This window comes from Megalops cyprinoides, chromosome 15 (assembly GCF_013368585.1).
Source record: "Megalops cyprinoides isolate fMegCyp1 chromosome 15, fMegCyp1.pri, whole genome shotgun sequence".
NCBI classification, from domain to species: Eukaryota; Metazoa; Chordata; class Actinopteri; order Elopiformes; family Megalopidae; genus Megalops; species Megalops cyprinoides.
The window spans coordinates 20,977,841-21,035,823 of NC_050597.1; the positions used below are offsets into that span (position 1 = coordinate 20,977,841).

The 57,983-nt window shown below is 42.5% G+C and overlaps 1 protein-coding gene across 1 annotated transcript; it reads right to left on the reverse strand.

Annotated features, from left to right (window-relative positions):
* Window positions 1-7,390: 7,390 nt before the first annotated feature.
* Window positions 7,391-55,937, reverse strand: wdr27 (WD repeat domain 27). The gene is made up of 24 exons (XM_036547265.1): window positions 55,755-55,937; window positions 55,502-55,643; window positions 54,729-54,853; window positions 53,625-53,738; window positions 53,405-53,456; window positions 53,238-53,308; window positions 52,937-53,051; window positions 52,117-52,246; window positions 50,630-50,721; window positions 48,933-48,997; window positions 48,052-48,188; window positions 46,428-46,504; window positions 42,469-42,553; window positions 41,145-41,210; window positions 40,922-41,028; window positions 40,228-40,317; window positions 38,603-38,724; window positions 36,944-37,077; window positions 34,079-34,176; window positions 30,966-31,087; window positions 24,836-24,933; window positions 15,082-15,184; window positions 8,183-8,296; window positions 7,391-7,444 (listed from the first exon to the last, which is right to left on the reverse strand). Exons 1-24 carry the CDS (start codon window positions 55,935-55,937, stop codon window positions 7,391-7,393), a joined length of 2,496 nt encoding a protein of 831 aa, XP_036403158.1.
* Window positions 55,938-57,983: the final 2,046 nt, after the last annotated feature.

Here is a 57,983-nt window from a genome sequence, read left to right on the forward strand (position 1 = left end):
CAAATCACTGACACCCTCCTGACTTGATGTTGCAGACATGTACGATAAACAAAACGCATTGAAGAACTGTCTGCTGTTGGCCATCTGACGTCCTTCTAACATTCCCAAACTGAATCCACCAGCTCAATCCAACAAGTCAACAGATATTAAATCAAAGTAATGAACATGAAAGAGTCGTATGATACAACGATGCGAAGTTCAATCTGTCTGGAAACCCTATTCTTCACTCTTTTTCTTTTTTAACTGTGTAGTATTTTTTACAATTATGATAGCACTAACTCACTACATTACAACACACCTTTTAACATACCAGCAATACCGCACTTCACAACACATAGCAACATATAGCAACATTATAACAAAACTGCATTACCCTATGACACGCATAGCGACCTGAGACACAATGGCATTCTCCACATTGACAGACAACTCTCAGCTCTTAGTTTAAATTCTTAACCTGTGCTATACATCAGTCATTCTGTCAACACCTCTCCAGGACCCATCAAAATATAAAGGAAATATAATAATTTATTTGTAATAAATCACATTCAGACTGAAGAAGTGTGCGCTCGGATTCCACAGTATACCGTGTAATCATGCGAACAAAAGGGTATATTGAAGGGGTTCCACTTCCTCCTGCCAGGATCTAAGTGAATCAGTGTAGAATGGCAAAAACAGACCAGAGTAGAGCAGAGCATAACAGAATACAGGGACATGAGCCTCCAAAACATGCATCCAAACCAATCTCTCTTCAGCGATTTAGTAAAAAATAAAGCTGGTTTATGACATTCTAAGGGAAGGACGGGATAAAGAGTTTTATTAGCATTGTTCACACACGGGCAACACCCTCTTTTGGCCACGGGGTTTTTGGATGATGGAGTATTTTACTTTGGAAGTGCTTCGTGGAGGGAGCAACACCAGACGTGTTAGCCATTCCCGCCTTTGGGGCTCTGACAAATGCTACTGATAGCTGCCTCCTCATATCTGATGAGTTTTCAAGACGGTTTTCTTTTCTTGCCTTTGGCATTTTTCTGTGACAACACAAGTGGAATGCCATTTTTCATTCTTTTCTTTTTCCTGCAGTGGGATTTGCAGGCATATGGTCCGATGTATATGGTTAGGTATACAATTATTAGTTTGGACATCCCTTTAAAGAAAATTATCAAAATGTATTTCAGCTAGAAAACCATCATTCAGCATCACCATATTAATATCTGACACATGACCATATGAGCAAGCGGAGAGGGTGGTGCTCTGAGAGAACAATAAATAATTTACATTTACATTTACATTTATTCATTTGGCAGACGCTTTTATCCAAAGCGACTTACATAGGTTACAGTTCTGTACAATGTTATCCATTTATACAGCTGGATATTTACTGAGGCAATTGTGGGTTAAGCACCTTGCCCAAGGGTACAGCAGCAGTGTCCCAGCGGGGATTGAACCGGCAACCTTTCGGTTACAAGTCCTGCTCCTTAACCACTGTGCTACACTGCCGCCCGATTTACTGCATCTAAATATGTAACAGGCTTTACAAATAGTACATTTTGAAATAAATACATGGAAAAAAAAATTGACATATGATAGTAAGCTAACCCACATCTTCCAAACCAGGGGAGATGAAACTTTTAAAAGAATATTTTTACTTGCATTCTGTTAAATTAAGGGAAGCTAGCAGTTACCTAGCTAAATGATCTAGCCAAAGGTACATAATGACATTCATACTGTAGGTAGTGAACTTGTCATAAGTCATTTGAAACACAGGAGTAACTACCTAACTAACTACACAGTTTTTACATGAAACCCTAATAGAATTTTGCTGCCAATCGTATCTAGACAGAAAAATCTGCACAGTAAGATGTCCGTCTTCCTAATCCTTCATGATCTTGCTTGACGTTTTATTTACTGTAGCTGGAAATTAGTGAAACTGGCTAGTAGACTAGTAACACTAACGGAAAAGGAGTGCAAACTGCAAAATGATTGTAAAATCAATAGAGAATACAAATGCAAAGAGCCAATCAAAAAATAACTCTGCATGTCAGAAAAGAACTTTACAAAAAAGTGCAAATGAGTAAAACCATGCTCTATATTTTAGTTTAGTTATCATAACAGCTGGAGTGATGAGGGAAATTTCCTGACTGTGTATGGTTTCTCAAAAGCACAGGACAGGCACACAGACACATCCCACACTCACTCAATCCCACAGTGACAGCTAGACAGCAGGTAAGCTTGCTGCCAGAGGTTTGTTGGCTTTGTAAGTTTTTCACTGGATTTTTTTGTCCTAAACTAACTCTGGATTTTTGCCAGGAGAGCTCGGACTTATCTAAACTTGACTTGGCAAACTATGACACACACATACCCATTACACCCACATACACTTACATACACAGACAGACCTGTACACAAACACATTGAGACATCTGTACTAAACATTTATCACTCTCGAACGCTTTAGAGACAGACTTCACACTGCGCACACAGTAAAAAAAAAGATATCTATTTGTCCAGTGGAGAAATGTTTAATTTAATGTGAGCTCTTAAAAAGAACATGTTGCACGGCTGGGGGTCAGGCAGCATACTCATATTTGCTACAACGCAAACCGTAAGATAAGCCATATTTTTCTCTGGAAAAAAATGAACGGAGAAATGAATTTTGAAACAGTAAAAAATGTAAACCAAGGCTAGAATTTGATTAGATGGAACAAGCATATACCAAGTTCATGTCCCCTTTGAAGAGAAATGGCTGATTGATACATGTCTTTCATGTCCAACAAAATACTTTCCTTGGATTTTTTTTTCTTAGAAAGACCCATACTGTGAAATGGGCCATGGGTTTGCATTCCTTCTTTCAAAAAGCACTCCCGTGGCTCGCAGTTCTGTGTGGTGGTTGCAGTCTGTATACACATTTCTATGAAGCTCCACATGAATCTACAATGTGAATCTCAGACCTCTCTGTCTTGACTGTTGAAATATGTTGGAACCACAATGGAGCCAACAGATGACCTAGAACTGCCTTGAATCACTCACATTTTATATTTCTGCACAACCCCAATGTAGATCCGGGTTTCTATGGAGCCAGCACAGGATTAGGACAGTGGGTCCAGTATTAAGTGTTAAGACGCTGAAAACTACACATGGCCTCATACAAAAGGTCACATACACAGATACTACAGATGGAGCACTCAGTCATCCTTAAAATAACAACCTTTGACCTGTAATGCTCAATCTAACTGACAGATTGGTCCTTTTGGGGTGACCACAGTAGTGACAGCTTGTATAATCAGGGTCAGGCTGAGGCAGATGACACACTTCGGTTTATCAGAGGTAACATGCTGTCTGCTGCCAGTTACTACTGTTAGGGTCACAGGCCATTAACAATGGTGAGAGACACACCTAGAAAGCGAGAAATATAAGAGACAATAGTGAAAATATGTCTATCTGTGCACATGAGGGAATTTATCAGTGTGTGTATCTAATGCTTTGTTTTCCTTACCCGATGCACAACTAAATTAGAGTTTTCCAAGAAAAGCACTGTTAAGAGATTTTGCCAGTACCATTTTGACCACATAAAGAAAATGATAGTGCTTTGTTTTTCAATTCATTCTTTCATCCTAGAATACCAAGGTAGATCCATCCAGAATGGCATACACATATAAAATGCTAATTGATAAAATGTCATTGACTTCACTTTGAAAGCCATCTTAAGTCACTATCTATTAAACAGTGACCATTTGAGTGTGATGCACCTTAAAGCTGAATGCTCAGAGTTCAGTGCATGCGAGAGAGAGAGAATGGTGCTGTGGGAACGCTGTGGACAGACGCCTCTTTGCTCGCCCATCACCTGGTGACTCACAAAGAGCATTCCACAGAGAGTTCAGGGAACACAGAGAGCGGAGGACTCAGAATGTGATTGTTTTAACAACCCTGAGTAAACGGCACATCTCTCAGCACCGGGAGACTGTAATGTGTTCAGAGCTGTCGTCCACGTGCTGAAGAAAGTCAGGCTGAGGGCCTGGATGCACAACTCAGTGAAAGGTCATTCCGTTACCCTATTTAATCTAACATGCCTCTCTGTGTCTCTCTGTCTCTTCACTTAAATATCTTTTATTAATCCACAAAAAGTATGAGGTGAAGAGCCAAGGTGTTTATGAGGCACACTTTAAAATTTTGAATCTCCATTGTCCATTCCTCCTTTGCTCATTCTTCATATAACTTTATAAACATATAAACTTTCTTATTCATTTTCATCTGCTTCTCTTTCCTATGTCCTTTTCATCCTGGTCTTTTTCTCCTCTTCATGAAAAGTCAACTCTTTTACATTTGGCTTCATTCCCCTACCCCTCTTCCTCATCCACATCTCTCTCTTCTTCCTCCTTCTTCCCTTCCTATTCCTCATTCTTCTTCTTCCTCTGCTTCCATTAATCGCCTTAAAAGTAATAAACCTGCCAGTGGGTTATGCAACTTTGACAAATACCATGTCATTTATAATACAAACTTCCACAGAACACATTCTGCTCAGGAGAGCCAAGTACAAATATCTGTCTGTTTTTCAAGTTTATTAGTAGTCATCTTCTTTGGTAAGGTATCACACAGCTCTTTTGATGTCTTTTGCAGGCAGCACTACCTCAGATTATCTTCTCCAAACCTCCCCCAGGAACCTGTAATTTATGACTGCAAAGTCTGCCTTTTAACTTTCTACAAAATATAAGATTAACAATTCAAAGAAACCCTATGAATAAATTGCACTGACTTCCTCAAGATGGCCACTTGACAACAGCTGTCATGTTGTTCAAGTGATACTAAAAAAATACTAGACTACAGTAAAGTGGTAGTATCTACTTATATTTAGTTTTGAAATGTCATGCACTATAGACATGTTGCCTTTCTTGTGTGAGCCTCAGAGATCCATACTCATTTTGACGTCTATCGTCAGATGCTCGCTCTGATAAATGAAGGCCTGAACTCACAGTGACATAATGTGCTCGGCTTGTAGGACCAGTCACATATCATTGTCACGTCATGGATGTCAAATGCAAAGAAGAAGCTTGGAATAATAAAAAAAAGAAAAAAAAGTTAAATTCTTTCAGACTTAGGACATACGGACTGGAATTAAATTGATTTCAGCTTCGTACATAAAAAAAGTGCTGAACTGAGAGATCAAATTACAAACCCAGTTTACAGGGACAGTGTGGAAATTGGGACAAGCTTTAGAGGAGGAATGCTTTTTTCTTCCTTTTTTGAGTTCACTTCTGGCCTTATTCCCTTCCGTATCGTCTACTCATGCATCCAACTTGGTCCTTCTCCAAGCCTCCCTACCGCCCTCGCTTGAACTATTGAAAATAATGGCAACAATGGCTTTAATTTCATCCACATAAGAGGTACAGCATAAAGGAAAACAGTCATTTTTATCCTATTTGTTCTGCAGCACTCGCTGTGCTAAACAGTGCCTCATGTGATAAATGGTGTCTTGAAAAGATAGAATCGGAGAGTCTTTGATGTTGCGCGTTCCTGTCTCAAATTGCTTGTTCGTTTTATCAAGGCTTTTTCATTTCCCAAGGCACAAAATTTAAATTTATATTGATATTAAATTGAACGATTAATTTATAATTTATAGTTATTTATAAGAGGAAGGCCGTTCGTGCCCTACAGCTTTACGTCTTCGACATTCGATAGCATTTATATATATTTCTTATTTGGGAGACGCAGAGGGTAATCAGTGACCAGGGGTATAGCCCTACTGAATGTGTCAAGGACGCCAAGGCGGCAGAGTCCCATCTAAGAATAAACACCCAGCTTTTGAATCCAAAATCCATGACACTAACCACTGTACAACACCTTTCCCTCCACAACAGTGCCCATGCTATTCGAGGCTTCCAGCTCTGAGTGTTTTTCAACAGATGCTGTAACGATGGTTCTTCTGAGAGGATAAGGAGGGGGGGGTGGGGGCGAGCACGGACTTTCTGCTTAGCTAAGTCTCTTTTTCCTGATAAAGAATGTGGCGCAGACGATCTCTTCTGCAGATAGATGGATCCCGGCGAAAAGGTTTTGGCATACTGACACCTAACCGGGTCCAGGACTTTCTGCCGGACGAGTCTGTCTAAAAGGACTGAGACATTGCTTCTGCAGCTGTCTCTGGTGGCCATGAAGTCATTACAGCGCAGCTCTGCAGTGCTGTTTTAAAGGTGCTGACTGAAGCCAAGTGGTGGCGGGGTGCTGAGTATCGAGACAAAAAACATCAAGGAGCACTAGTGCGGTCAGGACGGAGAGGAAGGGATCTTCTTTAATCCAAAAATGTTTAACCCGCTCTCTCCCCCGGCTCAACCTCTCGTCCAGGCACAATTCGTCAGTAACAAGGATGACGTGCTTAGACTGTACGCTCTTAATGTTTTTTCCTAGTATACCCCCCACCTTAAAAACCAAAAATCTCTCGTGACACTGGACAGCAACGTTTCACAGAATATTTGAGAAGCAGAGGTGAGAAATCACAAGGCTTCCAGACTGAAACGCTGGTGAGCTCTGGTCAAAACATACCTAGAGGACATCAGAGGAATGTTATATGTATTAGCTGGCAGAGTGAATGCAGACAAGCTTTATGCAAGGATGTTGTTTAGAAACAACAGTAAAGTTGCAGTGTTTACCACAGTTGGTGTGGGCATCACCAGGAATCTAACCTCATGACCAGCAATTTTCAACACATACACAGTCCTTTTCAAATGGATGTGCCAACTGCAAAATTAATGGAGATGGCCTGTAACCTAGCGCAACAAAAAGCAACAAAAATACTCTGGTAGAAACAAACAAAACATTTCTAAGATCTAAGGCCCATCTAATCCACAGACACAACTCCAAAATTCATGCATATGCAAGAAAAATATATTTTGAAGACAGATGCTCAATTCTTCAAAAGTGCCATTTAGATTACATAAAGGAAGCATACATCATCTTTTGCTTTTAAAATAGTGTCCTACCGGACTATACCATACAAAATAGCACAGGTGGATTACAGAGCCTACAGAGCATGCCCTGTAAGAAGCCACCCTCTAAGAGACATTTTTGAGTTGGGTTGTCCCTTAATGTTAAATAATGACTTCACAAAATGAGTACTGAATACTTTTATATTTGTGTCCTTGCTGATTTTAAAACAGAGAAAGAGCCAAATGGTCCGCAGCTTTCATCTAAGAATTCTGTATGAGATCAGAAGCCTACGGTTTTTAATCTATGTCCAGAATTATCAGGTCACTGGAGACAATACACATATTTTTCAATTTGACACCCATGAAAAGGAGGGACCACTTAACGTGAGGGACCACTTATTGTGACTCAGTTTGGATTACAGCATCCTTTGCCGGCACACAAATAACATTCCTGGCATAGCAAAGCAGTTCCGTCAGCTAGGAGTCACACTGATGTCCGACTGGGCCTCTGTCATCACTGTGATGGTCTGAGTAGGTGTTAAAGGGGGAAAAACTCAGAATAGTGTTGACTTTGGATGCTGTCAGGGTTAGCCTAAAATGAGCTACCTGTGGAGGAAAACAAACAGACTCCTGATGGATGGAGCAGAGGCGTGGAGCGCCAGAGCAGCGCTCGGCTGCGGTGGACCATCCGTGTTGAGTGAAAGGGTGAGGGAGGCCCGTGCTGTGGCCTGGAGCCCTCTATCGCTCTGTCAGCGCACTGCTTAGCGTGGTATTTAAAACCCAGACAGAGAGCTCCTTTCCTGTGAACCCACTCAGAGAGCTGGCCCAGCGCGGACTTCCTGGCGTGGCCACCCCTGGTGCAGGGCTGTCACAGGAATACTGTGTTACACTCTGTCCCTCTACTTATGGGGGCCCTGAAGCAGGAATTCCCTCCCAAAGAGGGTTTCAGGCTACTCCAGGCCCTCCAACAGGTCGGGGTTTCCACTGTAGCTGAACAGCAAAATGCATTTCCATATTCCATGTACTGCAATACCACTTCCTACTCAGGTTTATCCCTTCCCTTTATCCCCTTATCACTAAATCAATAAATTGACTTGGTTGATTTTGAACAATATCTTTAGGTGGTGTTCCACAACTGTTGTTATGTTTGTTGGCATGTTTTTTGTTTGTTTGTTTTTTGACGGCAGGGTCTGATGTAATGACTGAAGAAAAGGATGAGAGGCAGAGGAGGAAGATGATTGCAATAGCAGAGGAAGATATTCTGCCTGAGAGGTCCTCACCTCGGGTGTGAAAGGGTTGAAGGCCACATTTAGGATCGTTTCAGAGTGCCGCTGTAGCTTGTGCAGGTAAGTGCAGCTGCGGACATCATAAAGGTAGACCTGCAGAAAGAGAAAGGTTCAAATAAACATCACGGGGGGAGGGGAGAAGGGGCCTCCCCCTATCAACCAGAAAGACATAAAACGAACATTTACATTTTGGTTTTGTCAGCCGCCCGCTTGCCCACCTGAAGATTCTGTTGTTTCTCTAAATAATGCTGTTGCTGTTTTGTTAAGCCACAAAGGAGCTAAAAGTCGACTGCTTCCTCTAATTTGCATTTCACTTAATTGTTGGAATGAAATGCTGGACTGTAGCACCAGCCAGCCTACAACTGATGCCCAGAATGTTTGTTATTGTATGGTACAAAGGGGTTAAGAAGTGAGACTTATCTAACCATCACAGAAAAAAAATTAATCTGGGCATCTTGTGAGCAAGCGTCAGCACATTAAATCTGAGCTTGTTTGGGTCTTGGCCTGCATATCAGTAACATATTTTTGTTGCTGCAATAAAACTTTAGACTTTCCTTCTCTGCTCTCGCTCCCCCAAGTAACAGCTCACAGTGTGTGCATGCACGTACACACATAAAACCTTCACCTCTTGAGTATTCTTGTGGTTGACGGCTCATACTGTACACATATACATATGCGCGTGCATGCGCGCACACACACACAAAGTTCAAGTTCAAAGTTCATTTTGTTATTAGCTGTTTCTTTCTTGTGCGCACACACACACAAAGTTCAAGTTCAAAGTTCATTTTGTTATTAGCTGTTTCTGTCGACCATTTTAACTGCTGTTGAAGTATTCAGGCAAACTACACCGTAAGGCTTTTCCCTGAAAGCTGAAAGGAAAAAAAAACAGCAGAGGGAAACTTTACTTTCCATGATATTGAACTGAAAAGGGTGAGAGTGAGAGAGTGAGAGACAGCGAGAGAGGGAGAGGGAGAAAGAAAGAAAGTCAGACATCTGCCGCAAACACAGATAAATCCAGATGTCAAGCTGTTTGTTACCAGACGACAAACCGTCAGATTCCTGCAGATGTTTTCTATTAAGTTTCCCTGAAAGCAGGGACAGATCTCTCTGGAACGGGCCCACCGGCACTGCCTCACCTCCGGAGTCAGACACACCACGGACACTGATAGGATCTGAAAAACGAGGCAGATAGCGGTGGACGGAACTCGACCGCTCCACAAAGGCTCCTTCATCACCACAGGGCTGTGTAGGTCCTGTCACTCCCAATAAGAGCCTCCTAGCTCATCCAAGATTATCAGAGAAAGCCCCTGGAGCAGTGCCTCCTTTTCTGAGAGAGACATATTGGGATCATCCGTACCTTTGCAATTTCCAGTGAGCGTGCCTGTTAGGCTTAGAGGTGTGGGCATTGCTCTGGAACCCCCTCACGGCAACTCATCAATCTCTTTAATTATGCTCATCCTTAATGATAAGGGGATGACATGGCGCAACACCTTCCTTTCTGACTCACTTGAATTACATGATAAGACTTCATTTCATTTCAGACCTACAGCAGACCAGAATATGGCCCCTCAAGCACAATGCAAGAGGCAAAGCTGATGTCCCATTTTTGCCTTTGAGAAAATGAAATTAACACCATGAAGTGCACAGCAGCTAGAAATGGTAAGGTGAAAAATTCACTGTCAGGGCTCAGGCACGGACGGGAGCACTGACATTCATACAAGATGTACTGCACATGATGCGTTCTGTATTCTGCACAAAGCAAGCAGCTAGACAATTAGACTGGAACAGCAGAAGGAAACTCCAATCCTGGATTGCCGGGGCGGCAGTAAAGCATAGTAGTGGGCTTGTAACCGACAGGTTGCTGGTTTGATTTCCCGCTTAGACACTGCTGCTGTACCCTTGGGCAGTGCACCATAAAGTTCAGCAACACTCAGGGGTCTTCTGCAGGATAAAACTGTTTTTATTAGTAAAACCACCAACACGTTAGGTCTAAGTCATCATCAGGTATCAGTACTACACCAAAAGGAGTATGTTTTTGCTTTCCCAAGCACTCTCATTTTGGGAGACAAATAGCAATCACAACAAAAACCACACTACTTATGTAATTACCCATAATTCTCCTTCATGCCACTCACACAAACTCCCACCTGCAGCCCCACCACACTCCTGGGACATCTTCCAAATAGTGGTCTCTGACTGGAACTCAGTCATAATGCTCCTGTCTGAACCAGTTACTCAACATTCTCCGGACATCCGCTGTGTTTTCAACTTTTTCCTTTTGAAAAGAAAGGTAAAATTCCCTGCCAACCCCCCACAAAGAGGTGCCCTCTTAAATGTTTACTCTTAAATATGAAATCAGCTTTCAGTCCTGTTTTTGTTAATGTGACTGGAAACCATGTGCGAGTGATGCAGGACTGACAATACATTTAAAGGTCTGTGTTTAAAATTATTGGTAAGGATATTTTCTGACAAGTAATAATATACAGTTATTACATTTTTCAGTTTACAGCATATCTATAAATAGAACACATGTACTACAATACACAATATGTTTGTCATAATATATTACTTTTATTTGTGAAGACGTGGAACAAAATAGAGTTACACCTCCCCTCAACTTTATTTGTTCCTTCTTTGGGGTGGGATTTGTTTTTCCCAGTGATTGTCGTGTGAAATATAAAGACAAGTAAAAATGATTCTGGCTTATGGATGTCTCAGGACAGCCACAAATAATAGTGAAGTAGCTCACTACCGTACATGTGTCAGCTTCCAAAAAAGCTCTGGAACCCGCCATCCTTCCATTGCACTCTGGTGAGTCCCACAATTAATAACAGCTATCAACATTCATATATTATTCCACTGCTTTCAAAAAACACACAACCTAAAAGTAGAGCCGGATACAGGAAAAGGAGCAATCTTCCCAAAACTTGGATATCTCATGCAGGGCCTGTTTCAGATGCGCCCTGGAAAAGTAATTAAGACAATTCCCTCTCAGGAAAAAAAGGTTGTCTTTGCATTAAATGGAAAAGGAAAATGGATTTAATTCTTTCTGAAAGTCTGCAAGGACAAAAAAAAAAAAGACGAAGGATTTTCTTTTTTTCTCAGTGACCAATAAAAGGGGCCCTTGTGCTGAAAGCCAATTCAAGTAGCAATTAAGGCAAATTTTATATCAAGGCAAACGGAGGTGACCCCATCCTGTAATGGGACTCATTACAGCTTCTTAACATAAGTCACAAAGCATGTCAACCACCCGCCAGAAATCTCCTCCAAGCTAAAACTCCGGCCTCAGCTCAGAAGCCTCCCACATGCTGACAGGACAGTGAGACGCTTGAAAGTTTTTTTTTTCTTTTTATATAGCTCTGTGTTTAAGAACCAGGCCCAAGACACACCAATTCACCTTGATAATATACAAATAATACACGATAAATGAGCCAATGAGAGAAGCAATAGGATCTACCTATACCAATATGAACCAAGAGGCGTCTGGCACAAAGATTTGGCAGGGAAAACTTGCTCACGTTGAACTGGGTTATATTGCAGGCATATATCAGGGTGAGGGGAGAGATGCAGGGGGTTTTGAGGCTGATGGATTCGCAGGCACAGCAACCTGCCAAGGCTGGGCAGATTTACACTTACAGAGAATGGAGTAGGTCCACACCATCCAGATCTGGATTTCTAATTATTACACCCATAACCCCACCACCCCCATTCTCTCCCTCTCTGTCACAGGAAAGTACAAATATATTACCGACACATATGAAACTTTAAATCCTCAAAAGAACATTTTTGAAGTGGGAGCAATATCGCCACATTCCAGACCTATTTATTTACCTGTAAATAAGTCATCGGGGGTCCGTTTGCAAAATCAAACTGACAGGCAGGACAATCACTGAAGGTTTCAGAATTCATGTCTTTGTTTCTTATGGAATGCAGTTTTAGAGCTCTGAAGGTCAACCTGTCTGTCCTGTGGAGTAATTTCATTAAGCAGTGATTGATTCGGGTAGCACAGCAAGTCCTTATCAGAACACACTACAAGAGTGAACCAGATTTTAAATGGCAATGCTCAGGCCTAGTCTTTAAGGGCAAAATTTTCCGGCTGACTTGAAGTCACTAACACTCTCAGATAAGGAGGGACACTGGTGTTATCAAGTCGTTAATGAGTTAAATCAGGTGTTTAAATATTTATATAGGGTGCAAAAACCCAGAGAGGCCATAGCCCTTCAGCAACAAGGTTGAGTAGCTGTGCTGTACATAATAACTAAAACATTCCATGGGTCTTTAATGGGTAAAACAGAGCATTTCACCACTGTGGGATTTGAGCGTTTGTGTGTCAGTGGATCAGTCTGTTTGCTGAGACTTGTGACAGTTCCTGTGAGGTAAGAGAAGGCCCTGACAGAACTGAATATATCCAAACCCCATCAGCACAGTAATTCCGACACATGAATGCCTGAGGGCTGTACATTCAGCTCCCAGTCCAGTACAAACAAATGGTACTAGTTAGCCCTCTGTCTGACAGGACGCTTTTACAGTGGTTGGGGGTTGCCGTCCTCTGTTGGACCGCTGTCCTGTCCAAGCAAAAATGTTGGACATCAATCTACTGAACCTTCCTGAACAAGAACAGGAAGTACCTCTCACCCTAGGGTTGAACACAGGTTCCAAAAGGAGGGCTTTGGGGAAAGACTCAGGGTTCAAGGTTCAGGGTTTACCCTGGCTCCTTTGCAGGATAATGAGCAATGCTGAGGATCTCTTAGTCACTGTCTGTCACAAGAGTCTGCACAGTAAATAGGGGTCTCCACTGCCTCCCCCCCTGGCAGTGCTGGTGGAGAAGCTCAGAGCTAAATGCAAAGCAGATGTCTATTGAGAATGAGGATGTTCAATGAGAGCGGGAGAGAGAGACAGAGACAGACTATTGGATGAAGACAAGAACCATGAAGAAGAAAGGAGAGCAAATAAAACTTGACACCGAATGTGTGCTTGTGCCCTTGATACAATTCTGAAGGATCCCCATGTCTCTGTGCTGTACATGTGGGAATAATTTGACGAGTGTGTATTTCAGTTCTTTTTCTCTCCCTCTTTATTATTCACTATAGATCATAGATTATAAGATTTCTAACAGAAATTCTTTATTGGCATTAATTGTTTTTCTCCACAGATATATAATAAATGCTAAAAGAAAGGTATCACTTTATATATTTATTTTTAAACAAGTATACAGATATTTTTTCTGATTCTTTTTTTTTTCTGATTTTTTATTTTCTTCCTCTTTTTCTACATACAGTGTGTGTACATATATATATATATATATATATATATATATATATGCATATATATGTTTATTTTCATTCTGTCTCAGTCTCTCTCTCCTGCTTCCTTTCTCTGCTTTTCAGCTCACACTCACACTCTCAGTTACACTTTCACTCTCCTTAAGATCTCTCATTTAGGGTTTTAGAGGTGGCACTACACTAACTGACTTCCCTGGTCACCCCAGGTTATCCATGGGGAATAGCTGTATGTGTGAATGGTAAGCGCTCCTCTCTCACACACATCATTTGTCCGATTGGAGGAGGACAGAAAGTGATGTGTACGACAAGAGGAACAAGTCAGCTCACATGAGCAAGTTATTTGTCTTTATCTAAAGAGGCAGATGGTTCCAGTGCTGCTTGAAACGCTTTTCAAATGCCTCCTTTTAGACTCAGTTATTTCTAAAGTGTACATGAGGTCAGCAAACGTTTGCTGTTCAATCCAGTTGCACCCAATGACAAGCTTTTAGTTTGTTTCATTCTTCACCAGCTCTTCCTCTTCACCTCTCCTTTGATCCTGCTCTCCTTCAGCTGGCTTACAACATCCAGTAGAGTGCTGCTTTCAGCAGAGCTACTGGCCAGACACTTTTTTAGAATAGCAAGTTGTATTTCGAGGATTGAAAAGGAGTTGCTGCCATTTGTATTGTGTCTTTTCCTCAAATTACTAACATATGGTGACACCACAAGGCTACAAAACCTCGACTGTTTCGTAGAAGCAATCAGGGGGCCCTGGAAAGGCATGTGAGCCCGGTCATGGATGACATAACCAAAGGCAACATCTTCACATTGCTCCCCACATATATATTACACACTCTGTCCGAAGGCGAAAAGGAAGACACCAGTGTCTTGTCGTAAATTACAGCCACCCCTCCCTGTACTCTGCAGGTCAGACCGCAGGTGTGTGTGCTGGTGGGTTTGTGACAGACGCGCTAAGCTATTCCTCACACTGAGTTATGAAATAGTAGTAAAGGTCATTTCTGAACCCCTCCTTCTCTTTTGCAGATGTTTATGACAAATAAGGCCCATGAAGAAGCAGTGAGTGCCTTGAGGGGTTTTCATTGACACGAAAAGACTGCTAATACATCCATATTTAGGGCTGAGAAATCTGCCAGTCTGAACTTGGGTTTATCTCTAAAAGCGACCTGTACGTAAGACTGTGGTGGAACTGCAATACTCTACCTTCGCAGCTTTCAAATGCCTCACTCTCCACCCCTCACCAAGATGGTACAGTTCTTCTTGCCTCTACTTCATACTGGCATTTATTTCATTCTGATGACAGTTCACAGCACCTGTTTTCTTCTCTCTGCTGAAACTGTGCAGTCTAGACACCCATGCAGAGAATGACAGGGAAGTTTCTTTCACAGAAAGTGCATTTGAATGTCAAATATGAGGACAGAACTTAAAATACCAGGAGAAAGAAAGATGACCCTGCTTCTGTCTGAAGAGGTCACCCGTGAACCCAAATGGGGAAATAGAGAAGGACGTCCAAAAGAGTGGAAAGATGAGGAGGAGGAGGACTACAAAAAGAAAAGAATGTATGTGACAGTAATGAGAGCAGGAGAGCGCTGCAGAACTTACACAGTTGTCCTCCGACCCGGTGGCGATGAAGCGTCCACAGGGAGAGAAGGCAGCGGTGCAGGGGTGACATCGATTCATGTGGCTCTCATATCGACGAACACACCTGGTGAGAGAGACCTATTTCACCATGGGAACACCAACTCTACTGATTTCTGATCAGACCTGACACTGTTTAGCTGGATACCACTGTGGGATTGGGAAACCAGGACATTCCACAGTCTCCTTTGGTTTGAGAGGTCCTGCAGACGAGTGGAAAAAACCACCAACAGAACCTGATCTGGGTGAGAGGGCTGGGTCAGAGCTGGCACTGTGTATATGTGTGTGCCTGTGTGTGCTTCCTGAATCCACCATTATTGAATCTCTGGCATGCTTCCTCTCCTTTCAGCCATTTCCTGCGAGTGACAGTAGTGGCCATGGGTAACATATCTGGCCCCTGTGCTCCTCTCTGATTAAGGAGAACTAGCAGCATCCAGCATCTTCCCGTGAGGTCATGCTTTTGGCATGAGGGAGAAGGAGGCTTCGGGGGAGAGAACTCGCCCCAGCTCCAAGGCCATTAATCCCGGAGCAGAGCTGCTTCATACATGCACATCATTTGTTCCAGCAAATTTTGCTGCATTTTTCAGTCATTAATTTGATTTGTGTCAGATCGCTAAAAGTCTCTGCACTGCTCCAAATGAGAAGAATGCTACTGTACCTGAGGGACTTCATCTGTGAAATCAATAATGATGGTTATAATAATACTGTGCATTTAAGCACCACTCGCCCACTGCAATTACACTAATCATAAAAATATTGCACTATCGGAAAATCTAAACAGAGAAGTGCAGCGTTGCCGACTCCAGGACAAAATGGAGGCTGATTCCGGTCAGTCTCCAATACAGTGCTTCGTAGAAGGCATTCTTAGGCCTCAGTGTGTGTGGTCATTACACGGGCCTGGTAGCTTGTGCCTGGTAGACACATCTGGAGCTTGTTTTCCAATAAAATGAACCAAAAACAAAAACAAGTTCATGATTTTGACCATCTGAATATTTACCATAGCAAACCACCTAAGGTGGGCCGCACCTTTCAACAGTTTCTAGGGAGTCATGAGACTCGCTGAGAGAGGGAGATGATTCCCTACTGTTGGCCCAAATGAAACATAGGAACCCGACATGAATGAATGCAGATTACCCCGACAGAACCCTGCTGTGTTCCTTCATTTCAGCACTTGGGCATGTAATTGCTTTACCACAGGTCAGACAGAGTAAGGCAAATGAGTTTGTGGATGGTCAATCTAGGTGAATGAGCTATAAACTAGGACAAATTAAGGACTGTGAACTCTGGCAAAAAGATTCTCTCTACAAATGTTTCAGGATGTCTTACAAAATACACCAGCGCTTGTCAAACAATATATTCCACAATATACTGAAACCTATGTTTTTACTGTAATGTTAGGTCATATATTTTATCATATGTTCTACATAACATTTTAACACATTGTATTATATATAAGTTTCATAATTCAACTGATATATCTTTAGGAGAAATCATTGCCCAATTCATAGATTTTCTCATAGACTCATGCGCTAGCATGACGCGCCAATAACAGTAAACATTTGTAATCAAATGCTGATTCCAATTATGAAGTTACAATTGGATGGAAACATGTGCTCAGTCATTTATCATTATACATTAGACAGTAAACATTTAAGGGGGGATTCTGCACAGTCAAAAACCACTTTCCAATATTAACGTGCTGATAATTGCCATACACAATAAACCTAGGAACAATTAATAGATGAGAGGGTTAGAGCACTGGGCTAGAGGTTGGGAACCTGAAATCCATATGGACAATGCTGCTGCTCTTTTGAGTAAGACACTATCCTTAAATTGTCCCTTACAGATCCAGTGGTATAAATATATATTACATTACTGTCATTTAGCAGACGCTCTTGTCCAGAGCGACTTACAATTTTATCCATTTATCTGGCTGGATAGATACCTTTTGTAACCCATCTATTCAGTAGGAAAGAATGAAGAAACCAAGGGAAGCAGGGAAAACATCCAGTGCTCCTGGACTGGGGTGATATCTGGCAGCACAGAATGAGTGGAGCAAAAGAGAATGACACCATGAGGGCAGAGGTCACGATCTCTGCTTTCATCCCTGCCCAGAAGAGCAGAAAACAAGCACAGCACTCCAAAACACAGGTTATCACAACCTGGAACTCATTGAACCCCAGTTGCGGTGGTGTCGAAACAAATCTCGCTCACGCCGACCGCAGAGGCGCGCTGCTGAGAGTCGTTTTTTCCCCCTTTTTGATCCAGTTTTCTGGGTCAGTGTGCGGAGATTTTTTTGAACGTGTGCAGATAATGAGACTGAGCTTGTTCCAGAAATGCATCTCTGTGTGGAGAGGGAAACTCGCGCTTCATTAGCAAGGGCATGGTGGGAAGGTCAAGTCTTCACAGGCCTACAGGGTTTCCAAAATCCAGCTCAGCCCGTGCAGGCCACTCATCCAACTAGTTATCTGGATCAAATTTTCTGCTATTGACCATGACATCATGCTGTATCAAAAAAATCTATAAGCTACCCTCTGAAAATGATATGTCCTTATATATTTAAATTCAATTTCAGTTTCAAGTTGAAAGTCTTTTTGGTGCTTAAAAATATGCTCTTAATACTATGCTATATTATTGCATATTCAGATATTACATTTTTGTCACATCTTAGCATTTCAAATGTATTAACTGATACAATACAAATTTATATTTACTTCAGTGGGTATGCCCATGCCAAGATGCAGAGAAATCCCTTGTGTAAGCAGGTTTGCTACCATCTAGCTGAAATATCCCAACCTGGAGTACATAAGCATGAAGCACATTTGACTTGTTTTAATCAATTCAAAAATAAGTCATGTCTTGAGACTTTAAATCAAGCACATATTCAGACAATATGCGCAAATATCTTTAGGAGTATTGTCAGTTCTGCAGGATTTTCAAGTATAACCCAACAGGGAAACGCTGTCTGCAACAAAACAAGACTGCATGATCTTTGCTTTTTTCAAAGCAGACAGTGTGTAATTGTACTGGGAATGTTTCACTGGACAGATGCAGTTTAATGCAGAATGTTCATGTGGTGTGAGATGGAAAGTGCCAGACCAAACAGCAACAGATATTTACCTGAGGTGAGAAACAGCATTGATGGAGAGGACAATTGACAGAACCTTACTCTGTCAGCACCAACAACCTCAAGGAACCCCAATCCAAAAAATGGACAGTAGAGACAGAGGGAAGGTTTAAGGCAGCATCGCTGCATGGAAATGTGGTGAAGCCACAGAATGCATGCGCCATGACGCAGGCCATCATTAAGCAGTGCGGAACAGAGCAAACGGTGGTCATTCCAGTGGTCTTTACGGCTTACAGAGGCCGATTTTTCAGCTGTAACAGAATTGCAAATCTGAGAACCCACAGGGCATTACTGCATTTTTTTGGTGGTCGCAGTGGTCGAGGGAACTGGCTGTCGGACAAATGAAAATGAAAGCATGAACAAGGAATTTCAGGAGTTTCCACTGAACAAGGTCTACCTTTCAATTGTGGTTTTCACAGTAGATCCACAGTTTAATTGGTGAGGTTTAAAAGGCACGCAGGGAATATTAGCTCTGGAGCTTAACCCATCTTAAACCGGTCATAAACCACAGATTTGCATCTAATGAGAGCAGAACTCCATTAATAGTTTTGCACAATGAGCATGACCATATAAAGTGATTTAATACAAACTGTTGCATTTTATTAGGCGGCCATTCATCATCAATGTTTATGGAGCAGCACAATAACACAATAAATTAACTCCCTTAATAATGCTGTCCAGACTGCCAAACAATCATTTCATTCCTTCTTTTCTGCAACCCATGGCATCGACCCAGCCAGACAAGTCGTGGACATTAATGAAAAGGTCAAAATAAATTAGACTAATATTCCTACCGTCTTTGTCCTGTGTGAATGCCACAGGTACACATCACTTAAGACCACCTATATCCCTTATCCTGCATGCTTGCCAAATGCTCTTTCTTGAGAACTAACTACTGGAGTTAGATACATTTGTTTTACCCCACATCTGGCAGCCTCTCATTAGAATACAAGATCACAACAAGAATAGGGATGAACAAAATTATTTTTAATGCCCCCATATTTCCTTGGTATTTATTTGACCATCTGAGCGGAACAAAAACCAATCGTGCACACTAGCCGCTGTGTATGGTAGTCAGTCTAATGTCACCGTCTCCGCAGTTCCCAATGGCTGCAGACTTGTCATGTATTTGGCAAAAATCACACTGCAATAACTGTGCACAGAGGGAGCCAACCAAAATTAATAACAGAAAAAGGATAACAAAGGATAGCATTGTGGTACGCCAGTCAATGTGAAGGGATAAAGCTTTATCAAATATGACACATTATCAGACACTGAACAGTATGGGAGCAGAGTAAATCAGAACAGCACCTGATGTGTTTTACCTGGTGAAGAACAGCATGAAGCAGTAAACAGTAATAAATATGTAAATTATAATCAATAGTGGAGTGGGGATTTTTGCCTAAATCAATAGGTTTTTTCCCCTTACAGTACAGAGGCAATGAGCTGGAGGCAGAGACTGTCACTAAACACCAGAGAGTTTGTGTTTCACTTTTCATGCTCAAACCCATTTTAGATAACTTTGCATTGTGGGTGACTGCGTACACCACTGCACTGTTGACATGAATGCACAGCGATAAACCAAGATCAGGAAGGACTGCGCCAGAGACAGAGTCTGGATTCCAGCCAGGATAAAACAAGGCAACGACCAGGGGACCAGCGCGTCTCATCCCCCAGCAATCACTGCGGCCCAGACGCACACATGTCCTTTTCCACTGAGCAAGACTGGGTCCAAGTGTCCATGTTTGTGACCATTTGGATCAAGGGAACATTTGGACATTTAGCTCTCCCCTCCAATATGTCAAATTCAATGTATATAGAACACATCCTCAGCAAATCTTTTGAAAAGCATGCGACCATGGCCAAACATTTTTCCATTTTCTGTTTGACTTTTCACCCAGTGCTAAGATGATGTCACTAGCGTTTTAACAAGGCCTGAGGAAAAGCAGAACTTCCTGCTCTTTGGTACAACATACTTTTAGAAAATAATTTAAAAAAAAAACTTGTCCTACTCTTTGGTACGAGGTACCTTCAGATGCTGGACACAGCATATTGAAAAAGGAAAAATTATAACTTGACAGGCATGGTTCATTTTGGCTGTGATTACTTTACTCACTGCTTTGCTCTCCAGTGTGTCTAGGGAGAGACTCAGTCAGTTGGTTAGTCTGATGCTCAGACAGCAATCCAATGAGTCAGGGTCAAAGTGTCTCTTGGGCTGTTTCCTCTGGTTGCATCCAAAAACCTGCTTTCAAATTTCAATTGAAGATCTATATTTTGCCAAGAAAGAAAATCAGTATGAATTAAAAAGTAGTTTGCCATTACACTATCTGCACCATAGAACCATGGGCTTGAGGCCAAGTGTGGCCATTGTCATTTCTGAGGGATGCAGCCTTTCTCTTGTGTGCTCCCCTGGGCATGAACGCTATTCGCAGAACACACTGTCCTGCTTAAGTAAATATATGATAACATATATTCTAACAGATTCATTGAGTATTTCTAACAGATTCATTGAGTATTCATTGGATCATCGTTGAGCTCTGTTGATTATTGCAGGAAAAGCAGTGCGACACCAGTTGGAAACCACAACCAGATACTACACTTCAGCATCTGTGTCCTTCTGAAGAGTTGACTGACAAGCGGAAATTGAATGAGTCAGAAAAGTACTGAGTTTAACCACCTCACATGGAATAATGCTGTCAGGGTGAGAAAAGAGCACAGCGAAAAAAGAAAACTTTCACACATATTTCTGCAACACATCCCATGTGTTTCTCCTCCATTCAGACGGCAGGAACAGGTCACTTGATGACAGACCACAGGACCCGAACCTGACCAGAATGCGACCTGGAAACAAGGAGCAAATATTTATCAGAGACAGGGGAAGCATTCGACAGCGTCTGGGTCCTGGCGACAAGTGCGGAAAGAGACTCAGACTGAAGGAATGAAGGACAAAAAAATTACTTAATTTTTTACGCTTTGCCAAGAACCTAAGCAAAAGAATTTTAAACACTAGGAGCTGCATTTTCTTTGCAACATCCGCCATCGTCCTTATATGGCCAATTTAGCACAGAATGGACTTTTCATTTTTCCCTGAATGACAATGGGAAAACCTTTCCATATTATTATATTTTTCTTGGCCAGTATAATTCCAGAATCAATTTAGATCAGCTTGGATCGACTTAAATCAAAATGTTTACTTGCGTCAAGCATATCAGGTTGATACTGAATTGGCAACTTACTGTATATGGCTGAAACTTAGATCTGAGAATTGGATGAAGTACTTAGCAGAATAACAGAAGCATCTAAACTGGACCAAAATCCATGACATCATGTGCTCCTCACTCAAACTCCACACTAATCATTCTAATAAAGGTTTGATTTGGACCCTTTGAACACTAAAAAAAATAATAATTTCACACTCTGCAGAAGGGCCTAAGGTCTAATAGCTCTCTGAAAAAAAATCCAACTGTTGCACAGCACTGAGGAGCAGTTGTTCACAGACAGACAGAGGGACATGTGTGAGGAGAGAACAGTCTGAATTCAAGCAAATCCTTCCCTTTACCCAGGCCAGTGTGGTAGGTCCAACCAGTGGCCACTCTCTCACTACCAAGACCCCACACTGTGATTCTTTCTGTTTTGGAAATTGCTACCTCTATAAATATTCATGAACGAGCACGTTTGGAACTTTGGTTCTCAGTTATTGACTGTTGCAATAATTGTACTCATATGCTGTAATCTGAATGAAAGTTCATAAGTTTCTGTTTTTGTCAGAGCTCTAGCTTCAACAACGTTGGAAAATAACTCTAAACAGGACAGGGAACAGGAAATTCACAGAATGTCATCTCTTTGCTATCACAGAGTATTTCTGGTCCATTACTTCCAACCAGGATCACCTGAGTGGTCTGAAGAACTTTATGTCCTACAGCTTGATGAACAAGCCTAATTTAGCCGCTGTGAGTCACCCAGAGAATTTGATACACAAAGTGGATGAAAATATATATAGACAGGGGAAACAAATCAACTTGAATTCCTTGATAAAAATGAACTTTTAACAACTATAATGTATTATTGTTGTTTAGTCATAGCTAAACTCTGCAACAACCCCGTCTGTTAACCAAACTGAGGGAGGAAGCAGTACATCACCAAGACCTGATATAAGCGCCAGTATTTTTGCATACAGCGTACAAGAATTTCCACCAAGAAAAGTCACCCAGAGTGGCAGCGCATTGCTGGAGGACTCAAACACAGCAGTGGCTATATTTTACGTGATCACATTAATGAGAGGAAACATGGGCCAGGTTGTTTTTGGTACCCCCTGATGTACTGAGGAAAACTGGAGGTCTCTCTGGCTCAGCACTGGTAGATTATGCTGATTACATTTCTAAGTTTTGGAACTGTTTTTGGGAAACCCTAAAATATATACAAACAGTACGGTATGAACATAAAACTACTCGCTGCGTAGCCATGAAAATCTTTATTAGCTATCCTCTTATTCATGTGCATTTCATAATAAAATATATTCCCAGTCTTGCGTGGTAGGTAAACAAACATGCCAGAACCAGCATCTTGGCATCTTTACCCAAAGAAAATGAGCATGTAAATAACATAATAGACAATAACTGATGTAAAACTGGCAACACTGTACCACCCAGCTAACAGTTCCAGTATTTCCATCTTTGATTTTCATTTCATTTCATTTAGTTGCTTAGCAGACACTCTTATCCAGAGCTATTTAGGATAGGTCGCAATTCTTATATGTTAGGTCACTGGGGGTTAAGCACCTCGCCCAGGGGTACAAAAGCACTGCCCCAGAGTAGAACTGAACTGGTGACCTTTGGGTAACAAGCCCATCTCCTTACCATTACACCTCACTGCTGCCATACTTAATTTTATTTAGAAAGCTTCCCAGTGCAATGTTTCATACATTGCTATACAACTGTACCTGTGTGTCCACCGGGTTTAGCATCACAGTGAAAATGGATGCATATGCACCTGTGTCTTTATGGTCTTCGTATGGAATTTACCATGAGATAATCCGAAGCTCTGGCTTTGTATCTTCTCTGTGAGTCCCTGGTTTGTGCAACGCAGACAGAGAGACAAACTCCCAGCGCTCCTTTCCAAGATTGATCGACATCAGATGTACGTCAAAGCGCCAATCCGCTGTTTACTCCCCAAGAGCAGGACAGCTAGCACTGCCAATACAGAGCTCTGCGTGGCTGCGGTTGGAAAGCGCGAGAAGTCGGGGGTTTTTGGCCGCTCCGAGAGGGGAGACAGCCGAGATCACTCCAGGGCCGCACTGAAACCGCCGAGGTTTTAATGCTCTTTTCATTCTGAAACATTACATCCTTAAAATCTGCATGCCTTTGCAAAAATCGAAAAAACATTGCACAATACTGTCTACGTCAAGGGGGAAACGACCTAAAGCAAATACACAGATATTACTAAATTGTTCTGCTGCAAACTGAAATTATAAGTAATAGCAGGGTGATTCTCAGCGTTTAACCATAGCTTTGCTTTGCAAAAGAGATACTAATGACAGTGTAAATCATGAGGGACAAATGGAAAATAAATAGCTCTTTTTAGTGGTAACACTGCTCATATTGCACATTACCAAAAGCATCCGTGTCTAAAGAGGTCACAGTGTGAAAATGAATGTAAAAGTATAGGTAAGCAGACAGGGAGGACAGCAGTAAATGTGCTGATTCTGAGCAGCCCAGTCGGCTTAAACAATGAGCGCCAGGTTCGAATCAGTATCTCACTTCTGGCTCAATGCCCATAATAGTACAGAACCCCACATGTACTGACAAAGTAACACCTGCCATTTCCTCTAAAATATTTTAGCAACCATTGCTAGGGACTACGGTGTCCATGTGCTTGCTTCATTAATTTGGCCATGAAATCAACATACGTTACAACTGCAGCGTAACCTTTACCATTCTTGACATTGACAATTGGCAGCAGAGATCTAGGGGCAACCAACACTCCATCCATTCTCATTGGCTGGCTTTGGCAGCCTATGGGGCTCTTTGTAATCTGGAGTCTCAAGCAGTTTTTTTCTGAACAGTTGGACAAGGGTTCTGAAATTAGACTGGTGTGAAACAGGCAAGGAGCAGAGGTGGAGCAGAGGTGGAGCAGGTCAGGGTATGTGGTGCAGCATCAATCAAACACACTGCCGCAGTGTTGACAAAACATCTCAACACATTACTGCCCTCTGCGGGGCAGTCACATAGCCTAGCTGTTAACCGCACTGTGCAAGCCGAGATTAGAAAGGCTAGAGAAACCTGTGTTTGTTTGGACTGAAATCAGTGACACATCATATATTTGATTTTGGAAATTGGTAAGTGCAATCTCTAGTCTAGCATTAAGTTAAAATATTCTGTGTTCATGTGTACTTTTAATGGGTGACATGTGAAACCCCCACTTTTGAAATCATCCATCAGTGTATTTGATGACTGCAGACTGTCTCTGGGATACAGTGTCTTTGGTACATATTATACCTGTCTCTGGCCTTTAGCAGTGGGCCTATAGCTATTCAGGAGGGAGGGAACTGAAGTCAGAGGTCCAGCTGAATGGTCCAGACAGCATGTGACCCACCTGAGAGTGCGCAGGTCCCAAAGCTTCAGGCCGTCCGTCACTGCGCTGGTCAGGAAGAGGTTGTAGGAGTCAAGTGCCTGTGTTGTGTACATGGAGCCCTGCAAGAGAAGCCCAACACTGAAAATGACCTATCACCTCTCAGACCTCAAAACGCTGACCCAGCTCCCATCACAGTCCCATCACTCTGGTACAGGCAGACTTCACACTCAACAGCAACACCGTCATCCGTTATCAGTTAAGCTTTAACGCTACAAAACTGGAGCCTTGCTGCCACAGAAACAGAAAAAAAGCATCTATCCAAAACATCTTTTTTTCCTGATCATTACCAGATTTCCAAAGACGTAAAAATGTATTCCATTTTCCTCCCTCTCTGTCTCTCTGTTTTCTCCCCAGTTGCAGCGGCGCTCCGAGAGCCACAGGCAGTGTGTCCCTGGGGACTCTGGGAGATTGGAAGCAGGTTTGAGGTAACCCTGAGACGCGGAGTTTCCATCATTACACTGCACACCAGAGCCGACGGAGCCGGAGTGGAAACATATTTGTCATTCTTTTCCATCTCCCTGAGACCGAGCACACAGAGAGGGGGCAGACGAGATGGTTCTTTTCACTCGCTAAAACAAACAAAGACACTTTTATTTACCCTGTGCAGACACTCACTGGCTCAATTTATGACGTTCACTGTGTTTAAAGCCTTTGATACTACAGCGGGGTGGGGGAGGGGGGTTGGTGGGGGGGATCGGAGAGTTTTTTTTTTTTCATATTTCCCGTAAGAGTGTGGGAAAGCCAGGCTGGGAGAAGCCCTTTAACTCAGCTTTCCAAGCAGCCAGCGGCTTTGAGAATCTCCAGGTGATCGTTGAGCAGGAAAGGATGGAAAGTTGAAGCAGGAGAGCCGTTTCCCATTGTGCTGCAGGTTTAGCAGGCTGAGAGTCGAGCTGGGAGGGGTTGCTGGGTAGGCTACCTCCGGCTGCAGGAATTCCCGGTGATCCCCGTGCATTAACCTCCAGGCCCCTAAGAGGAGCGAGCAGGATCCCCGAATGACGCACTGCCTCCAGTCTCAGCTGAGTCAACACAGCCACGATAGCCCACGATGCACTGCGCACAAAAGGTGGCGTGACAGGGAGCGGGTGTCTTCGGGGCGAAAGGGGCGCTTCCCGGTGTGGGAGAGTGCACTGCAGCTGAAGCCACGCCACCAGAGTAAAGCGCTTAATCCAGGCCACTGGGGGCAGTTTACTCTGCTAATCTGCATTGCCCCCCTGTGACGTGGGGTAGATTGGGTAACTGAACATGTGAAAAGTCACATGGTATCCCCTCCCACAGCAGGTGAGCTGCTCCTATATTTTGGGTGAGCAAGTGCATTCCTGCTATCCCCTGCCACATCCCATTTTCACCCAGTTCAGCCACCTCAGCTGTTGTGTGGTGAGCATTATGTGGAGAAATAGTTGTCAAGCACAACCCAGGAAGGTGCTACACATTGGTGGTGGTTGAGGTGAGTCACCCTCACTCCATTTTAAAGCAAAATTGATGTTGTCATGTCAAAAATCATGATGGCGTACATCAAACAAGGAAAAACTGCAGGAGAGTGGACCTAGCGGTTGGAAGTCAAAGCAACAGGGACAGATGGACACTTAACAGAACAAAACTGCCTCAGAAATTACCATAGCACTGAATCTACACTTCCCTGACCCAAATCATCAGAATTGTATGTCATGAGCTTCACAAAGCTGATATTTATGGTAAAGCTGCCATTCAGAAACCACTCATAACCAAAGCCAATGCCCATCAATGCATAACCTTGTGTAATGAGCAAAACTCCTGGCTCTCTGAGGAATGGAGAAAAGTAATATGGTCTGATGAGTTGTTCTTTACTCTTTTTCCTACTGGACAGGATTACATTTGGGGACAGGTTTACATTTATGAAATACCAAAGGAAGCCTTCACATTTCCTTTTCCCAAATGCTAAACATGGTGTTGGATCTGATATGGCATGGGTAGCTATGTCCTGGGAGTCATTGGGTCTGATTATTCCACTGCATGGTAGAATTACAGGCACGGAATACAAAGCCATTTTGCCAAAAATAGTTTCTTCAAGATGTTTCCATTTTCCAAGGTGGTTTCATGAACACCAGGATGAGGTCAAACACCTCCCATAGCATAACTAGCCATCAAAACTAAACATCATTGAACTTTTATGGGAAGTTCTGGAGCACAGAGTGTGGAGTAGATTCATACCTCCTTCCACTGTCAGAAAGCTGAAGTATATCCATGATGAATAATATCCAATAACCTACTAATAACAGTTCAAAACTTGTGTAACAGCATTCCAAGAAGGACTGAAGGTGTTCTGAAGGTGCGGGGTGGCACAGTTCCCCATTAGTTAATAAATACTCACATATTGTTTGGTGTTGCCATTATTGTCTACTCTCTGTATACTCACACCACCAAAAATTCCACTAAATGGTCATTCATGAATTTCACACATACATAGTCCTTCCATATGAGCTGCAAATAGGACATGAACAAGCGTGGACAGGCACAAGCATGTTTCATAGGGTCAGAACTCAAGCCAGTTTTGGTGGCATGATATTGAAGTACATGGAAGTACAAGGATACCTATTTATTATTTAGCCATTCACAATCCATCTCTTTTAACGCTGAGGGCCTTGCAGAGAGGCCGTGGGTGGCAGATATTCCACTATAACATCAATGAATGGTTACACATGGGCTGAGTTCATGTTTCTATCAATCCTGTGCAACATAAGAAGTGGCTTTGACTCCAGCTTAGTCAGGCCTGTTGGCTATAGTGCAGTCTCATAGGCGACGTGGTGCACAATGTAAAGCCAATGCACAGTATGCGATATAGCAGGAATGTGATTACGCAATAAACTCCATCCCAGTTACGTTCTCCAATGCTACTTTCCCATGTCAATTTCCATCATTGGACATGTCAGGATATGGGTGCAGACGCTCAACAAGATGAGCGATGATGATTACTGCTGTACGGGTCAGCCTCGGAAATGTTTGCTCATACAGATGTCTTATTGTGGCTACTTTCCTACAAACCACAAACATGCACCAAAAAGATCCTACCACTTATATAATGTGCGTTAACACGCATCTTATATAATACGGGAGCAGGTCTGCCAGGCATAGATCCTCTAAGTGTCAGTGTGATGGAGTATTTCAGCTGCTGTGCCATTTCACAGCATTCTCTTCCAATCCTAACTTTCCCTCCTCCTCCACCCACACCTCACAAACCTCTCCTTTTGACATCCAGCCACCTACAGCCAACCTGATGCCCACTTTTATCCTGCCACCTCCCAAAGCCCAGACACTCTGTAAGTGCAGGTCTGTCGGCAAGCGTGTCAAAAGCAGAGTCCTAAAACAACTCTCTGAAGCATGAATAATGCTGGAGCTACAGCACACAGACACCTTACTCAGCAGAACAGCGGCTGGGCAGCCAAGCTCGGAGACTGCAAAAGGTTTTCAGTCTAAGCTCTGCCTCAGAGGTGCAGCAAATAGACAGCAGAGCAACACATACATAGCAGGACAGAGGGAGACAATATGCATGATCAATGTCTGTGGGAACAGCTCCACCCCCCACTATGGGGATTCTGTTGTACGTATGCCATCATGCACTTCTGATGTTGTTCCGACAATGAATCTCAATACACACGCTATGTCTTTGCAGCAAAGATACCCCATCACGGCTTCACTTTGTATCTGAGGTTCTGGACAGACTGTGGTTCAGTAACCTAATTAAGGTTCACATAACAAGTGGTATTTTGGAAATGAAATACACTATAAACAACCTGAAAGTGGGGTTAACATTAAACAGCAGATTCATTTTTGTGTCTTTATAAATGAAGCAATGAAGCAACTTGCCACTTATCTCTCTTTTCTCCTTACTCCCTCTATTTCTGCTGTGAATCGTTTCTGTATTTGTGAGGGTTACATGTGGGTCTGAGTAGGTGCAGCTGCAGAGGCTGTCTCCTGTGCCAGGTTTGTCTCTGTCCCTTTCTCTCTCTCCCTCAAATTTTTTCCTCTCCTCTCCTTCATACTGGGCCAGCAGACGCTGAGGTTACACAGCCAAGAATTCCAGAGGAAGTCAAAAGTGTCACAGGGGGGGAAGGGGATTACAGAGGAATAAAAGCCCCAGCATGCTCAGTGACTTCTCATAAAAGATGCCAAATTAGATTTTACATCTTCACAGTGAACGGTGTTCCAGCTTTTTGGCTACATTTGGTGTCACTCATGAAGATTAGGCCTTGACAGGAGGAGGAGGAGTACAGGAGAGACAAAGAGAAAAGGAAAAAGATGGTGGAATTTCTTAAGGCGAATAAAGACAGTAAGCAGATGCTTACAAATTAAGAACCCACATGGAACAAAAACCAAAAACATCTCCAGCACTCCAGAACCAGGGTTGCCTGCCCCTGCCTTAATACTCTGGGACAGTAACACTTAAAACCCTGTAACCTGATTCCTGTGCATCTCAAATGCAAGGCCACATCCAGTGGGTGAAATGGAAAATTTCATCTGCACCATGAAAAACGGAACACTTGGTATATGTGACATGCCCACCATTGAAACCGATTTACCATTTTCCATGGGGTATTTCGGCAAGAAGTGACAGCAGAGATAAAGACAGCCAAAGAATATCAACTTTAAGGCCATGATTTTCAGTAATAAAGTATTAATAAGGGCTTAATATGATCTGTTCAAATTTCAATGCTCACTGAGAAATAAACCTTCAGGATACCTGGAAGCCACCACTATCGACTGAATGCACACAAAATCTGTTTTTGTTTTCTCTTCTGTTCAGGAAATTTTCAAGGGTCAAAGCTTCAAAGATCACATTTTTTGAAGGTTGAGGATGTATGCCAAGTAAAGCTCTTGCGTCTTTTCTTAATTTATATTAATCTGGAATTTCTGATGGAGAAGACCTCACAAAATGTTGAAATTTAAACGTCCTGTTTGGTGAAAGAAAAATGATAATCATAATCTTTGTGGGATATATTTGTTCTGTGCGCAGCTATGCCTATGTGCAAGTGTCCCGTTGAATCCTTCCCAAGAAAAGCAAGACTCCAGCTTCTGTGTCAGAAACAGAGCAACGGCACGCAAGAGGGAAACAAAACTAAGCACTAACATTTGCCTTCATTGGTTCATCGCTGGTTTTAATAAGCTATGAGGAATTAAAACAGAAAACAAATGTGTTCTGTGAGTATATGGCAGGAACCGAAGAACAAATGTTGCATAAGGAAAGCCTCGGACCCAGTTTTTCAGGTTACGCAATGGCTAATTACTTTATCGACCATTTGTTTGTGAATTTATTTATTTATTGGCGGTTGCAAGTCACATCAAGCTGAAATCCAACCATAAAATGAACCAAAAAAGAACACAAGTTTGAAAATATGCATTTATTGATGAATGTAGACTTTTAATGGCCAATAAAAGTTGCATCTATCCAGGAATTCTTTCCATCTGGCGGAATTGGAGCATTTTATTTCGGTCTGAGGACCGAAGTCTGGGAGGTATGCTTACTGCAGAGATTTAAACAGTTATGTAAACGGCTCCCCATTTTGGGAATATAGTCATAACTTCAAACGTTCTTGACCCAGATCTCTAACCCAATGACATCACCTCAATGTGCTCAAAGGCACAAAAAGAACAGGATCGCAATCTTACCCCTGCTGCTCAGCTTTTACTGTGTATGATAAGGCTCTACATAAAGTAACTCCATTACTGTCACACTATCCCATTAAACTGATAAAGGCTTGCAATAATTTGTGATGAAATGTGTGCCCCATGTTTACTAAGAGTCTTCCACTCAGGTACTCAGGTCAGAACAACCCGATTCCACAGTGATTGAGTGTGACTGTTCACTGAGCTTGAGCCAAAACATTAATAACACAATGGAAATCTTTACTGTTTTAGCACAGAAATTTATGTCCTCAGCTCTGCTCTCCCTGGTATCCCGCAATATACCAGTTTCCCCAGATTAAAATGCTGGTCCTTTTTCCATAATGTAAATCTACAATTAAAACTGTACTCCCTTAACTTATCTATCCAAAATTTCCATTCTAAAAATTTAGGATTGGTGGCTAACATCTGTATTTCATCCACTGTAAAAACGTACCTGATTCTGGGCGATGTGATGGATAGCTCTGGTATGGGCGTCAGGGACCCCTGCAGCAACACGCCCCACATTCATGTCAAACACATCTATAGACCGGTCAACACCGCAGGCCAATACAATGTCTGAGTGGAACGGTTAAGGTGAACTTCATGTGCTTCACGGACCCAAGAGACAAAAGATATCGCAGCAACCAGTTTAAAACAGGAAGGACTTCTTATAAAATGATATAATTTAATTATAACAGATAATTCCAACTACACAAACTGATTGGTCAACTTGCCATTCCAGCCGTGCTATTATTCAAAATAACAGCACAACTACTGTACATACAAAGTCAGGTTTTCTAGTGTGGTTAGCTAGCAGCTCCCAAAACAGAGCACCAGTTTTACACATTTAAAAATATCACTATTGTTAGTTCATTAACTGCTGTTAGTATTCACTGTAAATAGCATCTACAGCTCTCAGCCAGCTGGTTAGCTAGCTACAAACCTTTCCTTCACTCACCACAGTTAACCATAGCCTGTTTCTGAATTTGAAGAAATTCACTTAAAAGGCTCCATTTATCTATTTACCATTACCGTCAAGCTGTCTTTTGCTTCACGGGACTGCATGAGCCAATAAATCACCTTGTGTGGCTTGAGGATTGTCAGGGCAGTGGGTGCACAACTGCCTCTGAATCACTGTAGTCTCCCAACCAGAGGTTTAAGAGTTACTCAGCTGGGTCTGCTAATGAGTCCCTGTTAGATAGTTATGCAAGATATTGTTTCAGTGCTTTAGTGTGTGTTAGTGTCAGTTAAGCATTTAAGTGTCAGTTAAGGCTACTGCATATGTAAAGAGGGGACATTTACAATTTACACAACCTGTAAATTCACTCTGTCATTGGATTACAAACCAGGGGTATACTGTGACTGAGTTGTTAGAAGGCAGAAAGCTCCCTTCAGTGCTAATGGACAGCTTTACTAGAAGAAGAAAATGGAACTGGAACAGAAAATGCTGAACCAACATGGCCAGGACCTGGACTCATACGCAAGTGAATTTCTAAAAAAAAAAGAGAATCAATCTAGCCAGCTAGGTTAACTGTGCCACTAGCTAATATTAGCTGACTCGCTATGACTCGCTCACAAAAGAACAGATGTAGCTGGTAATGACATTCAAACAATGTCTTGTACTGATAAGGTACTATACTGATGTTTCATTTTATCAATATATCTTTTAGTAAAAGTTGTCTAGTTATAAGACATTTAAATAATTGGCACACGGTGATGCAGATGGTACTCTGCCTCGCTTTGTATGTAGCAACCGTACCACCGCCAAAAATCACAATTACAATCTCTTGTGTATTATTGCCTTAATTGACATACCTTGCTCAAGGGTTAGCAATGTCTTTCATTTGAACCAATGAATCTTAAGTCAACTGAATCCTTACAATTCTAACTACATCCATACAAACCATTCTACCACAATGACAGTTCCACATAGAAAATGATTTGTAAAGACTCACTTGTGCATTTATAGTTTGTTGCCAAGATGGGGAAGGCTTCAAGAAGCCTCACTGTTATGAACAGTACATATTTTCTTTACAGATTGGCTAAAACCAGTTGCCACCAACTTAAACACTTGCTTCTCCACAGGAAAACTTCTTCATTGACTCAAATCGGTCTATCATTAATGAAGTAATAACCTCTCACAGTTAAACCTGAACTTAATGCTTTCTGGTGTACCACTCACCTATCACAAAAGAACACAGCTGTCAATGTGAAGGAGGCTCCGTAAGCACGCAACTTTGACAAGTCAGCCCCTCCTTGTAAAGACGAAACACAGCCCAGCAATAATAACAGTAATCTAATGCTTTTGAAGGCAGATGAGAGCAGGAGGGCCTGGGGATTCCCTGGCCTATGTTCTGAGGTGGGACCTGCCATTTCAGTCCCTGTCAATCACCCCTTCACCCAACATTTAGGTTGCTTCTCTATACCCCATTCCAAGGAATTACAAAACTGTCATGAAGCAGAGATGAATCTTGATAGTCTGTAAACTTTTTTTTTCCCTGGCAATGTGAATAACTCCAAGCTGATCATCTAAGCCATATCAAAGGCATGATATTTATAAAGTATCCCTTCTTCTGTAAAAGGTGGAACCCCGAATAATGCAGCTCCCAAATAGAATGGTGGAAAATCTTACCATAAAAAAAAAATGTAATATCCATTTCCATGACACCCACAGCCAAGTCCAGTGCCTTGTACGACCTCAGAGGAGAACATATTTCACATAGAAAAGTTAAACACGGACCGAGTGGCACAGCAGATTTATTACAAAATAAATGTGTTGTATACCTTTAACAAGAACTTGGGAAAGAGACATTCCTGAGTATTAAGGCACTTTAGAAGATTTACAGAAAAGAACAGAATTAGCTCCCCCGGGGTTCCATGTACGGCGCTTATTAGGCAGACAGACTGGAGGTGTTTGGGATATGACAGAGGATCATGTTACTTAATGCACCATGCATACCATATAAAAAATAAACATTCCAGTTCTGTCCTTTTCCACCCCTCTTACCGGCATTATGGATTAAAGGCTATTATCGTGATGATCGTGAAAATTCCAACATTAGCTGCATGAGAGCGCGGTCGGTTTGGTTTCACAAAGCATTCCAGAGATGAATTAAAGGGTCGCGTACAGAGATGAACTCAATGATAAATAGCCTAGTATTTACTGTTGGAGACTCCCCACTGCAGAGAAATCAAACCCATAAATGAAAATGGATTTCTGTATTAACTGACAGCACAAGAAATAAATATGAAAACTTTAAATAGAAACTGACCAAACTTCACCTATAATATATACGCCAGGCTGGTTTCACTGGTTTTAACTGACAAAAGGTAGAATGCATGGGCCCCTGGGTTTTTGTAACTGCTTTGGACTTTGTGATAAACAGCTAAGACACAAAAACTTTTTTTTTCATACATTTTTTTGACCCAAGTTTAGTTTAGAGCAATCAGTTCTGTGATGGACTTATGGCATAATTTTGGTTGAAATTTTACACAGGCTTTCGCTGCAGGAATTTATGGAGATGTGAACTGAGAGAGGACTGTCAGTACCACATACTGTAAGGATACAGGAGAAGAACTGGTTGATTGCGGACGAGCAGGTGATGTCTGTCCCTGAACTCATCCCGAACTTCCCTGTTAGTTTGCACAGGCTCTTCTGGTGGTACCTGATGGAGGATGAGAATTTGGTTGGTTTGGAGAGAAATGGAGTGATATCACAGTCATTCCAGAACTAACTGAAGTCAGGACAGAAGACTAATCAATCACAAGAAAACTGTGGCGTGCTATTAGGCTGAATATAGATTAGACCGAAATACAAACAGAAATTAATCTAATTTGACAATCTTGGCAGACTCTCAGCTGTCAAACGGGTCCATATTCAGTATCTATGACTCAGCCACTAACAATGGATTACAGTCAGATAGTCACTCCATGCGATGTAACACTGATCAGATGCCTTGTGGTTAGAGTCCTCCCAAACACTGCAATATTGGTGCACAACAAGGGCTCTTTGCTGGAGATTCAGTACTGCAGAGATGGAAAGGCACCCTGTCCGGAAGGTAAACTTGTAGATTCTGCTGCATCAGAAATACAAAAGAGAAGCTGGGATGTGATCCAGCCCCGCAGGCCTCATCCCTGCTTCCATTCACACCTTTGATGAAGACTCAAACCGTCAACCATTCATCATTTTGACTGTTGCTGTGAGAGTGAGACAGCAGATCTGGGGAAAGGACTATGGGCCATATGTTGTCCTCCATCTGCTCCTGAAGCATCAATTCCTCTGAATGGACCCTGACAGCTTACAGCAAAAGGCGGTTGATAAGCAGCAGAGCTCTGCTTGTGGTCAGAAGCTGACTGAAAACAGACCTATCAGGCCAGGAGCAGAAGCTACAGCCAAACCTGTAGAATCGCAATAAGCATGTAGACTTACGTGTGTGACATATGTATATATGTGTGCACATATACAGAACTTGAATTTAAGAAAGACTCATGAAAGACCCATAAAAAGAGATGCTTATTTCCCCGTTTATAAATCCTTCCAGTTTTGACTCCATCTCCGTTCATAAGCTCCATGGGACCCACATGCCAGAGTCCTTTTTAAAATATACTGTTTAATTTGTCATTTATTTATCCATCTACACTGTGTTCTGAACCTGCTGACATGTGCTAAGCTCCTAGGTTGTGAGAAAGATGCAGGTGAAACATGATGTCTGTGTTTTCTGTGGCTCTACGCGCACAGTGTGTTAGGAATTGCCATGCCTGAGAGCAGCCTGGAGTAACACAGAGAGAAAGAAAAGAAACCTGCAGCAATCGACACCACGTCATTTCAAATTGCCAAGAGCAGGCAAAATAAATTTAAAAAAGGGAATATCCAATATCCAGCCAAAGACAGATGAGTTCAGGGAAGGCTGTTCCATGCTTTTGGCCAAGTCTTTGGCTCATGCATGGTCTTTCTTGGCCGGGGCACCTAGTGATGGAACTCAGCCACCATGTGGGTTGCAATAGGTAGGTTTCGGTAGGCTATGGGCCAGCCAGAGACTCTTATTATTGGCCCCCACAGGGAACCTGAGCCTTCTGAACAATGAACACCATGAGCGAAAATCACAAACCAAAAAAGGAGAGGAGGGGTGGCCATTTACTCATTCCCTTGTAAATTGTAATAAAATATACTTTAATGAAAGAAATGCAAGTGCATTTTAAACAAGTTTTTTGATGTTTTTCTTCTTTTTATCTTCTTAAAATCTTTTTAAGAATCTTTTTAAAAGAATTCAATGATCGAATGGATTTCCATTCCTATCAGTATTTTGTGCGTCCTCCTTTGACTTTGATATTGCTGATGTCAAACTTCTAATTCATTTTTGACCACTCCTCCTGGTTGCATGTCTCCAGATCCTTACGATTTCTGCATTCTCACTCAGCTTTTTTTTTTTTTTTGATTGAATCAAATGATCTATTGGCCAGAACACTTATTTTGTATTGCTTGTTGACAATGATGTATGCTTGTTTGAAATAATATAAAACTGGGTTTTGTTTCAGCCTAAGCTTCTTAACAGGAAGGACCAGTATTTTCAGCCAGCCATCTTCTGGTGTATATTTGAATACATCTTTCCCATGTGTCTGGTAAGGCCACAACTGCCAGAAGATTGCAATCTATGTCAGACTAAGCTGCGAAGCTGCCTCAACAGGCGAGATGCTGGTCTTCTCAACATGGGCTCCATCTCTTCTGCACAAAACATACCACTGATGATCGTGTTCACCCCACTTCACCTGTGTGTCATCTGAACACAAAACTTGGTTGGAGGTTATTGTGGAGTCTGCTTTTCTGTGTTGTGACTGTGAAGAGGCTTTTTCCTAGCATCTGTGTGATGAATACCAGATTCATGTAATTGACTTCATGCCAAATCCAGCTTTAACACAGGTGTTGTGTAACGTTCCAGAAGCTTCTTCTAAATCTTCAGATAATTGTAGCTCTTTCCCAAATGGAAAAGACACATCCTCAGGCATTTTCATCTTAAGCAGTTTCCTAAATGGAAAGTCACATGGTATGTTTCCTTTTGAGGTGCCCTGATTTCAGATGATTCAAATGATACAACCAATGTATTTTTCTACCTAGCTAACTAATGTGTGTATATTTTATTTAAAAATGTGGAAGTATAGGTATGTGTCTGTGGTGTAACTTTAAACACTACATAATGGATTGTGCTACACAAAGAGCAAGAAATGAATCAAATGGATTCCACACTATACCAAAGGAGAGACGAGTCAAAATCAAGAGCTGGCACTCTGACAGCACATTGCAATTCTGTATATAATAATATGTGCTTGTGGAAGGGGACAGAATTAAACGTTTCAACTGAACTAAGTCGGACATAACAATGAAAATGTTTAAATGCCATGGTGCTTGAATAGATGAAAGTTTTCATTTGTCAGTACCTCTTAATGTCATCGCGGGTCATGTCAAGGTGATAGAGGTACAGCTGTAAGTTGGGACCAGATGACAGCAACAAGAACTTGTCCAGGTAGTAAAACTGGGCACCCCTGATAGGCTTGAAGAATCTGTCACTTCCCTGCAGTGCCATGGAAGAGAAATAAGAATTAATCAATTAATGAATCAATCCAATCCAATCTGATCGAATAAACTCAGTACGATAAACTAGCATCTGCTTGCTCAGCAGACACCAATATACAGGACAAATTAACTCCTCATAATTTCGCACTATAATTTGACACTTTATGCAACCTCTTCATACAGTTCATTGCAGAAAAGCACCTATCTGAATGCTAAAGCTGTGGTGTCTTTCCTGGGATTGAAACCCATCAATTCCTGTGTAGTAATTCCCCAATGAATAAAGGGACTCGTTGTTTTTTCAAGAGAGAGTCACACTGCTGTGCACTTGGTGTAGAAAAGGCTCAGCTGGACTGGCAGAAATTTTCATTTTTCAGTGTGGAAAGTAGGACTCATGAAAGCCAATACTCCCAGCCACATGTGAGAAGGGCGCTGCCCTCCTCAGATGGCCTTCATAACAGCGGTGTGGTCCTCTTTAGAGACCGTGGCAGGGCTCTGTGTCCACTGGCTCCACAGAGAAAGGCGTGATTACAAGCCGTCATGTCTCATTGCCCAGTTCCTCTCAGTGGGCCCACGAAAAACTAACGTTGCACAACGAAATCGACCGAAAAGTCATCAATCTAACACCAGATCGGATATGGCAGATTTTTCAAGGTCAACAAATGTTGGGTTAAGTGCGTGATTCCCCAACCATGCAGGTTCCTCAAATCCATGAGAGGACCGGCCAATTAAAAGGACAAAGCTGTGTGTGTGTCTGTGTGTGTGTGCATTTTTTTTTTTATTTTTTACTTTCCAGTTTTAATATTAGCCATTTTTTATTGCCAAAATGTTTAAATCACATTAATGCAAAACAACTCGTTGTTTCCAAGTCTGGGATCTTCTGGATTTTAAGGGATTTTCTCACACCAGAAAGATAAGATGTGGTGGCTAGCAGCAACAGTACAAGAAATCCACTCCAAATGAAAACAGTCTGGATGTAAAGGACTAAATGAATTACAGGGGGACTTTAGGGAAGACATATCCTCCCAATGAGGAGGTGGAAAGGGCAGGGTCGGGCAGCTACTGGCTGTGACCTCTCTCCAATGAAACACTTTCACCTACCCTTTCATTGGGTGAGGTCACCAATGTCATAAATCGGGGCCTCTTGCTGGCTGAAAGCTGCAAAACCATGCATCTGTACCAGAGACTTTCTGCACACATTTTATGTTATCCAAAACTGAGGATAGTTCCTCTCTCACTTATTAATCTTTCTTATCTCACAAAGGTTTATCTTACCTGGAAGACAAAAAATATGCACAAAACAATGGACTTGGTACTTGATGGCTTAAATATCAGAGGAAAAACAATAACCTGTAAAAGCTTATTATACTTCAGCTACTGCAGCTGTGCAGTAGATTAGTAGAATGTATGTAGTAGAATGTAGTAAAATGTATGTAGCAGTGGCAGCATTCTATGTGTTCTGACGGAGCTATAGGCCTTAGGGAACCTGGAGAGGCCCTTCCTCCTTTCAGAGATAGTAACAGTACCAGCATAAGAACAGGTTCTGCGGTCCCCACAGGCCACACCCTCAGTGTACGGTCTTCACCAGCGGTCAACACCCACTGCTTACTGTGACTCCAGCCCACACTGTTAATGGCCCCGTCGTGACCTGGAGACAGACAGACGGAACAGAGGAGTTAACGGACGTGCATCCTCCCGGATCTGGCAGACACTAAGCTGCACTGAAACAGATGTAGGGTCATTCAGAGAAGGACACTATTCTTTTTCATCAGATAGTGACTTCTGAAGCCACCAGCGCTTTCTTTGCACTTCTGCTGCCCCCTAGTGAATGCAACAGGACACTGCACTTGTCACCCAGTGCCAGCTATCCTTCCTTCATCTGTGGTGTACTTGTTAAGAGTTTTGGTGTGACGAATGCAGTTTGGTATGCCTCTTTATCAAAGAAAAAGAAAATCTTTTTCTGGGTTTCGGTCAACCAACACATGCCTCCAAAACCCACCCAGCAGACTGGTTCTCCTTGAAAAATGGTGTTTGGACGGAACAGAAAGCTAGAGAATTAGGATCCTGTGTTCTGACTTCAGACAGCTCTTTAAATCAGCTCATTTCCCCTCCAAACAGATTGTGCTTAGTAGTACTCAGGTGAATTTAATATATTTCATAAAGGATGAAAGGACTGAGGGAGGGAGAGGAGGCTCATACATTTTGAATGAGATTTTTAAAGCTGCTGAGACACTGTGGAGTTCCAACCACATAGAAACTTTGACTATCAGAAGTAAAACACTAATGAGACAAAGATTTTTCAGTTGGCCCATCTCCTCTGCCCCCCTCCCCCACGTTGGCCTCTGTTGTCTTCGTTAGTGCAAAGACAAAATGTACCACGCACATCCTGGTTCTCACAAAAAACAGTGCTAGCTGAGAACTTCAGTATGCCTCTTGAATTAAAAAAAAAGAATTGTTGATCTGACGGCAGGAGAGGGCAGATTAAGTAAGCGAACTTTTGGATCCTCCCACAATTCATTAATCTGAAGTTCTGGGTCTGTTTTAAATCAAAGCTTTTAAGCAAATATGATCAAGTCTGCTTGAGTCGTGATGCAAAAAAACAAAGTTTAACACATTAAGGGTATATTAGTCTCTAATGGAAAAAGAAAAGACAGAACTTGAATGGAAAACATACACTGAAAATGCCACACTGCTGTTTCGCTGTCTGTTGCCTCTGTGTTTTCTGTGATCATACCATAACAGGATTAACTTGGGCTAAACTGGGTCTGACATGGGCAAGGATTAAGTATTTTAATTATTTACATGAAGACAAACAGCAGGGCATTCTTTGCACCGCTCCAGTGAGAGAAAAAAGTGCTATGTCTCTCCACAAGAGACTCTTTAGTGCCTTGATTCCCCATGGAGCTACGATTACATTCTGAGAGATGACTGACAGGGGAGGTCAAAATCCACAGCTTCAACACCAAAAATACTCAAATAAAGACGAAAATGAAACACTAGTGATTTCAGCTCTTGGGCTTTTCATGGAAACTCACTTTGTTGTCGTAGGCAAGAAAAGAAAGACAGGGAAAGACCCATCCTCACAAAAACATAGCGCTGAGCTAAAATAAACACGACCCTTGAGATGTTAATGAGAGCATGTCTGCCCTACCTGTGTAGACAACTGGAGGGCCAGTGAGAGAGGACTTGTACAACAATGCCAGTTTGTTTCCAAGACCACACAGGATTTGCTTTCCGTCTCCTAAGCAAGAATAAAAAGACAGAAACAACGACATCATTACCTCCAATTCAGACATTAACTACTTCCAGGTCAATAAAACACCCCACTTATCAAACATGAAAAATAAGCCAAAAAAATAAAAATAACTAACACATGCATAAAACATGCATCCATAAAAGTCCCATAGCATTTAATCGCCCTGGAACCCTGCACTACATCTGTGGTCATGACTATGAATGTATTAGGGTTTCTGCCCAAGAGGAAGTGAATGGCGTTGATCAACGTTGAGATTGTGATCGCGAGCTTGCCACAGGCTGGTTCATGAAATCTGACTGCATCAGGTTAACACCAAAACTTGTCTTTAACACTAAGAGTCTGAAGGCTTGTGATAATACAAGGGCCAATGGGCAGGAGGGCAGCTTTCAAAACAAATGTTACATCCCCCTACATCTGCCTTGATTGGATTGGCTCCTCTGCACAGCCAAATGGGAGAAGTTATATTTGAATAGTTAGCTGTTGGACTGGGTGTGTATATGAATAACTATGCTAAGGTGAATGTGTGAGTGTGCACACACGGGCAGAAGTGTGTTTGTGTGTTTAAATGATTGTGAAGCATAGGCCACACCTGAGTACTGAAGACAGCAGACAGGAGTGGATCTCTCAGCCGTGCTCACTTGAATATGTGGAATGATTGGAGCCGCGCTGTCTTCTGGGTAATCAGCCAACAGATTTCTGGTGGTAGGTGGTAGGAGGACGTGGATGTTGTTAGGTATTAACAGTCCTAATTATGACTGAATCTACAGTAGAGTAAACTACTTGTTAAACGCAGCACTCAGATGTATGCTTACAGTTTCTTGCTGGTCTTTAAATGTCCTGGACTCTTCTTCTGTGCATTGTTCTTAGGGGCATACATCCTGAAAAAAAAAAAAAAAACAACTGGCATTGACTTCACATACCCAAAACTACCACAACTGAGTTACCTGCAGCTGAGCTACCAACTTTTCTTATCGACTTCTTCTTGTCTTCCTTACCAAGGCTGAAGGTTAGTTGGTGGCTCATAGTTAGATATGCAAGCCTATGGCTATGCGCAGATAGAATAACAATCAAAACGTACGTACAATGCATAGAGTCAACACGCAAATGACACTAGGACATTCCATACAAAGTCTGTGTTTGGTTGGGGCCTGGGCGGGGAGATCCTTTTTATGTAGTCAGTTTCTGTGGAGAGCACGTAAAAGTGCGTTCTCACGCACATGTGAAACTCACAAAGTCATCTGGAAAGTATGCTTTCGCTGTTGGGGACAATTTTGTTCATTCATTTCTTTTCTAACTCAAGGGAGACGTAACAAAGTCCATGCAGAGATAAATTAAAAACACGCCGCATATTACGACTAGGTGAGAAACATGGCTGATATCCCACGTTCCTCAAGGTTGTTTTTAGTTAATTGTCCCGAACGCTGGTTGGATCAAAGCATCTTACGCGCCGCCATAGTTAAAAAGCAATTCAACCCTGGCCAGCGTGCGTCCGTGAGGAGGATCGGTTAGCAGCTCTGCCAGTTTGGACAGTCACTTTGTCCAGCTGAAACTGAATTAGCCTCAGATGAGCAGTATATGAGAGCTGCAAGAAACAGGCCAGTTGTTTCTTTTAGAGTCAGCTGGTGTATTTATTTATTTATATTTTTGTAACATGCACTTCAAAAAGGGGCTTCCAAGCCAGACCGAGACCAAGTCCAGGTCCAACACTCAGTGCAAGATCAGAACTAAAACCAGATTCAAGACCTGGCACGAAACCCAGCTGAAGAGCAGCCTTTTACCAGATCCAAGGTACAGACTATGACCTAGTTCCATTGCTTCTTGGAGGAAATAAACATTGGAGACTGGCAAACTCTATGTTTATATGAGACTTCTTGACACTGTTAGCAAACGCAAACCATCTGACATCTAAAGTGAACGCCACGGAAGGATTTTAATGTAGGCATAACAAATATACTCATGCATCTGTGCATTTTTTCACTGCTGGGGCATTCATTTATCAGTCTGTTTATTATCTCAGCTATGAACTTCCTTTCTTGTGTCAATTCCTCTTCATTGAGAAACGCAGTGTGATGTTTCATAGGCTGAAAAGGACAGGTAGGACTGATTATAACACCCCCCCCCCCCCCCGCCACTCACCAGGGGGGTGTTTGGTATCCTGATGATTTCACACGCGGGTGAAAGGTAATAGGATGATCCTTCACAACAACTTTCACATCTGGAGCTGAAAGAGACAGAGAGGGGGATTTGCTGTGAAAAAAGGTCAATCATTTTACCCTGACTGCTTTGGCAAAAATTTTAATATCTTGCCAATAAGGTATCTTAAAAATGAAATGATGAAAAAAGAGAGAGAGAGAACAAAAGATGACGGGATCATTTACGTCTCCATAAATGTACCTTCAAGGGTCAGGCTAGGTTTAATTTGACTGCTTTTGATATTCATGTAAATATTAGTACATTGATGTTGCTGTTGTTATTGTTAAATCATTTGTTATTACTGGGGTAATATTTTTAATATTCGAATTGCCAAGAAATTTTGCTGCTAAATCTCGGCTCATATTTACTTTACACTTTATTTTTCTGTACTTGTTTGTACTGCAACAGATCACATCATATGGAACAAATCCGAAGCAATACATGAACAGACAATGCTAGCCATTGCCAATACAATTCTCAGAGTGAGAAACGAATGATGGTGGGACATCAGCATCATGATCATACACCAAACAGTTACAACAACAGGGAACTAGTGAAGGGCAATTAGTGTTTTAAATGCAGTCAACTGCAAAAGATATCTACACCTGTTCATTTACAATTGTCATTTAACATTTACATCTAAATAATAATAATAATAATAATAATAATAATAATAAGGAATAAAGGTTCATTAAGAGATTTCTTTGCAAAAGTCACCATTTTGAAAATGAATCCAAGAGTTATGGTTAAGACTTACCAATCACATACTGGCAGAAATCACCCCAAAACGTTTTTTTAATGGTATGGTCAAGCAAAAAAAAATTCCCTGGGTTTTTAATGTGGCATAGAGTTATATTTTATTAACACCTGCATGAGATCAAAGAAAGGCTATAGGAGGCCGATTAGGGCCTGTAAGCAAACCTCTGCCGTCTGCGAGATTTAGGCAGACCCTTCTTAACACTGGTGTGAGGTCACTTTTTCCACATCCATTAAAATGAGTGCATGTGTGGTTTTAAAAAACATTACCTCTGCTCTCAGTTGGAGCAGTTATTGTTAGCATGTAGTGCAGCTTTTCAAGAAGACTGTGGAAAAGGACTTCGACTACTATAATCGAAAAGGCACTGGTAATGATTTGATTGTGCTAATCTTAATATATTCTGATAGTTGTGCAAACATTCAAAATGCGAAGCATGACAAGTTACATATATATGTTATACAAGATATATATACTGTATGTGGAATTAATAAGAATTAAAATGCATTTTGATTATACTGAGTGAAACTGCGTTAGTAATTGTCATAATGTCAACTCAGTAACCATACAAAGACTAAAATTTACCAAACTGGTGCACATTGGCTGAGTATTTGCTGTCAGTAGACTCTTTGCTGCATGTAGTTTTGAAATTTGGGGCAAGAAGTTGAGTAAGCGTTTGGAGTTATTGTGGTCCAATAAAAAGAAGAAAAATATCCCTTAACCTTTTGAGAATGCAGTGGAGCAGCATGCAGGGCTTGTGTGCCATCTGCACACTAACAATGCTCTCAATGTCTGTGTGACTGTCTGGGAAATGGGAAACCGGGACAGTGTTAGAGACATGGAGTACAGTCCATGAGGGAGAGAGAGTGGAACAGAGGGGATACATGGGGCAAGAGAGGGGCTGACAAGTCAATCGCTGTGCTACTGGGGCCGTGTCCGGCCTTAGCTGAGCGGAGATCTGGACCTGTTTGGGAGTAAAGAAACTGCTGGGGTTTGGAGGACAAGTAAAAATGGGGCTGGGTCTAGGAAAAAGACTGCTGGGAGGTGGGAGACGTGCTGATGTCGGCTGGGCCTGAGAGGGAAGTCTGGGGTACAGCGGGGACAGTCAGCCAGCGCGCGCTGGCAGATGGCAGCATACAGCTTCTCCTCTCGCTCTCTCTTTCCAAACAGACTCCAGAGCCAGCGTAGGGCTCAGCGGCACTCACTCTCTCTCTCATCCGTCAGCTGAGTGTCCATGGAAACGTAACATTTTCCCCTTCCGCAAGGCCTGAGAATGTATGCGAGAGCGAAGGCCAGATGCACCGAACCGTGTGGCGGATGGAAAGACCCCAACGACTCTCACGTGCACCGTAGTCCCAAGCCATCCTTGGCCATTTCGCCTTCAGTCCAGAGAGACTACAGTCCCTATCCGCACAGCGCTGCTTGTTTTTATTTATCTCCAGGGTATGGTAGGTTTAGTGCTAACGTAGCAGTAGGGGCGATCTCAAAACCAACCCCCTGAAGGCACAAACCAACTCCAACCAATGAAGCAGTATCAGAAAAATGGAGCTCTGCACACAAACAATGCAGAACTGACTTTGGAAACATTAAAATCGGAGGAGTGCTGTAATTTTTATTAGCTCAATCACCCGTTCTAGGCTGATTCCATTGTTACCTCTTACTGAGAGAGAAAATGCTTGCTCATGTTAATACAGTTCAGACTATACAAGTGACACATCTTGCTTACCCCTAACCCACTGGGGTGAGGGATTGGACTGAGGATGAGGAGTGCAACCATTGCAGTTTTCCTCCCCTGGATTACACCACTGCACTGCTGGTTATGTTACAAAGCGTGACAGTAACAATTAGGGGTCCCTCATTAATAATCATCAATGAAGTTTCATGAAACAGAGGCCATCAATCAGCAGCCACCTCAGAAACCAGTATGGAGAGAATTAAGGTGCAGGGCAGGCCACACTCAAGTCTTACTGGAACACAAAGAAAGAAGGAGGCTGAAAGAATGAAAAGGAGTCCTGGAGAGCATTGTAATTTATACCATTGCCTTTCCATTATGCTCCACACATAGATGCCAGAGAGAACACGGTGGAAGAAAGTAAGGGGGGGGTGCTGGGGGGGTATAAATATTTGTGGTTTTTGGTATTATGTTTAAGTCACGCACCAGCTCCTTACTCATCCCCCCACGTGCTCTGGCCCATCCAAACGACACTCCTCCTCCTCCTACTCCCCACTCTGGGGAGCCTGGTTCTTAAACAGCACGTTCCTTAGCCCTAACTAGCTGTAATAGCAGCATGTAAACCACTGTCTGAGCTACTGTCTCCAGCAGAGCACTACGGAGCTGCCAGGACCTAATGGCACAGCGGTGGGTCTACTCTTCAGCAGTGAGGGCCTACTTTTACACAGCATCCAAACCCTTCCCAACAGTGGGCCTACTTCTTCAGGGGAGCAAGACCTTCTAAAACAAAACTTAGCTTCTACACAGGAGCAAGATTGTCTGTTTGCAGGACTGTTCATTTGGCAGATACCCCCACCCGAGGGCTGTTTTACACTCTCAGAGCAGATGCACATTTCTCAGACTGGCCCAAGAGGCCAAGGTGTGAAACTTTGGGTAGGTCACGCTGCTGTCACAGCACAGAGATCAAACCCCAGTGGTGCTTCTAGCTCCAGGCTGCGGAGTTCCAGGTCCTTCGCCGCGTGCACGTTCCTGATGGCCTCTCGGACCTGCAGGTGTCTCACGGCCTGTTCCACTACAGAGCTAACACGAGCTGCAGAGAGGTGCTGCCCACAAGATTCAGAAAAAGGGTAGCGCGGGGTTTAGCTCAGGCTTATGTTCCAGTGGTCCGGAAGGACTGCTCAGAAAAACACAGATGGCACCCTGAGAAACTCTGTTTTGGGGCCTGGGTGCCACCTCCACATTCATAGCAGAGACAGAGAGCCTGAGCACTGCTAATAATAACCCTCACTGAAATCTCATAATGCAGCCAAAGAGCTCAGCCAGACGAATAATCAGTAATAATAGCAGCAATCAGCAGAAAACACAGCCATTAATAAGGCTTAGGCTTTTCAAATAAAAATCCCTCGTAGGGTTAACCACTCATTTGAAATAATGTGTGTTTATGTAAACAGTGGAGGAAGGGGATTGGGTGCTGACCTGTTTTTCTGGGTGATTTAGGGACTTCCTTCCTCACCAGTTCTGTATTCAGAGGAGACTTGGGCATCAATGGGCCACTGGAAATAGGAAATGCACAAGAAGCAAAATAAATTAATTAATAAAAACACTATTTCTGGGGGGGTAGGGGGGCTGGGTGCACTATGCAACTTTCCATCGTTTCTGCACAATACCACTTCACCCCTCACTGCTGTCCTGTTGAGTCACCGAGAAAGAAGAGAAGAAACAGAAGTGCTGGCTAATGCAAAATTAGGAGATCTGGGGGTGAAGGGGTGATTTCCAGTCAGTCAGGCCCTCCTGCTGTTCAGCTGCACGGCGCCCAGCACAGTACGCTCCCAGTGCCAGCCTTGGAATCTGCCATGCTTGTGGTCAGGATCATGGTTGGAAAGAAAAGGGGGAAAAAAGCCTTCCCCAGTGGCATAGCTCCCAACATCACCACCCATAGCACGAAAGGCAGATGCCATTAGAGTCAGACTGAGGAAAGAGGCTGTTTCTGTGCCTTCGGAATCTTCACCACCGAAGGCCGAGACCTCAATTTCATTGTGTTTACTGTGTTGCATTCTGTGTTTTTGTAAGAGCTGCCAGCTCATCTGTGGTTGAGCACATGGATGGCTGAGAGCAGTTCTTCATTCTGTATCTGAGCTTCTCCTCAATGAGTGTTAATATGGCAAGATTTTTCATGCAAGAGTCCTCATCGTGTGATACTTTGGCTTTTCTGTACTGTACATACCAGTTCAGCCTGAATGATATTCTTCTCTTTCTCTCTCTTCCCCTCACTTCCCTTTTTCTCCCTACTGATTGAACCTTTTTTGACAGATTTTTCAACTAATTAACTGATAATCATCATGAGTGAGGGGGGCTTGCAACGCCTGCCACATCCAAAGGGAAGATCAACCTTTGCCTGCCTTCTGCATCTCCCACAGACTGTGGAAGTGTCCGCCCTGTCTGGTGTTCCCTTCAGGGACAGCTGCTGTGGAGATCTGGTTCCTCGCACATCAGGTTCCCATTAAACTCTTTCTGCACCTTCCAGCTCCTCCTGTGGGACATGCCACTCCTCCCCTGCTCGTCCTCACTCCCTCCCCCAGCTCGCACACTGAGGGGGTCAGATCGTCCAAAAGTTGCTCATTGCAAATCACAGAGGTGGCTGTCTCTGTCTTTTTACGGAAACCACTCCATCACATGCATATTTCATCCGCAAACTCCATCTGGTTCACATATGGCTCTGGCAGTTCCAGAGTACAGACAGGAGAGCGGGGAACAGATAAGAACAGACCGGCACAGTCTGAAAGTGTCAACATACACGATGACATGAACGATTGGGAAGTGGGTGAGGACATTATGAAAGGATCGCACAGCACTGCTTCCAGCGCAAGTGCTACCATGGTGTCCTGGCTTGAATATGCTGAGACAAATGGCAAACCAACATAATGGGCTGTATTTTGATTGCTATTCAGTGAAGGTAGTCTAATGAAGCTGAAGTGCAGTTTACACATAGTCAGGCACACCTTGTTCAAATTCAGTTTGATACTTAAAGCTTAGGTCTGGATCCACACAGTGTGGTGCAGTGTGGTGAACACAAGTTAACGAACATCTGTTTGGAGCATACCTGGGGACCACCGACAGGCTTTCCTCCCTAGGAAGGATGCTTTTTTGGAGGGAACAGTGACGCTCCAGGAGCCCTGTCACTTGAATCTCCAACAGGGAGATGCTTGAGTCAAATGGACATGACACCAGGCAGAAGACCTACAGAGAGACAGAGAAAAGAGGGCCAGAGAAGAAAAGGGAGATAGAGAGAGTGAGGGGGACAGAAAGTAAGACAAAGGGTGAATAAAGAAAGACAAGAGAGATACAGGGAGAACAGGAGTATGGGAAATAGGGGAGGCAATGATACACCAACAGTATGCAGTATCACATAACTGCTTCTCAGCTGGAGTAGAGGAAAACACTTTCTTTCAGGATGCAACATGGAGCCAACCCTTGTAAAACATTTGCTTTTCAAATAACCCTGGCTTTATGAAACCATAAAATGCTAATTGGTGTGTTATAAAAATACTGAAGGTGCTATACACGTAAATGTTGGGACAATTTTCGAGAGCAACCAAAAAAGAGCTATCCACATCTATTATATACATGTTATTTTAATTCGTATGACTTCAGCATGGAGAGGACTTTCAGCTGTACAAATATTGATGCATGCTCACAGAAATGTGACAAAATAACATACATAACTAGCATTCTGGGAAATCATGGCCAGATGTTTAGAAGGAAGGACAAACGGACAAGGTAAACGGATTGATGGACACACAAACATGATGACATCGATTTCTCGGTCAAAGTGTGGAAAAACCTGTCAGGCTGTACATTCAATTATATAGCATCTCAGATGAATAAGTAAAATATGCAAACATAAATACATTGAGAGTTTAAAGGCCATGGGAGACAGTCAGTGTGGTTCAAGTCATTATGCAAGGAAGGTGGAATACATGCCTTGTTCTCGTCCCCTTGGTGAATGGCCCACGATCCTGCCATGGAAACGGTCAAATACGGGTAGTCTAGGAAAGAGACAAACGTCAAACTATCAGTGTAAAAAACTGTAAACCCAAGCTGTCTGTGTGAGTGGTTCAGTGTCTACTTGGTATGACTGTGCCCTGGAACCGGGAGGTTGTGGGTTCAAACCCCACAATAAACAAATGCCTTTCTGCTTGACTATAATCATTACTGAGATGGACTGCCATCTTGTCTAACTGTGTCCACCTGACTAGTGCTTAAATCAGTGCACATGACCAATAGAGTAATATCCAACAAATCCTGCACAAAAACAACCCAAATTCCAGCCTGGGTATCCAGCATGGAGCTATGAGAGAACACAACACTCTGCTGCCGCTGCTGCTTGACTCTCACATGGAAAGAAAAACAATGTTTTCTCCAAACGGCCATGTTACGCATAGTTTTTACAGGTACACAATGAGAAGAAGCTGTTGAAGTCTAGATCTTTACTGAGCCCACGTCACCTTTGTTAGGGGATATGAACTACACTCCAGCACACAGTCAAAAACTGAACATGCCCAAATCTCACACCCAGTCGACTGTAGTGGGCTTTCAGGCTCACTCTGAAGCGATGCTTACTAGTTACATTTGCATACACTGCACTTATCCAGGAAAATAACCTTACACTATCTTTATGTACAAGTGCAATCCAAGTACAGACATGCAGAAGCACACAAGTGCACACAAACACACACACACATGTGCATACATCCACTTGCACACACACACACACACGTTCACACATATATGCACATACGCACTCATGCACGTACTCTCACACGCGTGCATACACACACAAACATCCCTGCACACATGCATGCGCATACAGAGGTACACACATATAGACACACAAACCTCAACCACAGTCCCAAACACTCAGCATCTCAGTATAAAGTGCAGTTCCATCCATCTTTCTAATCTTCAGTGTCCACCTTTCTTTTCATTCTCCCCGGTGGACACATCTATCATAATCCACCCAAGAGCAGTGAGAGGAGGCTCTGGATCTGAGCAGAGACTGAGTTATGATTACAGGCCACAGAACAGTAACAGAGCAGTAATGGGAAACAGCAAGAGCTCTAATTCCCTCCACTTGAGCTCTCAAGCTCTGCTGCCCTGCCCTGGACCTCCCGGGATCAATAACCCTGCCATCAGGGCTGAATTAGAGAATCTCTCTGATTGAATTTGTGCTGATGGAGGGCAGTCCCTCTGTTACCTGTGTTACCTTGCACAAGCATATACGTAGACTCTGAATGGCCTATGTACCATTTATTTACTGTGTACACGAACACACGAAAAGCATATATGCTATACAAAATTCAAAGAGACACACACATTACACAAGGACAAACAAGAAAAATACAAACAAGCACACTATACTAGGACAATCTTCTAATAACAGCTATGATAGTGCAATATCTTGTGAGGTCTTCTCTTAAGCAGACCTGCACACATATGCTGAACAGAAGCAGCTACATAAATATGCAAATGTACACACAAACATGACATACAAGCACACAAACACACACACACGCATGCACGCATGCACACACACACACGCACGCACACACGCACACACACACACACACACACACACACTCATAAGCATGTGGACAAAACGTGGATGGCCTAAAGGATACCTCGGAAGCGAAGTGCCGTGCAGAGCTCAGAGGTCTCCAGATCGACCAGATAAAGGCCATCAGAGCTGCCAATCCAGAAGCAGCTCCCGCCCCTGCAGTTTGGGAGAGAGGGGAAACGTTTTGCCTGCCAGGTCGACCACACCATGAAACCATCTGCCGAAACTCTGCGTGTCTTTGTCCTCAAGTGATTCTGTTTGAACTGGACGGAGCAGGGAGAAACAAAGCAAGCCCACACTTGAGAAAAACACGCAGTGTGGTGGTGAGACGAACCACCCGAGGACCAGCAGGAGCGTTGGGCTCGGTCCAAGGCAGGATTTCTCCCCGACTTCACACAGCGTAAATCATGCATGGGAAGCAGAGAGCCCGGGCCCTCTCACTCTCACATATGAGCAGGAGAGGGTGGTCAGCAGGGGGAGATGTCTGGCTGACCCTCAGAAGGAAAGGCGAGGGCATTGGGCTGCCTCCAACACCCAACCGCAAGCCCAGCGCAGAAGTATAAAAAAACAAAAAACTGTGAACGACGCACGGTGCCAAAGCTGCAGCAGATGTTACTGACTGTACATTGGTCATTTGTTTATGATTTGTGATGAGTTTATAAAGTTACATTTGTTTTACCGTTTTTATACTTCTTTTCCAATGTATAAGTGGTTGCTTTTCCTTTGACTTATGGTGCAACTGCCTTGGAATTGTTCAGACTTGGAGTCCTCGAATTATGAGACCAGTGCCTTACCAAGCTGCCTAACGAGCAAAAGAACTGGGTCAGACCTAGGTCAGACCTGGGACACTGCAGACTTTTCCAGTTGAACACATGGCACATTTGGAATCAGCGCTGCTCAATTCCGTTCCATTCCATTCGTTAAGTCCCCCCAGTGACCAACACTAAGCCCTACCAGTTGCTGTTTCCCATGACAACTGCTGCTGTTTTTACAGCCTGGGACCTTTAATGCCACTTTAACTGCCCTTTAATGCGAGGCTTCCTGCTGTCTCCTTGGAAACACCCATACCCAATTAGCCCTCACTAATAAAGACATACGCCCTGTATATGGAAACTTTTCACAGCCTATGTGCCTCAATGACACCTCTGAAAGTTTAAAAGCAGAAAAAATGCAATAAATGTCATTTTTATTACGCAGAAGTTTATGATATTACATTTTCCTGGAAATTTTGCAAGTTTCTGCCAATGTAAATCAAAATCTATCAGAGTGCAAGGGGGAAACATGCTGACATGACCAACAAAAAAAAAACGAAAAAAAAAAAAAATCCCTTAACTTGTTCCTTGGACACCGTTTTCTGCGTTAGCCCTAATATATGCTCATTGCAATGTGCTGTTATTCTAACATGGCTCTCTCTAGTTTGCTCCATGCTTAGTGTTTGCAGGTTCAATTCATCTTTCAGTTTTACTTTAACAGGTTGAAGTTAAGCGCACTGAATCTCTTCGAAGGAAAGAAAATAAATTGATTGCAGTCCTGAGAAGATGTCTCTCGTACCTCTCCTGGGCGTGACAGGGATCAGGGGGTGTACTGCAGGGAAACATTCTCAGGACTGGCTTTGAGGTCTCCACTAAGTCTGTCCGCTCCCCACGGAATATTCCTGAATAGAAACACATGACCTGCCTCTCTGAGACAGAGACAGAGACAGAGACAGACACCCGTCTCTGGACAAGGGTTAAACATGCACATGACAAACAGACAGCCCCGCTAACTACACGTTAAGACACCGTGACAGATGTATTGGAGCTTTGGTCACAACAATAGACAACTGAAAATCATGGATTCACCATCTTGAATCCAGGGTAAGACACAGTTCTTGAACATTTGATCACTTTTAGCTTGATTTTTCAGTCTAGTCATACAAAAGAGTTTAGGAAATGAGTACATTGCTTCATCTGAGGGTGCCCACTACAGAAATAACTAATGCAATACATAATCTAAAACGTCATTTTCTTTACATCCTAATAGAAGGTGTGTCATGTTAAATAGATATAGTAAATCACTCTACATAGCATACATTTATGACAGAATCATTGATCATATTAGAGGAAAACAAATGCATAAGATAAAAAGATGGAAAAACGGCCAGTATAACAGAGAAAAGTCAAATAAACCATTGCATTACCATGCAGTGCCTCAAACTCCAACTCGCCATGATAATATGAAGTCAGTCTAGTGTTAATTCCTACTTTTGGCAGTAGATGGCAAGCAAGAGTCAAGATTAGAGGCTGGAAATCTACCCTGTAAAAACGTTTGTTTGACAGGACCGTATATGACCACTCTCTTTGTTGTATGTATTATCTCACACATGACGCACCTGTCACATCTGCCCCACTCTCCAGGTGTTTCAGGTGCCTCTGCTCCACCTTGTGGAGGTCCAGTCGGGTCACCATTCTGCACCTGTGGTCATCAGGGAGAGTGAAGCACCACACCTGAAATCACAGGTGGATCTGGGGTGACTCTAATGACACAAAGCAATGCTCCACCACCAGGCCTGTGTATGATTGTGTGTGTTTGTATGGAAATATATACATGCACGAGAGTGTTCAGGTTTGTGCGGTGAATGAATGAATACGAGCACATGTGTGTGCAGGCATGAAGGTGTGTGTTCCACTGACCTGTCCATCAGCAGACCCAGTGACCAGCTGTTTGCTCTTCTCGCTGAAAAACACGCTGAGCAACGGAGACGCTGCAGGACAGAGAATTCTCCATTTTTGAATCATCCCCCAAGACTGCAAAATCTACTGCCAGAGGTGTACTGTATATTCAGTCAGAGCAGACTTACCTGACAACACAGCTGATTGATAGAGAGTCTCCTGTTTTCTAACATCCCATACCTTATAAGCACACACACAATTAGTAACATTTAAGCAGCGATAAAAATTTGCCTTTTAAGGATCATTAAATAATACTGACATGTCTTCATCTGTATGCAACTCTCTAGTAGAAAACAACATGCAACATTGCAGTTATAATCCCAGTTCTCCAAGATACTGTGCCACTACCTTGAATGTCCTGTCTTCAGAGATGGACACCAGCATATTCACAGCCCACGGACAGAACTCTGCAGCAGTCAGAGGTGCCAGGTGGCCACACAAAACCGCATGGACCTCCTCCCTCTGAAAAGGGCAAGGACGGAACAGAATTCTTGGACACCCAAAAATATGTATAATACATTCATGCTAATGCAAACTGGTGACACAGCCCAGCATTAATGTCAGTTGTTCTGGAAAATTTCAACAGCAGACTGAACATTCTACTAGTTTCATCTACTGTCTGTGTCATTTAGGTCTATGGTTTCATGTATACCATGGTAAATTTAGAAGCTAATTAACTGAGCATACATAATGCATAAGAATTGTTTCCCTAAAAGTCCTTCACTGATTAAAAACTAACATCTGTATGAATCTTTATATGCATTGTGCTTTGCAATATAAATAACAATGCATTATTAAAAGCCACAAGTGCAACATGCAACCTGGTTTACCAACAGGTACATAGGAGTACATTTCATAAATATGAAAGAGGCAATTCAGTCTCCTTGGGAGTTGCTTTGCTGGGTGAACTGGGTGAACTGTATCACACACAAAAAATGAGTGTATAGGAGGATTGCCTTTTTCTTGCTTCAGTACCTCTGCATACTGTGTACAATTAAGGTTAAATAAACAGGATTACATAAAGGGGAAAAGAATTTAAGAATAAATAATGAAAATAATTTTAACTCTTTATCAATACTTTGAATCCACAAATATGTTTTCCTTTAGAAGAATATTTTATCATATGTGAGATCTCCTCATGGCAATCTGGTCTCCTCCAATTACATTCACAGACTGACTGGATAATATAAATATGCCAGGACCACCAACACCCCAACAGGGACAGAGACTGACTATTGGTGTAGAACGGTGCATGACTCTTGAGGTCTGAGGATGTTTATTTCAAACGAAAGGAAAAAACATGTGTGGGAATGGCTAAGCTCAGCACTGTGACTGAAGGCAAGCTGTTGTAAAATGGAACCATGCTGGTGTTAAAACAATGCAGTGGGAGTGATTGCCATGCCCTCCTATAAACCCCTGGGGAATAATGCAGAAAAGGTGAAATTAGCCTACCTTCACACTCAGGATGTATATTTTGGTACCTGTGCACACTGCCACCCTAATATTTGTGGGACACACAGACAGGTGTTCGACCCTGCCAAGCAGTGTTCCAATGACTGTGCCTGAAGCAATCACACCTGCAAAACAACATTTGACCTCAAGAAAAATATGCTGGTATCTTAGCAGCGATGTAAAAATTCCATTATATGGTTTTTCATTCATTTACAGATATTATGAGTAGATGATTAGATATCCAGCTTTGCGTTCCTTCTGTCCATCTAGGAGGTAAGAGTTGGCAAAAGGAGGCTCTAGTGCTGTTGGCATCCCTGCGTTATCTATGGATATTCTGCTCATGCTCCTCCAAGAATATTCATAGCAAACCAGCAAATCAGAGCGCTTCTTGTTGGCAGAGACAATGGCAGAGACAGAATGTTCAATGTGAAGCTCATAAAACTGAATATCTGGTCATATTAAAAATAATATCTGTGATGATTCTCTCACTATAGCTCAGTTTTCACAAATGAAGTAACATTTCCTTATAACTCAGCCATAACTAGCCAATGTAAGAATAATCTGCGTGATATTTGATTTTCTATTTTCTAAACAGATGCCCTTACCCAAAGTGACTTACAAAGCTTACATATTACATAATTTTCATTTATATAGCTAATTCAGTACCAACAACTTCTCACATTCAGTTCCCTTCGTACTGCATTCACATCTACTCACGGGATTTGAACGAATCACCTCACTTTCAATGTCACGATAAACAACTACACACTGACCCTCCCTGGCTCTCCTGTAGCAGCGTTCAATGTCCCACACAACAACGTAATCGTCAGAGCCAGAGCAAAGAAGGAGTGGGTCCTGCGACGTCCCGAAAGCCAGGGCAGTTATGTGCGCATGGTGACCGGTGAGGTTCAGGGGCTGTTAGAAGCAACATTTGATTGAAAGTGAAATTGGCCTATGAACTAGTTTGTACAGTTTAACCAGTTTTGTGAACATTTCATGTGAGCGGAACGACTGTTTAGAGCTGACCTTCATCTCTGCGTCTGCGTAGCTTTGAACTAGCAGCTCCTTGCCCTGCCTCGGGAAGGCGCAGTGGGTAGCGCAGCAGGCAAGCTGTACGTAAGACACTGACACGCCGCAGGCCATAGTAAACCTGTCCGTAACAAAATCGAGCTTCTCATCCTCAAAGCAGATGTCCCCATCTTCGTCCATAGCTCCTCTGCGTACCACTCCTGGTCGCTTGTAATAAAAAAAAGTCAGCCATTAGTTTTACAGTGGTTAGCTAACCTCGCTAGGGGGGTTGGATGACCACCTGTCAAACTGCTGTCTAACGCTGGCTTGCTAGCTAACTAACGTCAGCTGCCACACAAATCAGATTGTCGTTAAACGCTACTAATAGTATGCTATTATGATAAGGTATTATTAACTGGTGTTATTTACTTGACCGTTGATCTCCTAGCATGAAAACGTTTTGCAAACTGCTAACGTAGAGTTCGCCAACTGAACTATCTAGCTAACGTTAACTAGTCTAGTCAGCAACAAAATAAGTGATGGCATTGGTAGCTGCACAACAAACGCTGTACTTAGCTACTTTTTAAAAATGAAGGCAAACTTCGAACTAGTTAGTTTTATTCTTTCATCAGATTAAGAGCGTGAGAGCTGCATTGTACGCTTAATAATATTAGTATTGAGTCTGTGTGGTTCCTAACTTTACCTAACGTTATAATTAATTAGGCTAACGTGCAAACTGGCTAATAGCTTTTGAACAAAATTCTGTGACTTTCACGAAAAGCCAGCTACAATACTAAGTCATGCAAGGCTACACTTTCATTTAAAGGCATATTTTACATTTTAAATAAACACTTTGTTGAACTAATATTATCTATTTACGTCAATGATAGACTCACCAGCCAAGCTTGCGGTTGCCTAGATACAAAATACAACGGAACGTCCTTTAGTTGTGTTTCATTGCTGAGCGATTCTTTTTCAAAAATATGCTGTTATGTCTAGTGCACGTGAAAACGTTACACGAGCGTCACGTGCTTTGCTTGTTTCTTTTCAAATGCATTGAATTCTGTAGACTGTAGTTTTATTCAATTGAAGTATGTGTTTTATAATTCTCATACAATTATTGTTACCACAAGGAATAAGTAGCATGCGCTAGTGTGGCTCTCAAACGCGAATACTGGCTGGTACATGTCACTTTAAAGAAGTGTTCGCCAGGTGGCGCTCGTCTCTCAGATATGAGGAAAAGATAGGCGAGAAAGGCAGGACTGGGGCTGATGATGCCTCGTCTAGGCGTTTTCTGACCGTAGCATTTACTGTTACATCTGTTGTCATGGCCAGAAGGTAGCCAGAGCCCTGTTGGGTAATCGTATACAAGAATATCATTTAGAGACGTGGAATTGGTCCGGGATTGTCCTGTTATTCCTGGGGAATGGCTGGCAACAAATCTGACCCACTGAAAGCAATTCTTAGATGCTCTAAAACAGTTAAAACTTTTAATTTTCTTCAACTAATCAGCATGGTGTCCATCTACTTCCTTCCAATCCACTCGGTGTCCAGTGTCTCTAAAGAGTTTCCAGTCTCTAAAGTACAGGATGTGTTTGTAGTAGGTAGTAAGGGCTTGATTATTAAACCATAATAAAGGACAAGCAGAAGAGTTTAACATTAATTTAAAACAGCAGCTGATATATTCCCTGAATACTATATAAACAACATCTTTGTTCTATAAATTAGTACTTATTTTACATAATAAAAAATAATAATCTACCATGGTGACACAAGACATTGAAGGATGATCTCACTACCTTCAGTCCCAGCAGTAAAATCCTGAGTTGAGGCTATCCAGGTAAGTTTTAATGAGGCAAAAGTACAGTTAATTGATAGTTAAAATATAATTTTTCCCAGAAATCCCTGTCTTGACTAGTGGTGGCTAACATGCTGCCCTAGGACCTCTGGCAGCCCTTCAGAGCTTCATGTGTGCACCCTAGATTGAATGTGACATTTTTATTGTTTTTAATTGGACTAGTGGTTTTCAAATGCCATTGTTTGGCCCTGTGAAATACATAGAATACTGTTACAGTGCAGACATACTGTTATAGTGCTGTTGAGCAAGAAATATTCAAGTTACCCCTGTCACCTCACCAGTAGAATTACAGTGTATGTTTACCAAGAACCATTTCAACACCTCTCTCTTCCGTCAAGTACAAAATAAAACAGATTTCACATAGAAATGAATACAGAGATTGATAATGA

Bases quoted from the DNA above. Each gene is read 5' to 3' on its own strand.
- wdr27 (XM_036547265.1), bottom strand. From the start codon at position 55,937: ATGGACGAAGATGGGGACATCTGCTTTGAGGATGAGAAGCTCGATTTT. The intron at 53,457-53,624 runs GTAGTGGCACAG...TGTGCTTATAAG, and splicing joins CTGAAGACAGGACATTCAAG to GTATGGGATGTTAGAAAACA. The intron at 41,029-41,144 runs GTAAGCATACAT...ACCTACCACCAG, and splicing joins TTAAAGACCAGCAAGAAACT to AAATCTGTTGGCTGATTACC.